The following is a 72,089-nucleotide window of genomic DNA, read 5'->3' on the forward strand; positions in this document are numbered from 1 at the left end:
CCTTTCAAGTCTCTCCTCAGGGACCAAACCAGTATCATAAGTAATATGCCATGCATCAAACGTGGTTCTGCCCATTTATTTTCCATAAGACTATGCCGGTCAGGCTCAAAAGTAATAAGCCAACGCTGCTGGTAAAGACATTTGCAAAGTAAATAAGGCCTCCTTTCTGACACCACAAATGTGCGTCTATGGCTGTTGCCATGGTACCGCCTGTCAGCATCATTGTCGTCATGGCAGTGTGGGCTGATGTTAATGTTTTCTGCTGATGTGACAGTTTGTGGTTGGGCAGAGTGGGAACTCCAGAGGCAGGGGTGTGGTAAACGTGTCAGTCAGCTACTGTTTAGGCAAAGGACCAGGACAAAGTCAAAGGATGGAGGAGTGTTGGTTGGTCAGTCAACAACTTATTGTAGGATTTCAATGACATTTTGTGCAGACACTCGAGATCCGCAGAGAATGAATCCTAATGACTTCGGTGATCCCCCAACTTTTCTTCCCCCTCTGTCCCTTCTGGGCTACTGTAGAAACATGGTTGGTTCCACATGGCGGACTCCATGGATGGTGACCCACGGCATCTGTTGATAAAAATGGCTCATACTAAGGTAACAAAAACAACAACAACAATTCTTATATTCATGTCATTATACACTTTTATACCTATGAATATTTCATTTCATTTCTTCTTTCCAATAGGGTGCCCAAAATTTTACACACTGGACCATTAACATCCCATCCAGTCAGAATTTTTATTTGTCCAACTCTTAGGTTTATAAGCGGAATACTTTTAAATGACAGTCCCGTGACCAGCTGTACATTGCTTTCAGTAATAATTAGCAAATATTTGCATCCTAACACACAACCAAACTTAGATGTTCAATATACCCGTTAACCATCAACATGTCATCATCGTGCATGTTAGCTCAGGATGCTAACAAACTAGGATGGTAAACATAATCCACCATCATGCTCAACATAACATCAGCATGTAAGCATGCTGTAGGGCTGTAGGCTCTCAGTCTTGGAGGAGCCTTGAACTAATGCCATTCAGAGAGTTAACTTATAAAATAACTTGGAAATATGGATGGTGGTCAGTTGGTGCTCTGAAGAGAGCCGTAGAAGAACATGAAAGACATTTTTCTTTTCTCCACATTTCTATTTGTTCAGTTTGGTCTGTTTCTCTCTCTTGTGGGGAAACCGATTTGGACATAGGACACATCTGGGACTAAGAATGTCTGGACTGGTCTAAACGTGTGTGTGTGTGTGTGTGTGTGTGTGTGTGTGTGTTGGATGGGGGGGGGTACCTACTGTAGTGTAGACTGGGTGCTGGAGAGAATCATTACTGTTTTCTTTTTCAGAAGCGTGCCCTGAGCAGGTTTACATTGTAGCCGTGCCATATGCTCTAGCAAGGAAATGGGCTTTATTAATACGTTTAAGAGCACGTCAGGCTTTGGTGACTTATGGACTATATAAGCCAATGTGAAGGTGCATTGTCGGCAACTTTTCACAAATAAAGACGGGGGAAAAAGGGGGAAAAAAAAGATGGAAAGAAAAACATTCTCTAGGGGCCTCTGGAGCAGGGGAGCGACTGGTTTCAGGTCTGTCACGGGGGAGAGGGCTGTTTTAGCTGAGCCTCTGCGTTCCAGGTGTTGCTTTTTAATTGGCAATTCCGCGAGCAATAAAGCATTTCACTTACTTTCGCTTGTAAAGTGCTTTCATTCCATCTCCAAATGATGTAATTACCCCGCCGTCCCAGGCGAGAGGGCGGCAGGAGAGGAGAGAAGCGCTTGCTCTCCGTGCAGGCTGCTCTCTCAGCAAGAAGCCTGGTGAAGGCTTTCCTGTTCCTATGTTTTCATTTAGGAATCCAAACACCATAAAGCGAGGTAGTCGTTTGCACAATAAACGTACAGTTTAATTTCATCTCGAGCTCCCCCTGCTCTGTGTGTCTAATATTTATGAAAACAAAAAAATCTAAAAAAGTATATAGGTTAGTGCTCTTTGATGTACGGAGGGCAGCAGGGGATGTTCTTTGTTCCTGGAAACAGATGGCGATTGATTTTGTTTGCCTAACATTAATCTTTTCGTGGTTTTCATAAAGCTGCAGGAGCATATTTTTGTATTCGTCACAGTTTGAGATCTTTGAAAGAATAATTCAGTGCTTTCATGCACTTTTGCTTTCAGTCGTGCTTTGACACAATTCTTGTTCACAACTTCACTAGCGGATCCGGTGCCAGAGAAAACAACTTTTATAACTTCCCTGTTCTTCACCCTTGTAGAAGTAAAGGACAAGAGGTTTACAATTACAAATATGCTAATGAAGTCAGATAACCCATGCAGTGATGTTATCATATTAAATTTATGGGAAAGGGAGACTTTAAAAAACTTATTTTCCTGTTTTTGTAGTGTGGAATTCCCTTGGAGAGACAAAAAGGTCAGAGCCAAAGCCAAGTGTCTGTCGGCCGAGCGTGTGGAGACTGTAACACTAACCTGAAGTCATTTGACTAAAACGGATCTCATGATCCACCTGAGTATTGTGAACCCTCAAGAACAAGTTCAGCCTGTCAGCTCGTGGCGTGGAGCGAGCCCTGAAACACAAACTCCATTTGATCAACATCTCCCAGTGATAGCTGCAAAACACTGAATTCCACTGAAGCTGTATGCCCAAATAACTGTGGGTTGGTGTGGATGTAACAACACACAGGAGAAAGTCAAAGGGAAAACATTCTTTTCACATAAGGCCTACCTGGCAACATTTTTTGCATATCAGACCTCCCCAGTGCCTGTCAGTATTCCAGCAGTGGCAACATTGCCAAAAAACACAAAAACAAGCTGTTCGCTATCACTGCCGTTCCCATGGGAACAGGCCCGCAGAGGGTGTGCCCGCTCCGACACTCATCTGCACAAACAGTATGCAAGCCTGCTCCCCAGCATGCTACACAAACCGGGAGGGAGGGAGGGAGGGAGGTAGGAGAGAGAGTGCTGCACAGCCTCCACCAACCCCAGCCTCTTTCTCCAAGAACCGGGGCCTCTCACAGAACCCTGCTATCGGTGTAAGCGATTAGCTGGACCCGCTTGTGAAAAGTGCCACAAGGGGGAAAAGGATCAAGATTCCTGAGATGTTGGGCCTGCAGTGCTCGGTCGCACACTTCCTCTCCTTAATAAAGACCACACATTCCCAGCGGCTGGAGCTGCGCCGGGCCGCCAGAGCTGCAGTTCAAAGCTAGCCGGAGCTGCCGAAGAGAGGCAGAGAAGTAAACAGCAGAACGTTGACTGGCAAAACAATAAACAAATAAATGCCAGGCCGCCTCATTTAGCCACAGTTATTTTTGTTACTCTGTTGTATGAGAGAGGGAAAGTCAGTTTCACGATGGCATCTTTAAAGGCGTCACTTTGTTCTCTTCCTCTTTATGTAATTGGCTTAGCCATCGGTGGGAACGAGCACCCCCACCTCACACTTCTGCTGCATCGCCACAGGTGGCACAAACACCATATAATTAGTACGGCGTGTACCTGCAATATATTTGCATCATGTTATAGGGAGCGCATGCAAATGCACCGCAAAACAGGTGTCGGTGACAAAGTATGCATTTACATATGAGGCTACAGCTCCAAATTAAACTATACACTTTGTTTCTTGCTCATAGCTTTTACATATAGATGTATTAAAAACATTGAAGATGGCTGCCTGTGAATATGAAACCCTGGCTACATGAATAAAATACATGCTAGAGTGATAGTACATTTACAGAGACACCTTACAATATGAGGAACAACAGACAGAGGTGTTGTTTCCACAAGTTCATTTTGCCGCCTGCAGTTTGCACTGCTGTTGAATTGTATTGCCATTATTCTTTTGTATTGCATTTATATTGATATATATATTGATACATTTCTCAGTGTAACACACCTCAAACACACCCCACAGACACTAGCATCTCCCTTTATTTAGTTTAACAAGACTACAGATGCTAGCCAGCTGATTAGCTAGGTTGGCGTGTTAGCTCGCGTATTATTATTTTTTATTATATTATACTTTGTTAATGGAAGCATCTAGCTGGATAATTGACAGACACACACACACACACACACACACTGTGAGGAGCAAAAGCAAACAGTTGCCAACAGGATCTAGCTAACGTTAGCTAGCTGGCAGTTGTGCTGTGAAAGGTGAGGGGGTCGGGGATGAATGACAACTGCACTGTCATGAAAAGTGACGTTATGAAATAAAACCAGACTTTCGGAAAAGGAAATGAAATAAAAAATGAACTCCAATAAAATTATAAAGCTCCATAAACGGGTTCCTGACTGAACATCGTTAGCTGTTTCCTTCAAGCTGTGGGACCGGGATTAGCCCTATGTTCCCACATTTCTAAGATTTTTTATTTTTTTCAGTGAAAAATAGGTCCTATGTTCCCACATTTCTAAAAATGTTTCTGAAAATTGGGCACTATGTTCCCACAGCCCTATGTGGTTAGGGTTAGGGGGAGAAAGAGAAAGAGGGGTAAAATCTGATACTAATTTATGAAAAAGGAAATGTGGGAACATAGGGCCTAATTTTGAAAAAAATCTTAGAAATGTGGGAACATAGGGCTGTGGGAACATAGGCACGCTCCCGCGAGACCGCTCTTCAGAGCCACATTGAAAATCTCTTCCTGCGCCTCTTTCTGTATTCCCTGTAGATGCTTGTTTTCGATGTCCTTGACACATTCTTGCTTTTAATGAGAGCCTATTTGTTTCTGCTTTTGAATTGCTTTTTCTCTAATTATTTCCATTTTACTTCACTTTTATCATGATTGTAAAGCGCCTTGTCACAATCTGTCTGCGCACTATGCAAATAAAAGCATTAGTATTCCTGTGATTGTGGTCACCCTCATTAGTTATGTATCTGTTTTAATTGTATAATTCATATCTCTGACCCAGGATGCTAAAATGTGAAAACAGCAGCTCAACAAAAGAAAAAGAAGATGCTTTTTCCCCCTGAGGAAAACACCCTCGTCTCTAAGTGAGCAATAAATCTAGCACTTAGGAGAGGTTGTCCGTGTGTTTGTCTATTTGAGCGTGTAAATGTACTCAGTGTCCTCAAGTCCATACCCTCCAGAGCTGTCAAATGCAGCCTGGCCCCGCAACTTCCGCAACCCATGACCCCTGCGACTCCTGTTTTGTTCTCGGCACTCCAGGCCCCTCAGATATCCCCTCCACTGGAACTCCCCCAGATGACAGACACCCCTCTCCTCTCCTGTTCCTACACACTACCCAGTAGCCTTTGACCTCCCCAGCACCTCTGCCTCTCTGTGCGACTGCCCTTGCATTCCAGTAAAGGAGCTGAAACCTGAGCCCGCGGTGAGCTCATCGCCGAGCCACGGAATCAAGAGTTAAATGATACCAAAAAACACAGAGAGGAGAGAAAAACTGAGGGAAAAGCAGGGGGGGGGAGAGAGAAAGAGAGAGGCAGCCGCTGGTGCAGGACAGGTCTGGAACTGGTTCTGTGTGTCTGCTCGCTCTTCTGGGCTCTTCAAGGGGTTAAGTTACACCAGAGAAAGCGAGGAGGAAGAGGAAGAAGAAATTGCTGGCGTCTTTGAATTCTCTCAGCTTTTGTCTGTCTCGCTTTCCCCCCTCTCGCTGTCTCTCAGCGGCCTGACTGACTGGTGCCTGCAGTTTCCTCTTGACACACTCCAGCAAGCCCGCCGCCCTCCATCCGCGCTTTCAAGTTAACGAGCCCCGTCGGTCTCGTCCTCGTGTCTGGGAGCCGGGGATGTGAGTGTAATGCCGTGAGGTCGCGCTCTCCACTCTGTCTGCGTCTCTGTTCTTCTCTGACCCTGCCATGACCACCAAGTGTCCAAAGACGGTAAGTGTCCCTCTTTAAACTGTCTGCCAGTGTGTGTTTGTGTGCATAGTTTGGGGGATTGTGTGGCTTTGTCTGTGTGTTCAAAAGTGGGGAAAAAATAACTGATCTGTTCCAGAAAAAAAATCTTTTCTAAAGCTGTTCCCCAAATGTGACATCTCAGAATCATTGTGATTCGTGTCTCATATTGTGATGAGTACCATTAAGATGCTTAATCACTGCAAACATAATTAAACCAATCAGGGTTTCTCTCAAGCTGAGTTCTGAGGATGACTGCAGTAAGTTAGAGAAAGGGGCTTTCTAGCCGAGAGCGTCTCCAGTTGAAAGCAAAGATCAACTTTTAAAAGTTTTAAGAGTGCCATTAGATAAACCTTTTCATGCATGCATTATTCATGGCTGCCATGTTTCTTTCTAGTTCACTGGCTGTTGTTCACTGTGTCTCTCTCTGACCTTGTGCACTTGTCTTGTCAACCTTTGGGGTGACAAATCCCTTTAGAACAAAGTTTGAAACAGCGGCAGTGATTTTAATGGGTGGCCTACAGGAGACACTAAATAAAAGGTTGAGTACACATTATTTTAAAGGGGAAAAAAAGCCTAATAAAAGAGTGCATTCACATCCTCTGGGTTTGTTTTAAAAATTCAGAACACTGTAAGGGCCAGCTTACATTCTCAAATCTGCCACCTGCTTTTCCTTTCAGAGCAGAAAGCAATTTAAATTAATTGTGAGCGTTTCCAGCAATAACTTTAAAAATGTCTGAGGTGAAACAGTAACAATTATCTCTAACATCTTTTGCAATGGTCTCATTATTTAAATGGGTGTGAAGTGCTCCATTGCTCCTCACAGGTAAACACACCACACTTCTTGGGAAATAATGACATCTCCATGATCAAAAGCTTTTTTTTTTTTTTTTTTTGCCAGGGAACGCTGCCCTGAATGCACTTAATTTACAAAGCTGTTTTATTCACAGGTTTTTGCCTAACACACCGGCAGCACGCCAAGTCCCAGACCATGACTGCCAGTGGATGTGATTAATGAGTAAACATTACAACTTATAGAGAATAACAGCCCAAATCTCGCCAGCATTGACATATAACCTCTATTATTTAATGATCTTAGTAAATTCACAGTATTTTCAAACAGTGTCAGCCCAATTATTGAATTGATATCTTTTCCAAATGTTCAGTGCAAATTGAATTGTACATACATCACAAGGAAGTCAAGGGTCAGAGTTATAGTGAGTTAAAAGTGGTTCCAACACGTTCTGGAAAACCTGGAAAAATTGACAATTTTTTATTCTTCCTGCCATAGAAACACCTCAAAATTGATTAAAATGACCAAATATCCTGGAAATAATCCATATTGCTTTGAAAAATGTTAATTGTATTTTAGCCCCTCTCTCAGATTGCCTACATAAACCTGGATATTTAGTTTGAAACTCAACAGTTGGTAGCTGTGCGGGACGACACTTCAAAGTGGGTTAATCGGACGTGAAGCAGAACAGAAAAACTTTTCAAACCCTCCCTTTTTCTTTTGGCTGTGTCAGTCAGTCTAACTGCTCACACCAGAGTGTGAACGGACTTGCAGAGGTCTTTTGGGCGTCATAAAGTACCTGAGACACTTCAGTATCATTAAAAAAGGAGGTAAAAAGCAGGAGTTAGAGTCAGTACTAGGCCCACTGGTACATAACGTGACTGTGAGCAAATGCTGTCCTGAAGTGAAAAGAAACACTCCTGGAAAATGTACTGGAAAAATATTCTTGAAAAGAGTGGGAACACTGATCATCCCTGTCAGATGAACTCAAGTACCCCCTCATCAGCTCCAACCATCATGTTACAAATGTGTTCATTTCAAATGACTTTTAAAGTGGATGTTAAGTAACACTAGATAAAAGTGGATATTGTTACAGTCGTTTTTTTTTTCTGCGTACAATTAAATTGTCCTCGATTCAGTCAAGTTTGCATTCTGCTTACACAGTGGCAGAATCTGTTTCAACCATTTAACCATTTCTTTTACCTGATTGTTTCAACTGTTGGACCTGCTAACTAGTTTTCATGTAATCTCTATGGCAACATATGATTTCATTGCGTTACAACTCACTGGCTGATGTCTTATGCAGTCAGCATATAGCTGGTTGCTTATTTGTTACTGATTGTACATTTACTCAAGATCAGCACCCCTCCAAATCATATCAGATCCCTTGTTTGCTGAAAAATAGCAGTGTTACTTCAGAGAACCTATTCTCAGATAAATGTTCTGAAAGTTTCCAAAGTAAAAGCACTCATCATGAAGGTAGAATGGTCCCTGTTAATATATATATTTTTTATATTTAATAGTATTGCATTATCATTTCTGATGTAATAGTATGGAAGCAGAATGCTAGTGTTGTAGCTGGTTGAGGTGGAGCTTTTTTACTTTATATACTTACAAGTTGCAAGTTCAATCAGAACAGACCTTTTTTTCCCTCGACTTGGAGGATTTGCTGCTTTTCTCTGTTTTATATCACCGTAAACGGAATATCTTTGGGTTCTGGACCATCAGTCAGACACAACGAGACATATAAAGACATCACAGTTGGCTCTGGAATATTGTGCTGGACCTTTTTCACTGTTCTCAGAGCGACCAAACAATTCATTAATTGATAATAAATATTGTCAGATGAGTCCACAAGGGGAAAAAATGTCTTTATAACACCATCTCATATTTTGCATATAGAATCTTAGTCTGTAAAGTAACTAGTAGCCAAAGCTGTCAAATAAATGCACTGCAGTACGATAATTCTTAAATGTTGTGGAGTAGAAGTGTAAAGTATGAGCCAAACTGAGGTGACATTTCCAAATCTTTCAAAATCACTGCAAATTTCATGCACCATCATTCATGCAGCACTTCTAAAAATATGTCACTAAAGTGTCAGTGCGGGTGACAGCTCAACATGCACCTTTCTGGAGCGTGAGGGTTCAAGCGCTGAAAAGGAGCTCTTTCACCTATAATTGCTTTAGGGGACAGGCAGGTAGTCAGAAACAGTTTTATATAGAAGTACATGAATGAGCATATTTGACAGCTGGAATGTGTTTTTGTACAGCACAGGGGGAAGAAAGAGGCACAGATTCAAGCCTCTGTCTCAAGCTGTCCATTTAGAGACATTTAGTAGCCAGAATAATTATTTTGACGACAAGAAGGACTCAATGTGTCGGAATGTATTAGAACTAAATTATAAAGACAATAAAGTAGGACATTATAAGAATAAAAAAGCAATATTTTTGAAGAACTATTTCCTTTTAATTATTAAACTGTTAAATTACTTTCTTATTTAGGCACACTCACAGTACAATGGAATTAATCAGCGTCCTGGCGGGATATTGAATCAGTCCTCCAACAAGCCCAATCCCATATTACTATAGAGTCAGCTGACCGCAGCAGCTAACTGAAGGCATGAATCAGACGTTGTCTGGTGCTGGACATGGCCCGAGGGCAGAGCTCAGATATGCAGCGAGGGAGCAGAAGGAAAGCTCTAAAAAGGGGAGCGTGAGGAGAGCATTGAGAGAGATCCGAGGGTGAGGAGGGGGAGACAGAGAGAGAGAGTGTAGACCATAGACTGGTTCTCTGGCCAACTGAGAGATCCAGCACAAGGGGAAGCTTGTTCTTGCGCTGCCTCACCGTTCTCTGGGCATGTCGCAGGAGGACGCGGCCTCCCTCGGATGAAAGGAAAATAGACCCGAATACCAGAGGATAATGTGATTACGCCAAATAGGAGAATGAAGGTTAATTGGAGTTAAGTGTCTATAAAAAACCGCCCTATATATATACATCTGCAAGTCAACCTACATTGTGCCAGCAGGGCTTGAATTCTCCCTGCCTCCTTTAAAATAAACACATAACTCAATGGTTCGAAAAGAATGTCGCAATGTATATTTTCCAAAGATAATACCTGGACATTTGCAGTCCAATCATTGGATTATAGTCAACGTGAATTGAATAACACGCGGACCGATGTGAAAAGCACGAAGCCGCCGCGGTGACCTCGCTACAAGTATGTCACACGTGTGGAGGTCGAATGCAGCCATTCAGCACCACCCGTGATAAATCCCAGCAGTAGCTGTTTTCATCAAACCCTCGTAATCTCCCACTCATGACCATCCACGGCCTGTTTACGCTAGCCCTGTCATTCAGAGACAGACAGAAAAAAGATTCACCTCAGAATACAACCTTGACCCATGAAGGACGACCAGAGCTAAACATGGGAGGAAAGAATTACTTATATTTGCCATACTTCAGCTTCTGGGATTACACTGCCATTCACTCTGTCATGGTAAATGTGCGTCAAAGGTAACAAATGATTCATCAGAGGTAACAAATGATTTTTTTCTTTAAAATGAATCACTCAACATTGACCGGCAGCTAGTATGATTGTTCTTTACAGAGCGGTATAAAAGGAAAATCACAGCTTTGATTGCTGCAATAGCAATGTTCTGAAAACGCTCTGCAATTCAAACCACTTAGGGACAAAGAAAGCCCATAAGCACTCAACTACGGCCATTTAAATCTAGCTCGCGTGCCCCTCTGTCCAGGAAAGACCCCGGGACTCCCACACTGTAAATATCAAATTACATTATTAGACTGGCATGTAATTGGGCTACTTTGAAAGAATTTGTTTTATAATATGAATTGTAGAAGACTGTAATTAACTGTAAAAGTAGCAAGTGACTGAAATGTGACTTCATTTATTGACAAGAAATATACTGTTTGTTTGGGTTTGCGTTGTTATTTTGTGAAATTGTGAGTTTCTGAATATGGCAATGTGGGTGGGCAAATTTTTTTTGTTCATAATACCACTTCCGTTCCAATTGACACACAGGCAGTTCACCTGCTGGGGGCCGATGTTGTTAGCCTCTGATTAGTTTCCTCTTTAGTCTGAGCACTCTGTACAGTTCTTTGTGACCAATGTTGCCAACTTACTGACTTTCCCGCTGGATTTGGCAACTTTTAAGACCCCTTCATGGACTTTCGTTCAAAGAAGCGCTTAGCGATAAATGTAGCAGTGGACGTGCTGTATCGTGGCTGTCTCTGTGGAGCATCTGCTCTTTCAGTCGACCAATCCGCAGCCAGACAGAAATGTGAATGAGACTGTGCTCACTAGGGCTGCCCCCGACTGAACATTTTCCCAGTCGACTAGTAGTCATTAAATTAAGCCAATAGTCGACTAGTCGTAGCAGATTTACGATATTAATTTCCATATTTAAATACATTTATTTTAACAGCCGCCTGTTAAATGACAATGGAAAAAGCAGTGATGATTCTGAATGTGTCAGAACAGCCAGCAATGAGACTGAACATTTAGTACGTTTATTTCAACACAGTATAACATCACACAAGTCTCGTTCAAAACGCAAAATTAATAACTTCCAACTTTACTAAAACAAAAACTTGCAGTTGATCTCATTGATACGATGAATGATGTATAATGTTAACAGTTTCTTACAAATGAACTCACTACAAACTCGCTCCTCTTCCTCCGTTTCATTCCACTCCTGCCAATGCTACTTTCGTCCCCGGTAACAAGGCGTAGCTTCAGAACGAAGTTTGATGTTTTGGTATTTCTGCGACTATCTGACTAATGATTTACTACAAATTTAAATCACATTTAAAATAAAATAACTTTTTTTATATTTATTTTATTTTATTTGTACTATGTAATTGACCGTTATCTAGTGACTCTTCGAGTAGGCTTGCTTCCATTGTTAGTTAGCCTGGCTTGCTAGCTTCCACAGTGACTTACCAACACAGTGGGTCCAAATATTTTAATGTCATAAAGGGACAGATCACTAACGGCAACCAACACCGTGTGCTGACAAACACATCTTCTGTCAATCTTTGTCAGTAGCACACCACGGCAACGCGTCTCCTAGCAACACCTGCTCTCAAATGTCAGTAACCAGCTGCCACGTCCCACCCAGAGGTCTGGAGCTTAGACACTGTTTCCACAAATATATCAAATAATTATTTAAAAAAAAATTTATTTTAATTTTGAAAACTGGAAAATTATGCAGTACAGCCACAGTATCGAAAAAGGTGAGAATACTTATATTTCCGTTTGATAAATAGTTAATTTGTCATCATAATTTGAAACAACTGTTTTGTATATTTAAATGCAATATTTTGTATCAGCTTGTATAGAAAATGTAAACACTTCATGCCATTTTGAGAAGTACAGTGCTGTGTATGATTGAGTGGGCTGACACACAAGTTTTACGGCCTGTAAGCAGGGCCGTCCTTGTTTGCTTTGGAGCCCTCTGAAAGCAGCCAAAAAAGCAATGGTGAATGCCAGCCAGAGAGGCTGCCAGCAGGCGTACAGCACACAACACAGAGCCCCGCTCCTTGATTTTCTGCTCCAACCACACTGAACTTTTGGGAGGTTTCAGGCTGCTGACGCATTCTGCCACCCTCACCTCTACCCCCATCTTTCCCCCTTATCTTAAATTTTATGCTCACACTTCATAAAATCTCAATTTGTCTCGTAAGCCCAATCTTTAGGACCGAGATCCTTTTTGTCATTTACAAGCGATGTTGCATTTTGTGTTCAGGCATTGTAAACCTATCGGGTTGAGCTTTTATGGTAACGACACTGCTGCACATACAGGAACAAATGGAGCATTTTTCCAGAATGAAACCAAAACAGCAAGCTGCAGATTAGATGAAGAATGGAGACTGTCTCACACACAGACATGTCTCATGTGGCAGCGACGGTGGAAAGTACTGTACTCTAGACACTAGATCTAGATCTTGTACTGTTTCAGAGGGTAATATTACATTTTTAATTCCACTACCTTTATGTGACAGATATAGTTGCTTCTCAGATTCAGATCACAGCCTTTAAAAAAAAAAGCTTTGTCTGGATGGGGCTCCTTGCCATGTTTCAGACATCCATGAGTTGTTAGCAGTTTCAGCAAAGAGTGATCTCTTCTTTAAACGTTTAAGATGGTATATTTAAATAACTGTTCTTGTTAGAGTAAGAATGAATATAGAAATTAATACAAATTTAGGTATCAGAACTTTTGTATTCCTTCCTGCACACTTATAGTCACTGGATCAAAATGAACCCAATTTGGCTCAATAAAGAACCAGTGCAATAATGGGTTGCCTTCAGCCAGTACCCATTGGTAGGAAACCACCCAAGACACAGTGTTATTTTTTATACTGCTGTTGAAGTAATTACCCAAAATAGAGTAGTTTGCCAACTGTTACAATATTTGCTCTTTTAAAACAAACACATAAAAGTTGTTACTAATTTCCAATAACACCTTTATAATTAGATGCAATCATTAACAGCATTGTTTTTTGCAGTTATTTTGTTCCCATTTTAAAAACACTGAAAACCTAATTTCATTGTCATTTCATAAGTTCTAAGCCTGTGTCCTTTCCACATTTTCACTTATTTCTTGTTACATGTTAACTATGTGTTATATAAAATATCCTTTTTTCAAAATCCCAAATCACTTTTCTTGTCTTGTAAAATGTAAAAATATTTTTACAATATGTTAGCTCATGGGTATCTGGCAGAACGACATCATAGTAAGAGGTGTGCGTTTGGATTTCAGCTGCCAAAAACTGTGTTTACATTTCCAACAAATGTGGTTGAGGCCTAATTTATTCATCTAACCCCATTCCTCCTCCTCCTCCTCCTCCTCCTCCTCCTCTTGACCTAACGACGCAGGTGTGTGTGAAGGTGAACAGTCCTCTGCAGCTCCGTTATCTCTCAGCTTCGTATCGCGCCATATTCCACTATGAGCGATCCATTCACATGTTTTTTAAACCTGAGCTTATTCACCTTGAGCTTCTACAACAGTAACATACTGCTTACACATTAATGCATCAGTATTAACAGCTAATATTGGTATATATAATATATATCAGCTACGGGGAACATTTTACTACAGAACCAGTTCTTTTTGATACTTGAAGTACATTTCGCTGATAAAACGTGTGTACTTTTTCTTACTGTAAATAGGGTTTTGAATGGACTTTTACATTGCTGTACTTACACGTTTACCTAAGGTCCAAGTACTCTTCCACCGCTGTGCGGTAGTCACAGCCAGATGTGATGTCACCATCATATGTTCTGTGTTAGGCTTTGCAAGTGACGTAAAGGATAGCTTGAAATCTGATTTGAGTGGCTCGGCTCAGTCACTCAAAATTTGATTTGAGTCAGATTTCAAACCACCTACAGTATGACTTCTACATGGATCTTGCCATCCATTGATAAAGGCAATCTGATTCCTATCTTGATATGCTGAAAATCTGATTTAGGCTGCCAGTCTGAACATAACATTTAGTGCCTGTCTTTTTACTCATACTCTATTTCTCTCGTTTTGCCTTTTATCTCCCCTGTGTATCTCTCTTCAACCCTTTTCTTTACTCACCTCTCACACCTTCCCCCACCAGACACTGTCAGTTTCGCTCTTGCAATACTCAAACTTATGACTCAGTGATGCAGGTTGGATCAAAGGTCTAGTCAACACACTAGACCAGCTACACTTCCAAGATATACACTATATAGATATTATGCAAGTCCCAGGACGTCCTGTTATTGCTCACCTTAAAGTTTTGCTTTATTAAACTTTCTGAACAACTATAAACCCTGCAGCATAATATCATGAAATGAAATAATCCTTTCACATGGGAAGAGATTTAATCATTCTGTTTATGTGTACTGCTTTGATACCAACTGATACATGATTCATTCTCAATAAAACAGTTTGGAACATGCCTATCCAGGCTAAGGCTTCCCTGCCTGTCCCGTTCTCAGTCAGACAGGTGTCTGTTGACAGCCAGGCTCTGACAGCCCTCACTGGAGAGTCTGAATATGTGTGTGCAGACTCACTTCTCTTTGGATATATGTCTTTGTCTTTGTGTGTGTTCCATTCACCTGTCTACATAAATGTGTTTTCCCCTTCCCTTCTCCTTCTTTTTAATTGTGTCTCTGTGTTTATTGAGGACGATCTTCTCTTCTGGCATTCTACACCATTATTTTCCTATTTTGCATGTCGCTTGCTGAGTTAGCTCATGCTGTCAGCTGCCTGCTGAGTGATGCATTCCCCTCTATCTCAAAAGCTTCACAGTAATTGCTGGGTAATTGTTTGTCCAGTAATGCAGCATGCAAAAGCTTGGTCTCTCATTACGTCTGTTGAATTTTGTTGAACAAATACACAGTCAAAAATAAAAAATAAAAATCTGAGATCTCTGCTTCGTGGCAAGATATTGTCACATGTTTCCAGAGCCAATTATTCAAATAACCTGGACTGTATTGAAACAGCGAGGAATAATATCTGCCAGGTGGCGTACAGTTTTCACTTTGTTTTGAGAAAAATAGTCTTTCTTAACAGCCTCTGGCAAGCATCCAGCTCAGCCACATTCCACTTTCACATGACCTTCTCACAGACCCGGCCTGCAGCGAGAGCCGCACCGTCCGTCCCTGACCACACCTCTGTTTGACTGGCCTAGATATTTCAAGAGCTGCTTATCTTTTCTTCTTCTCCTCCTTCTGCCTCTTCCTCAGTGTTTACAAGACTCAACTCCAGATATTCAATTGGCTTGTAAATTGTATTTATATATATAGTTTTGTTTTACAAGGACAGATACATCTCCACTCAAACACTGGAAGCCTCTGAAATGTATCACAGCGCGGCTGCGGTTGTGTCAGGTGTTTTTCAGTCTGTCTACCAGGTTTGAACACATAAACGATAGATGTTGTGTTTTGACAGTTTTAATGTTAGGAATCAATCGGCTAGTGCTGTGAAACAACGAGTGGATTTTTTAATGGATCCGTTGCTCAAAGGATTAGCTTGGCATTTTAAGAAATACTCCCATTTGCTTTGTGCTGTAGCTGAGAGTTAGGTGAGAAGATCAATACCACTCTCATGTTTGTGTGTTAAATACAGCATGAAGCTACCGCCAGCAGCTGGTTAGCTTAGCAGAACGACTGCAGACAGGGGGAAACAGGCTGGCTCCATCCAAAGATAACGAAATCTGCCTGTTGTCTGTTTAAAACTTGCAAATGAACTGATTATTTGAACTGATTATTTGGAGTTTGTCAAGTCCAGTGTTTCAACCTGGGGGTCAGGATCCCTACTAAGGATCACCAAAGCTTCATAGGGGGTCACAAGGTCTTCTTGATTTGAAGGCATGAAAACGTAAAAAGCATAAACAGTAGGCCTAAATTGTTACGTTTATTGTCTAATGGAACAATGGGCAAGCGTCAGGGAAAAGAAAACACTGAATTTGTCAGAAAAGTAGCCTATTAAGTCTGTATGAAAAATGATACAAATACATAATACAGAGAATGACAGAGAATAACACAAAAGGTTCCCTAAACAGGAATGAATCTGCTCAAGATTCATCCAAATCACTCATTTTACACAAACTTCTTGCAGTTACTGAGCTCACTATTTGGGTTAGTTGTACAGTTTTAAATATAATATGGAATATCCATAAATGTCACTTAGTCAGGGGCCGTCAGTTTACTCAATGATAGAAACGGGGTCCCTGAAGGAACAAGGTTGGGAACCACTGCTTTTGTCCATACAAGAACAGGAGATTATGTGCCTGACAGATGTTGCTTTTATGCTTCAGTTTTAGTACGGATTAAACAAACAGCATAACACATATTAAATAAGCCTAATGAACTTTACTTCACTACTTAATTACTTTACCTAATTTACTTCTGGTAGTCAGTTTATATAGTATTGTCATCAAACAGCAATCATCATTGCACATCTGTAAAAATACCAACAAAAGAAAAGTAAGAGAAATTATTCATTTAATTGGATCGTTTATTTTTCTGTTTTCATTGTTTATTTAAAATAAGCACATTATTTTGTTATAGAATGCTACAGATTATTTTACCAAAAAGAAAACACATATAGCATAGCACCATTATTTATTTAGCGTGAGATCATTGAACACAAGCATATTTCTTCTCCATCGGTTGCAAGGGCCCGTTCTCCACCCAACACTTTGTTGAACTTCCGCACGGTCTATATTTACGCCCATGGCCAGGCTTGCTATTTCCCCATTTCAAGTCTTTATGCTAAGCTAAGCTATTCAGCTCCTGGCTGTAGCTTCATATTTATCCTTTTCAACTCTCAGCAAGAAAGCATATAAGCATTCCCAGAACGTCAAAGTACTCACAGAAACATTCACAGATTTAGTTTTATATAAATTAAATATCTTATTGTTTTGGATCTGAGCTTGTCACCTTTTTATAGATTCAATGATTTATAACCCTAGATTACTAGATAATGAAAATGATCATTATTTGCAATCCACCCTGACTGCAGCAGCAACCCTCAGCCTATTCCTGGACTGAGTTTTGATTTACATTCCGAATAACAGAGAAAGGCTGTGAAGCTAGCTTCTAAAGCAGGAAATGGAATTGGCTTTTGCAAATGACGGTGTGTGTGTTTGTATTAAGGAGTCAGAGAGACGGAGCCACGCAGCACTTTAATATCCCCAATAACGCTGGAAAGACGGGGCATCTGTTTGAGAATCCCACATCAAACGAGACGGCATGTCAGCGGAGGGTTATGCATATATTTCCATTGCTCTTCCCATCCAACAGGAACAGGCAGGCGTACAGGGAGAGCTGATGAGTGGAAGGAGATACACTTTTGATCAAGACTAGAAAGTAAAGGATAGAAGAAACCAAACAGAGAGGATACATGAGTAAATATGTGGATACAGAGTCAAAACAGCTACAACGGAAACTTGCAAATCAATTACATTATCAAGGTTTGGTGTTGTGTTCTTGTTATGTGGTGTCGCAAGCAGGGATGTTGTTTTCCTGCGAGGACATCTGGAGGAGATTAGGGTCCAACCTGACACTGCAGCCCCGTGAAACATGACTCAGGGATGAATGGAGGCTTTTAGACCGGTGTCTGTCTTCCCACACGTTGTACTGCTATTCTTTATTTGTCCGTCACCCAATAAAACACGCACGGCGTTATCTGATACCCTCGCGCTCGCCGAGCAAACAACGTCCTGCCAATCTCATTCCCTACCTCTTATTTAAAAACAAGCCTTCATTGGGGCTTTTCACGTAAGATGTTTTTTTTTTATCCTGTAAGAAAGCAAAGACTGGGGAAAGCAAGATGTCACCGACGGCACTATTAATTCCCAATCAGCTGTCCACGCAGACTACACATCGATGTACGAGAATGTAATTTGTAAGGTCAGCAAACGTCTGTTTTCTCTCTTGTAAAAGCAATGAACTGGAGCGAGACGGCGCGCAGAACAGGGAGCGTGAGGGAATGTAACAGAATAACATGAGTTTAGGCCCAGCCGAGACCAAATTACCTGCAAAAAGAAGTCCGTATTCAGAGCCCTTGTTTTGATACAGTCTACATGGCTGCGGGTTGGACTCTTATTAGATTCGGCCTGCGTTTCCACTTGTGGCTCAGGCGAGGCCTTTATCCAGTGACGTCTTGGACCCCCGGCGCTCCGATTGAGCTCCCATCTTTGCTCCTCCGTCATGGGGGCAGAGGGGGACTAATGCATGTCGCCGATGCCACCCACAGTTAGAGCAAACAGAGCTGACCGCCACTCAGCTGGGCACTAATGCAGCAGAGGGGAAAAGGGGGGGGGGGGGTTAGCGCTTTAGGGCTGTATCACCATGTCGACTAACCCAGGTCACATAACTGAAGGAGATATATATATTTCAAACATTGTACGGATTTCCTGTGGCTGTTTTATGCTGGAGCTCGATATCTCTGTGAAAGCTGTTGTGTTGCTTCCATAATTGAGGCTGCTGCTGCCGCTGCTGTCAATTGTAGTTTTATATTTTTCATTGTGAGAAAATGCGAGCTGAGGTAGTGACTTGACACATTAATGTAGAGCCGTGTCTGCTGGTTTGACAAACATTTTCTGTGGCCCCCGAGGAAGTGCGAGGATGTGAGAGAGACAGAGGCTCAGGAATCGTACATTGTTTCCATTTCTTCAGCTAGTCAAAGGCAGGACTATATGGCGCTGCTCTGTTTGAGAGTGTGCCACTGTCCCTGCATGGGTTTCAATTTCAACTCCCTCAGCACATCAGAGACGCAATTGCTTCCTACTGCAATTTATTACAGGCAAATTGAAAGATTCCAAGGTGTGAGTCAGTTTGTGTTGGCTCTGAATGTGCAGGCCGCTTACTTACACTTCTTTTTTCTCCGTCTCTTTACATGGCCAGAGCCCCGGCTTGTCGCCCATCTGGGTTTGTGAGAGTTATTGTAACCAAGTCCTCAGGAAAGAGAAGGAGAGAGAGAGAGAGAAGGAGAAAAAAAAGAGGAATTGCCGCTTTTCCAAAGCAAAGAGGGAGGATGGCAGTGGTCCCATTAGTTGACCCCCAGGCGAGCTCTCTGGAGGCATATAGACTTACCAGAGTCAAAGCATCAGAATATGCACTAGGCAGCATCAAAGCGCAGCAAAGGGGGCAGCTGATAGCTTGTGGTGACATTGTGCTGCGGGACAGAGCACTCTGCGCCATCATTACCGTGGATCCCTCACATCGTCTATTTATAATCAATTTTCCATTCCGAAACACGCCACGTCTCTGCCTTCCATATGGTGTCGAGGAAAGAAAGAGACGGGGGACAAAGGGGAGGAGAGGGGGGCGAGCAGGGAGCTGGTCAAGTATTGCTAACACGGGGGAGAAATTATACAACAGGGACTGCTCACATAAATGGACCCAGACGTGTAAAAGTAACAGCGGTTTAGCGAGGCCGTTTCTTTAAAACCGGCGCTCAGACGAGGGATAAAACCACTCAATTTGCGCTGGGTCATACTTCAGAATGGTCCCCCCTTTTAAATTAGCCAGTAAACTGTGTAAAGCCGCATCATTATTTGCAACAAAATGCCCTCATTTACAGGCGCAGATATCGCCAGTGAGTAAGTATTGTTCTGCTGCTCCCATCCTCCCTGTGGTTATTATCACGGGGCTCTTTACACTCTGTTTGCCCCGGGTATAGTTTTACTATATTATTTTTTTCTTTCTTGTATTGAAAATGCACTCATGAGTGGACTTTGTTTTGCTTTGGTTAAATGTCAAAGGAGCCACACTGCTAAGACATGCTCATCTTGGTGAAAAACACAAATGTAGCTGTGTGGGAGTGTGTGTGTGTGTGTGTGTGTGTGTGTGTGTGTGTGTGTGTGTTTTTCGCTCCCTTCCTGAAAGGATGAGTTGCAGCATTCTTGATGGAGGTGATGAACCCACATTGCAATGACATTCTGTGTGAGTGCGTGTTTCTGCCTCTGGTGTTATGCTTTGTGCTTCAGCCCATGACTGTGACAAGGAAATATGACCAAACACAGAGACAATAGGGGTCAAGTGCTCTCCTTTTCCCCCCCTTGCATCCTAATACCTAACGCTCATTCAGGGACACACGGACGAGGATCGTGGCCTTGCGTTGCCACTTTACACCTACTTCCCCTGCAGCGACAGTAATAGGCCTGGAAGGGTAACCCGTTTCAGAATTGAAATGTAGGTTAAAGGAAACAAATGGTGGGATTGACCTTTTTGTTAAGCTCCCTCATTTTTCTGCAGCTTCCATACCACTGATGCCATCAGAAATGTGGCCCAAAGTGGCATCGGTGCGCCCTCAGAGGCTTGTAGCATTTAATTAATGTTCAAATCTGTGACATTTGCCGTTAACTGTGTTTTGAACAACATGGGAGCTTTTGCTGCTTTTGCTGATGCAAACATGGTATGACAAGAAGGCCTAGTGCATTAGCTATTAGCCCCATTACAGTCACACTTATAACTGTCCCTGGTAAACCACAGCAGGTAGGAACTAGTTAGGTGGGCGAACGAGCAGTAGTTAATAGTTGGTGGAAAATAATTTGAGTACGTTTGAAAATGAAACAGAAAATGAAAACTATTAAAAATATAATTTCAGTCATATTTAAAGCAAAAATGCCAACATTTGCTGGTTCAAACAAATACTAAATATAAGTATCAATGGATCTGCAGATTTTCTTTGTCTTTTTTAACAGAGAATTCATATTTTTGCATTTCGGACTGTTGGTTGGACATTAGTATGAGCATAACAATATGTAATTTTGGCTCTGGAAAATTATAATTGGCAATTATTTTATTTATTTATATATTTTTTTTGCTTTTTTCTGATATTTTATGAACAAAATAATTAATTGATTTACCAGATGAATATTTAGCAGATTTATCAACAATGTAAATATGCATTATTTGCTACCTTAATAATGTTAAAATGATTCAAATGACAAATAAAAAAAAAAACTATTGAAGTAATACTATGATATTTTTCAGTTGACACTACAAAAGTTGAAGTCACAGTCGAAATGCAAATGCTGAAAGAAGTTGAAATAGAAGTTGAAATGAAAGTGCTGACAGAGGCTAGAGTTTAAATGAAGTTTAGATGTCAATTGAAATGAAAGCCCTGAGTAAAGCTGAGGTAAAAGTGCTGAAATGATTGAAAGATTCAGCTAAAATTCATGCTTTGAAAAGCGTTGAACTGATCAAAGTGTAGGTGGTAAATTGAGCTGGAGGTGTCAGTTGAAGTGGAAGTCCTGAAAGAAATGAATGTCAGTTCAAGTGCATAAACTGAAAGATGTCCGTTGATGTCAACTGATGGCCGGTGGAGTAACAGTGAATGTTCACTGACTGGGAAGAGCTGAATTAGATTTTACACTCTTTGAAGTGTCAGTTTAAGTGTAAGTTCTGAAGGAAGACTAAATGTAATGATAATTATAAAAATAATCTGAGGTCATAACAATAAACTCTGCAACAGTTCAAAGTAATGTAGTACAATTATTCCTCCTAAAAGTTTACACCACAGTGCACTGTAGTGTTCAGCTACACAATATAAAGGAGTAAGACAATATATATATGTATACTCTATAGTGAGTAACTAAGTTTCCAGCAGAAGTAGCAGCAGTTTGTTACAGTCAGACAAATTGAGAACTGATCACAAACTATGATTGAACAGACACAATAATACACACTCATATATAAAAAGCTCAAAAGTCAGCAACAGAGAATCCAAGGAACAAAGAGTCACAGGATTGGACACATTTGATTGACTGACAGGTAATCTCGGCGGTACTGCTGGGCAAAAACAGTAGCTGTCTTCAAAGATATTACCAAACTAAAAATACAGCAACAAAAGTAATGATTATTGTTCTCAAAATTCAATCAAAATCCATCAGACATCTCTCCGACAGACAGTGCTGTCAATGTAAAACAGCAGTATAACTTTGATAGCTGTTACTTCTGGATTTGGAGAGCAAACCAAACATGAACCAGGGTAAACTTTGAAAACAGCGTGCAAAATGAAAACTTCTGCTCTGTTAACCTCGCTGGCAATTTAAAGAACAGATGGGTTAGTAATGAAGAAACTTGTACTGAAGACAAGGGAGAAAGAAAAGAAGACAAAAACTTGCAAGTGAAAATTAGAAGCAGGGAAGGGTTCCAATTTACAGTAAATGTTATATACAGTTTTATTTATAGGTGCAAAATGCAGAGAAACATCTGGAGAAAATAGTTGTGTGTGTGTGCGTGTGTGTGTGTGTAAATCTGCTAAATGCTGATGATTACTAGAAAAATGAGATTCAGTTCTACACAGATTAAAGACATCCACCTTGCTTTACCTCACTGAAAAACAAATAAAAAGCTTATAGAGGGGACCATTCATATTTTTGATGCGGCACTCATTAATCATGGATTACATTAACAAGGTAAAAACTTTGTAGATTGATAAGCGATTTTTCCTCAAAACCTCAGGACATCACCCATTTTCATTCAAAATGTTCCAATAAGAATGATAATGGATAATGAGAAAGACGCCCATCTCATCCTTACGTTAAATGTTACAACGTTCTCAGTCGAGTGAAACTTTTTCCCAGAGATGAGTCGAGTGTAAAAGGGAGAAAAAGAAACATCAGATCAGCATCTGCTAACACTCGTCGCGGCCGGGCTTCCTGGACTCAGAGGGCCCCCCACGCTCTGCCTATTCTCTAGAATTATGTGACTGGTTGATGAGTAGTTGTGTCGAGTTGGAAGGACCTTGGCGAGAGACCTTGGGCACCACTGGAAGACTATCAGAGTGCAGAGTCATTAGAAATCCCTCATTCTCAGTCCGCTGTGTAAACGGCCCGGCGGCCTCCAGCTGAACGAGCCCCGAGGAAGGATCACCTCCGTCTGGCTGAAATTGGATCGTGCACAGAGGAGGGGAGCTGTGGGAGCTGAGCGGAGGGGGCAAAAAAAAAGAAGTTATGTGTTCCTATTTATTGACTCGGCTGCAGAGATCACTAAACTGTTTCAAGGGAGAATAAAGTTTGGGGAGTTTTTCCCATAAGCACTGCAGACATTAGGGGAGTGACAAGTTGCCTTCATAAAAGCCTTAAATGACTATGGAGAAGAGAACTCGATTGGAAATATACTTAAACCCACATCAGGTCGGCAGTTTAATTATTTGTTTGTTTTTTTACCGTACACAGTAGTATTTAATCCCAGCACAGTGTGAACACACAGCGATCCATACTGTTGGAATAATATTTTAGGTGTATTTAAAAATAAAGGACCCTAAGGAAACCAAGGCAGGGCAACACCTGCAACATCTGCAGAATAAACTCGACTTAATGTGAGAGCTGAACATTACAATTATATTTTTTTTATGTTCACAATAATAGTTTTGGGAATTAAATTAAAACAATTATTTTTCAGACTACAATAAACACGATTATTTTAGCTCAGTTGCAACGCTTTTGTTTCCCTGAATCAATCTCTTCAGTCTTTAAATATCTCCCACATAATGAGAACTATGAATCTAATAAATTCAGCAGTACTTCAGAGGAAACCGACCTAAAAGGAAGAACTGCAAAATAACGGAAACTGGGTTGTGTTACATAAAAAAAAGTTACTCATTAAAACATATTCGGTGAGAAAGTACATTATTTTACGAATTAAACAGCAAGTGTGTCACATTACTAGTTACATTACTTTCATTAATCCATCAAAGGCGCATTGAAACCGCTCTAAACCCTTCACAGCCAGAAATCATCATATACATCAATACATTGGCGGTATTTAACATACAGAAATAGAAAAGGAGACGTTACAGTTGAACAAGCAGCTAGCGTACGGTTCGGAGGTATTTTCTGACCGTTGACAGCTAATGTTAGCCTAGCTGATTCTTGAATGTACGTTAGCAAGAATTTCACCATTGGTGATTAACAATGCTAATCTTCTTAAAGTGGCTACTGGCTAACGTTAGCAAGCTAGCTGAAAGTGTCCAGTGGCTAACGTTAGCAAGCTAGCTGAAAGACACAGCAGGCCTATAGGACTATATACATTTGGAGGAACATTTCTTGTTACTGCTCCTTTTGTTGTCTGAGGCTAGCTAGCTAACATGATAGTAATGGAGCGGACAAGTTTTTACTGAATTCTAAATTGTAGACATATTAGTATTTTTACATTATTGTAACTAATAATGCTAATTCATAATGATAATTATTCCATAATAGTACTGCCCGGCACTCATTAATACAGCAGAATGTGTCATATGGCAAAACTGTACACATTAGGATTTTATAGAGAAGAAGAAATGTTGTCCTGAGGGCAGCAGAGTGCTGACACTAAAAGCAAACTACAGACTTACACTCTCCCCTTTTTCTTTTTATACATTTTAATTATAATTTACTTTGTGTATTTATTTATCTATGTTTACATATTCATCTGTTTTATTACTTTGTACATCTGACTTATTTGGTATAATCCTTTTCTTACTCTTCATCTTTTTTCTAATCCTGCCTCCAGTGTTTCTAGTTTCCTCAGCTTGTGTTTTAATTTAGTGTTTTATTGGGTGTGTGTGGGGGGGCACTTTGTGTAAAATTTTTCTTGTATGAAAAGTGCTATACAAATAAAGTCTGATTGATTGAAGTCTGAATGAGATGGTTTGTTACCATGGTAATACTTGCTACCTGAAAGAGTTTTCCACATAGATATAAAACCATATTTCTGCCTTTTGTTATGCTCTACCATGAGCACAGCAGCCTTGCCAGAAAAGGAGTGCACTATTTCTGTCTAGTTCTCTGCCATTATGTGTACTGCCACAGAGGGATAAATGCGGACATTGGTGTGACCAATATCGTCTTTTGTCTAGAACTTCAAGCGTGAATTAAGTTTACGTTATAAATCAGTTGCGCACCCCAGTAAAAACCCCTCCCAGAAAGCAGGCTCCTGTTCAAAATCGGATATTGTTGCAATGAAAGTCTAATTTAATCCATCATTTACAGTAACACATGTATTATTGTTCTTACGTGACTTTATAATACCACATTTACTACGCTTGCAATCATATCAAACCCACATCCATGTTGCAACAATAGAACTGGAACTGGATAATGCAGAAACTGCGTGTAATTGCCTCCCACTTAACGTTCCATTTTACCCCAGCTAGAAGTACTGAAACTGTGTGTGTCGTAAAAGTGCTCAGTAATGGCAGAAGTGAAAATAGTCCTCATTAAACACGATAATGAGCTGCATGATTAAGTCACATGAGGAGAGAAGTACAATACACGTGTTGTTTGAAAATGATGGAGTGTGTTAGTCAAGGCAGTCGTATGCTTTATGTTCTTCAAGCTGCTTTTAATGGATTTCTGACTACGACAGGATCTCGTGACTTCCGGTGTGTGAAAGGCAAAAAGCAGCAGAACAGACAGCAATGGCTTCTGACTGTGGCACACAGAGGGCAGAGGTTTTAGACTTTTGCAGCAATAATGGCATGTTGGGGGGGGGGGTGTCTTAACACCACGCCTCCACACTGGCCTGTACTCTTTGTTTAGCCACGTGATACAGAGGATGAGTAATGCGGCACTTGGCCTTGGTACTACTTGAGAATTGGAGCTGCATTTTACTGGATATATGTGTGTCTGTACTGTATGTGCACCACACTCAGAGCTTTTTGTTGCCACGAGTGAGAGAGGGCTAATTGCTGTGGAGGAGGAGGTATGAGAGGTCTGCAGTGGAGAAAGGAAGAGAAACACAAGAAAGGGAAGAAATAGAGACCAGTACCTAATGCTGTCTGTAATTAAACTCTGTCAAAAAGCCTTTTCATTTAGGTAGGCCGTATTGAGAGGTTAGCAGGGTAGGGTATACGTCTGGGCACCGCACCGTGTTCACCCTGTGGTCGACAGAAGCTGCAGCCAAGGAGGTGACGGAGCTATCCTCTTGCTTTTACTCCCATTACTCCTATCGACCATCACGATCAGTGATCTCAGACTTTCTGGTTTCTCAGCCTCTTTTCCTTTCTCCTAAATTTGCCCCTCTCATCCACCTTGTGTACCCACCTCCAGGATTTACTACATACCTAAAATAGCCAGATATACGCACAGGCTTGGGGAGTAACAGATACAACATGTTAAATTATGAGTTATGTAATTAGGATACAAAAAAAGGGTAGTTGTAGTCCATGACAGCTGCAGAAAAAAGACACAATCAGATTACATTTAATACATAATTATGATTATTTAGCAGAATTACAATTATAAAATCCATCAGTTTGTTTTCTTTTTAAATACATGAGCAGAGGACACATCTTTCTATTTCCATCTTCTTTTCAAAGGTTACATTGTTCTCTTGTCTTATCTTTATTTGCCTATTTGGTGTTGAGTTAATCCAAAAGTAACAGAGTAATCAAGTATTGTATATTGTGATACCTGGATTAGGTTACAGGCTACATTTTTTAACAGATAATTAGTAACTGTATCAGATTACATTTTTAAAGTGACCAAAATACCATACTAATCATATACTCATCATATACTACGAAAATATGATGAATTGAGATAATTTCCAGATTTGGACCTAATCAGTCAACAACACTAGTAAATACCCATATACATACTTTTTGGGGTTTAAATATTCTTTAAATGAACAGATATAGTTGCTAGGTAATTGTGCACGATCACAACCTTTAAACATTTGTCTTAAAGAAGAACTGCAACCACAACAATGACAGACGACACTCACAAGCATGTCCAGAGGCAGACGATAACGTAACGTTACCCGGTCGGGGGGGTCATAAGTGTTCTCGATCAATGATATTCAGACTGCTGTTATCTCAACAGGTGCTGAGATTCAAGCTGTCCTAACAAGCATTCTCTGTGTTTTAGCCTGTGGAAACTAGGGGTGGGCTGATCAATACCTTAAGTATCAATATGACCAAAGTCTTGTTTTTGCACTGATGATAGCGCTGGGATCAACAGCAAAAAATGGATTCTTTGAGCTGCTGTGTGCATGTAGGCAGGGAGAAGCTATGCCACAAGCATTTATAATTTACCAATTATTATTTCCTTGTGTTTTAGTATGTGATGATGTAATTAACAAGGAATAATAAATAGAATTGTTTGGGAAGTCATTCTGTGGTGTTAAAACTACAGTAGGAATTTATGGAGTTGCGGGGTGGGGGGGCTCACATACACTGTACACCCACCTAACAAGACACCACTATACCACTGGGGCACTCCCATACCTACACAAACACACATAAATCTCCCCCATCTCCTTCTCTCCTCCCCCGCTCTCTCCCTCTCTCTCTTGTCTTTTTTTGAATAATTCCTCCTGATAGAAAGATTCAGTTTCCTCCTACTAGAAATAATAACAAGCGGGGAGTGTTTGTGTGTGTGTGTGTGTGTGTGTGTGTGTGTGAGAGGTGCTGCGATGAAGATCTGGAGGGACATTCCTGATGTCAGCACTGCTTTTGTACCTTGTAGGCTGTGTGTGTGTTTATAGGCCTCTGACACTGGTTTATGTGCTCCTCTGTCTGCAAGCCCATCGGTCACTGTGTGTGTTCTTGTTTGCATTTGTGTGTTTGTCTGTTAGTCAATTGTGTGTACGTGTGTCTGTCTGTGAGTTTATTGGCATCTTTGATGTTTGCATTTCTGTGTCTGTCCCTCGTCTGTGTGTCTGTTGATGTTTCTCCCTCTCTCTCTCTGTGTGTGTGTGTGTGTGTGTGTGTGTGTACAGCAAGAATAAAGCACCCCATTGATAAGAACAAGTTCTTCTTGTTAACGTATCAGTAGAGCTGGACCTGAGCCAGCGCAGAAGTCCCAGGGGCGTATTTCTACACAACCCCCGCTATGACACGGCAGTTACTATTCTGCAACCCCCCCCCACACACCCAGACACACACACACACACACACACAGAGCTAGATAGCTCAGGAACTGAACATGTGTTAACACTCTCTTTCCAAGAGATACATTGAATAGGACGTTGAGCAATGTTTCGTCTTACATCTCTCCAGCGGCCGCCTGCTCTGCAGTCGTCTAAAATGCTTCCATGTGCAGTCTCTGCATTCCGACTACCTTTCAGAGGCATTTTGAGACTCTCCCCGAAGATACCCGATACCCAGGGGAAAGCAGATAGTCATGAGAAATACCTGCTAGCCCTTAACAGTTTTAAATAACAGGAGGGGGAATTTTTGCCATTCCCTTGGTCTTCTTTTTTTTTTTTTTTACACGTGCCCGCTATTGTTTTCCTCCTCCTTATACACCAGGGAGATGGAGCCAAGGCTGTTTTATGACAGTCATAATCACCACCCCTGGCTGCTGCATAGGGACATCAGCTCCAATCGGCTGTTGCGGGGCGCATCTTATTGTCAAATAAAAGTGTCTGGATGAAGGTTTGGCGCAGAACAAAGAGGTTTAGCGTGCAGGTTAAACACCTACAGACCCCATCGTTCCAACGTCTGTGCCTGCTCTGACTCTCATCTTAGTTATTTAACCATTGCAGATCACGGTGGATATTCTGGAGCCAGGCCGCACACTCGTTCTCCGACATCAAGCTAAATCTGTGCAGAACTACACAATTAATCACAACGGTGGGTCCAACAAGTGGCTCAGCGTGACAAATGCATGTGGGCAGTGCATGCTGGGAGCCGAATCACAGCATTTAGAGTGAGCATTGTATACATCAAGATTGTATTTAATAAAAAGCAGGTCACTGCATTCCCAAGTAAGGCTCCTACAGGACGGTGTTGTTAACATCTGTTTTTGTCGACAGATCAGGAAATGTGAGGGCGTTTGGGGATGAACACAACCACAATGATAGACAAGGGTTTAGTTTACTGCATCTAAATTTAACGTCATCATCCCCGAGCCGTTTGAAGTGCAATCGCATAGAACATTTGCATGAACTGATTCACTGACTAGCCCCCTAAACACAGGATGTAATGTGGAAATTCAAGAAACGGGATTTAAAGAGCCCGAACGCGGGCTGGGACTTCTACTTTCCAGATGGCTTTGATACAGATCACAGCGGTGTCACCACCAAAGCATGCTTTCCATTATTACGATTGTTTAAAAGCTTTACCTCTTAAAGTAAATGCAAAGTGACAATCCAAAAGGGTTCAGACAAAAAACTGGGTAGGTCTTACAAATGGAATTGTCCCCATGGGCAAACCGCATAATATTCATATCAAACCTGATACATCTACCACTTGAATTTCTAACCATGCAATCAGAGGCTCTGCCAAGTTAGTGAATGCACCCTGATCAATCTGATGATAAGAGGGGCACTGTGGCTTTGTGAAAGGCCGTTAGCTATCAGACATCTTGAGTCAGTTCCGATATTAGCTCATAGCCTGTAAACGCCTCCTGTGTTGCAGAGCTCCAAAACCTCATTTGACAGGAGCTGAATAATCCCACGACTGGTACACAGTCCACTCTGCTCCTCCTTTAATGCTTAGGATGAGGGCATTTTGAGTCGTGTTATTCTGGTTGAAAAGTTACCTTTTCAGGTGGCTTACTTAATGTGAGCCTTGCACTCCTACACTACACATTTACATTATGTAGTAAAGTACTTATTCACCTGATTTGAATGCACATCTCTTGGACTATATCTTGCACATTGCAACTATTCTTTATACTTCATACTGCGAACTTTCACAACTGTACATTCTTCATTTGAATAACATCATATGGTACACATTGTCCCATTGTCATTGTCAATTTATGCTTCTGGACTGAAGTACTTACTTGCTTACATCTTTATTTCTATTTTTCTTGTACTGTGTTTACTAATTCTGATTTATAGCAAACTTTATTTTTATATCCATGGCTCTATGGATTCCTGTGTCGGTCTGTCAGTTGGTCCAGACCAAAATATTTCACAAATTATTGGATGGATTTCCAAGATCCACTGACTTTTCCTCATCCAATACTTTGGTTTATGACAACATATCTAAAAAACTAATGGTATTCCCATCAGCCTCGGCTGTACTTGTGTTTGTAGTGCTAATTTAGAAAATGTTGGTGTGCTTATATGCTAAACTGAGAGAGCGAACATGGTAAACAACTCTTTTAGTCTTGGTTTGAATTACTTCAGTGTCAAAGAGCTTACTGAGCAGAATGATTTAAGTTGTAATATTTATTTGGACTTTTTTGTTTGACCAAAATAGAATATTTGAATGGAATACAGTTACTATAACAGTATGATTTCTCAGATGTTTTCAATAGTATTACACAGACTAATCAGGTAAATCCAACATGAACAATCAACAAAGCAAAAAATGTAAGCACAGTAACAGTTGTGAAAATGCTCATGCTCATAACTAGGGGTGGTCCTTTGTTCCTTTTTATACAATTTTTTAATTTCTTTATTAAAGAAAAATCATAGGCTGTATGTGAAGTTTGTATTGCTTTGGAAATGTCCCTTGTCCATAAAAAGAGATGTGATTACTTAAATGCAAAAACCAATGCTTTGGCTTTTTTTCTGTGTGGGACCATTGAAGGGTTACAACAACTTATGTCAAGATGTATTAAGACAAACAAATTGTGCGTGTTGCTCACACTGCTTCGACTGTGCATGATGTTCACATGACAACCGTGCAGTGTTGACATAAAACCGCATGGAGCTGCCTGGCAGGACATTGTTGTTACTGTCACTTTGGTCAACATTTATCACTCTTTCATTTTACTTCCTTCTTGAGCGTCGGTGCCAAAAACACCGCTGGCGACTGTTCACTCTGTCCTCTTCTTTTAGTGCTGTTATTCTGGGCAGTGGGTCTTATAAATAACTAATAAAGACCAAAGCTATGACGCATTCATCTTAATGCAAGGTGGCATCAGGGACAGGTGCGCTGCCTTATTCCTACCTTTTGTACGACAGCGCAATTAATCTGCTTTGTGCCAAGTTAAGAGCAAGGGGCGGACTGTGGGAAGAGACAAATGAAAAACCAAAAGGGAAAGTCATGAATTTTACAGTGAACCCAAAGCGATGAGCACCTGACCTTGGCTACCTTTACACTTTTTCCCCTTCCTCTCTCTTTTTTTTTGTGTTGAGCAGCGCTTCCTTTAAAACACAAGGAACTAGACATGAGTGAAGTCGTCTGTTCCTGAAATAGAACACAAACGAGGATAGGTGATGCTTGCGTGCGCTGCAGAGGGGTAAGTGGGGAGTTATTAGCCATATGTGATTCATTTACAACAGCATGCTTCAATTAATCTGGGCAGGGTGGCAGGCGCCAGGGTTGGGCCCCATGCCACCTGAGCGAGAGAGGAAGAGTGATCCGCTGCTCCGTGAGGGATGAGCAATGAAAGCAGATCCTTACCGAATCGATAGGCCTCACATTATTGCTCACACCAAAATCATCCCCACTATTTTCCCTCTCTCTTCCTCCCTCGCTGGCTCTCTTTCCTCTGAGCCTCTTTGTTCTCTCCCGTCATGGGTCTAAAAGACGAGGGCCAGTAAAGGCTGAGCAATGCGCTCCGATTCGTCAGGAGTCCCAGAAGCACCCCGAGAGGAGCGGTGATTCTTGTGTAGGCGTCCACCTAGAGACACCCTTAGGATGTTTTGTGAGACTGTTCTCTAACTGTGGCGGCATGCTGCGGCAGTAAGTGAAAGCAAAGGGGGGGGACAAACCGGCAAGGGGCAGAAACCACAGTGACCAGATGGAACCACAGATTGTTTTAAAGGGGCTACTGCCTCAGCAAAACCATATGGGGCAAAAATGCTATTTAGCGAAATCTCATTTATGTTTTTCACGACATGGTGAGCAACACTGGAGGATCTTGTAAACAAAAGATAAAGTACAAACGCTGTCAACACGTGACGGAAAAGGAAAGACAAAAAAAAAATCCAGCAGCCTCATCTGCATCTGTGTGTCTGCGGGGCATGTTGTTGTGAGGAGTTTTATTTCAACTTGTGAGCAATATTCCAAAATAAGAGCAAATGAACCCTGCCAGGCTTTAATACCATAAAGCATTGAGTTACAGCAAAGCTTGCCAAGGCTAATACTGTGATTGTTACTAGAATAAATAACCTGAAAAAAAAAAAAAAAACATTTTGATGATGATGAATTAACCAGAGGTAAGAAGTGTATATTAAGGCACGGAATAAGAATATTAAATTACGACGCTTTATAGGAAAAGACAAGCAATGGCATCAGTGTGGCAAAGGATTAAACAGTGTAGCATAGCAGTGTTTGACAGTATAATTATATTTTTAGCTGTCTGTTTTGAGAGTTGTTTCACCTGGCTTCTGATGTAATCTGGATTTATCCAAATTCCTGCTTCATGCTTGAGGGGGATTTTTCCCACTGTAAGACAAGGGGGAGGGCTGAAATAGATAATGCAGCCCTTTCACACACATCCATTACGATGTTTGCTGTCGGCCATACTGCGAGCTAAAATGTCTCTTTGCTTCCCAGGCAATTAAAACTTTCCACGAGGACTTTAAGATTGGCATAGTATTTAATCTAATAGTGAAGACACAGGAGTATAGAAGTAAAGCGAAAATGAACAACCTCATCCCCAGAGTGTGTGTCTGTGTGTGTCTGTGTTTTGGATAGCTGCCTAAATTAAAAAATGATGAGAATAATAAAGATGATGACATTAATGATCCCCTCTTCATTTTATTCAGCGTTAAACAAATAAACAAGGTTTAGAATCATATCTGTCCATATGAAACAACATTAAAAGCACTATATTGTAATTATCTCTAATTAAAATCTAGTAATTAATAAGTGTCTCAGGTCATGTGAGTGTAAATTGTTGTGAGACGTTCTCAACTGCACACTAATTTGAAATCATGCAATAATAAATCAGCTGCAGGGAGAAGCTGTCAGAAAGAAAAAGGTTCAGGGGACCGTGCTGTTTTGGTGTTTCGGGGCTTAGTTAATTAGTTGGAGGGGAAAGCCGAAGATAAACACAGATTGTCATTCAAGCACAGGCTGAGCCTTTAAACATCTGCCCACAGCTGTAAGGTCCTGATCAAATCAAGGTGGTGGTCAGACGCAGCTGTGCATGGTTAGGACGTACTCACTCACTCATATTCAAAAGAAGTAATAGATTTTTTCTTTCTTTTGAGTTTGTCTTATTGTTATATAACTTTAAATAAATGAATACGCTTTTACGAATCTTTCTTTAAAGTCTTAAAGTTTCTCTATTGTTTGTCCTCGCCTGTTTTCTTGAAAAGGTAAAGCACTGGCTCGTATGAATACAAGTAAGGAATGAATGGCTCAAAACCTACTGTGAAACTTCTATTTAATTCAAATTGAGTATTCTTGAAAATTGTAGAGAAATGAAGAAAGCTTCATATTCTCTAAATGCAGTAGCATGTAACAACATAAACATTTTACAGTCATTAAATTGGTTAAAATGATCACTATACCTACTGTACAATCTTAATTAGCATTTCATATTGAATACTTGGGAGATGTAGTTCATAAAATTGTCAAAAATCATCATAATACTAATTTCACCCACATACAATCCTATTAAACGTCAGATTAAATACTCACATATGACATTTTGTATATTCATTGTCAAACATGTATTGTGTTTTGGAGATTCTGATAAAAAAGTTTTTGTTTTAATAAAATCAGATAATACAGAGCAGTGTTAACGTGCAAACCCCCGAGTACTTGCCTGTGAGATAGATTTCTGTTTAGTCTGTTTCATTGGAACAATTTCTGAAGAGGTGAAATTAGTCAATATTTTACTATGAAAAAAGGAAAAGATTAGAGAAAAATAATTTTGTGTGGCACAATGAGATATTCTTTCTCCGTTCCTTCCCATTTAATCATCTTGCGACCCCTCAGACTCATCTTGTGACCCTCCGACTAAAGCTTCTTTAGAAGTAGATGTAAAAACATTTTTCCAGGTCAGCAGTATAATGAGCAGTTTAAGGCCACACGGCTTCTCCACAGTGCCAAAGACTATCATGACCTTTTGTTTGATGTGGTGTGATGACTGTTTATTTGAGATTTATTGTGTTTAGTGGCCCACACCTCACCCCCATCTGAAGCTGTAAAAGAGTCCAGCAGGATGGATTCAACCTATCAACTTATCTTGCCCACATGTGTGTCTGATACTGATAAGATTCATCTGTGTCATTCCAGTAGTCATCACAGATCCACAATGATGAGCTCTGAATCAAGGTCTGGATATATGTTTGTTCAGTCCCTGGTTTAGTGACTCATGGATCTACAGTATTTGTACTGTTTAGCCTGGGAGGCAGGAGCGGCCCTGAGCCCCCTTTCACCCACCCAGAAGACTTCCTCTTTGCTCAACTCAGAAGGGGAAATTTAGCCCAGATGTGACTTCAAACAAAAGAAAAGCTGCAGGGATTGGAGGTGGGATCAGGCCCATCTTTCGCGTGACCCCAGGACCTGCTCCTTCCTGGCATCTGTCTATTTTTCTCCTCTTCTGTTCTTTCTCTGATGATCTCTTGTAAGTTCTCGTCTCGCGGGTCCTCTTACTTTTACTCCTAAACTGCACGGCTGTTTTTAGCAAATCAGTACTGTGTCATTCCTGCTTTGGCTGTTCAGTTACCCAACATCGTATGTAAAATGATAAGGAAATTCTGTGTAGCAGCACATTCTCACCAAATATGGTGAAACTTAGAGGATTTATGTCCTCAGGAAATACACACTTAAGCTTTTGAATGCTTAAAAGAACTACACACAAAGTGCTTCACTTTTCAGCTTTGTGTTGTATCTTTTTCTCATAAATAACTAACCAAATGTAGAGAACACGGTGACACACCACTATTTACAGGAAACACTTCAGTGAGGAATAAGCTGAAAAACATTTAGCTGTAAAACATCAGTGTAATTAAACAACATGTTTTGGAGATTGTTCTTTCGCGCTCTCATTAACCTGTACAACTATACAGCAAGCTCAATTCCCAAGAAACTGTCCCAGATCTCGCACTATGGGTGGGCAATTAGGGGCCAGGCCTGCCCTGGATGACCTCTGTGCCCCCCCATGCTGCATCGTGCTGCATACTATTTGTTACTTGGCTATTCCTCTCTTTCATGTTTATTACAGTTATACATCTACGTGGCTATGGGCTACAAGCAACATATTTAGTAGGCCTAGGTTTGATAGTGTAATCCAAAGTACTGATTTATTGTGCCGGCCTCCAAAAATCAAATCCCCCGGACTCCAGAAAATAGTATAAATAGAACAAACTTCATGGCCGTGGTGTTTGCAGCTGTCTGTGTACACATCTGTTATGGAGTATATTCAGGCCTTTAGAGTCTCCAGCCTTGCTAGCAGCTCTGTGAAGCTGCACCTAGGCATAACAGTGCTTTGAGCTAAATGCTAACATCAGCATGTTTAGCCTGTATAATGTTTTACATTGCATGTTAGCATGCTAGCGTTTGCTGATCAGCACTAAACAAAGTATAACTGATGCCGATGGGAATGTCATTCGTTTTTTTAGGTATCTGATCATAAACAAAAGTATTGGATACAATCGAATTTTAACCTGATAGTGGCGCTAGAGGCACAATTTTACAATTTATTGGGGAAAGATGAATGTTTGTACAAAATGTAATGGCAGTCCATCAAGTAGATGTTGAGATATTTCACAGAATAAATGCAAATCGTCCTTTTTTACAGTCGGGATCATCAAAGTCACTAGGGTTCATCCTCTGGACACCATGGATATCTGTATCAAATGTAATGGTAATCCATCCAATAGCTGTCCAGACAAAAAGTCAACCTCATGGTGGCGATAGCAGAAAGGTCAGGCAGTCAGTAGGGTTCATCCTCTGGGGATGTCTGTACACTCTTTCATCTTACTTTAGCATGGCTTAATAAAGAAGCCACAGAGAATATTTTCTCATCCAGATTGTTAGAAGAGTATTTGACGGTGCAGCTCACTGTTGTTAAACAATCTACTGGGCCTTCAGTGATTGCTGTTTAATTAGTATTACATTTTTGAGAAAATCAGATGCTTAGTTCTGTGACTGGAATAGCTGCACTGAACATCAAACACTGGAGATGTGAAATAAAGTAAGACCTTTTGGAGGGTGGATCGCTCCTTCAAGCTATATTATTTCTCATAGCAGCGAGCAGCCCATGTCAGCACAAAATGGTCACCACTTATCTCAACAATTACATGTTACTAAGCAGTTGTCTGAGGTATTAAATCTTAGGAGGACAAGGATGACACGGCAGCCACATGTCAGAAACAGCAATAATCCGCAATCCCCTCTTCTTGTTCCCTTTTGAGTGATTTTCAAACCTCCCCACCCCTTCTCTCGCCTCCTTACCCCTCTACATCCCCCTCTCTCCCCCTCTCCTCTCCTCTCACTCTGCTTTTCTCTCCCCCCGTCCCTCCCTCAGCAGAACTACAGGGGCTTGCTTGTTGTCAAGTCAGTGTTTTTACAGCCTGGCACTAGCACAGGGCAGCATTCAGTCATGACACTGCATTCACTTTGCCTCCCCTATAATTCACATGCTCACGTGAGAGCGCGCTGCCTTCGCGCCTGCTCATGAAATGACCCTGATTGAGCATCGCCGGCCTTTTGACAGACCATATTAGTCTTCTTATAAAAACACTTCACAAATAAATCTTTTATACATTTTAAATGCCACATATAACACCCCTGTGTGACATTATAAAGGCTCAGATGGAGCGGGGCTGTATTGACTTTTCTTACATGACAGTCGGGGGTCGATTTGTTCGACTTTAACCAGGAAGGAAGGTGTGGCTGTAAATGTTGTTTAATCTAACTCTGCCATCTAATTAGAGGGCTACATTTCATCAATTGGGCGATGCCCCTCCAAAAGTGTTTGGTTTTTCATTTGTTGTGTGTGTGTGTGCTGTACGTGTTGTTGTATTTTTCAGTGTGTGTCAATCATGATAGGTTTGCAGAGAGATGGAGCAATAAAAAAAAAATCGAGAAATTGAAGAAAAAATGAATTGTGGTCTAGAGGGGGCTCAGAAGTTGATGCAATCCTCTGACTCCCTCGTCTCCTCTCAGCTCCTTGAGTAAAATATACAGTATGTTGTTGGCTGACTAGTTTCCTCTGCTGTGAGAATGCGCCGTTCTCTTCTGGGAGCCCTGCTGTGACATTAGATGCATGTAGATTGATAATCGACGGGGGTAAACATAATTACATCGCCTTAGAAATTAATGAACACATTGATCGCCCACTCTAAACATTATCAGCATATTTTTCTTTAAGCCACTGGTATCTCGAGGGAAGGGGCTGATTATATCACGGCTTCAGCAATTTGCAATATTACTGTGGCTTCCCACAGTTAGTTTTTTCAAAGATCTTGCCAATACTTGTGGGGAGGTTTTTAAACACTGATGTTGTTGGCACCTTTGAAGTGCCTGTCAGTGTCCAGATGTAAATTCATGCAAGGAGAAGTGTGATAAGCTAATGATGTCTCCGGGGACTAGAATTAATATAACCAAGGGATAAACATATCTGCCTATCTGAGTGGATTTTTTCCCCCTCTCCAGCCTCCTTTAACACCGTTTGGGGCCTGAGCAGGAGCAGATGGACAGAGCTAGCTTTGATGTGCTCTGGGGGTCATGTGTATCTGCAGTTTTATCAAGGTACACAAACGTGCAGAGTAAATATGCCACACCAAAGCTCTGGGAAAGGCAGAGAAGGGGAAATTCCACTTTGAGATTCAAGGGAGGGTGTAGACTGAAATATTTCTCTGCATTTGTGTAACTTAGATCTTAAATATATACAGACTACCCTTACCAAACTCATAAGCAATATAAATGTTTCACTTTTTCACCTACAGGAACTTAAAATCTGCTCTGTTAAGCTTGATTTGAATTTGAATAAAGTAATTGTTTGATCTGATGCAATCAGTATGTTCAGGCTATTTTACACCTAACTCTTGCTCAGTTATTTTGCTTGACAACAATGAACAAAATCAAATTAACATGCTGGTTAATGGCTTGAGCATATTTGCCTACGGCCCTTCTATCGCCCATTTAAGTGTCTGTCATTTTATATCCATTTGCGTGCCAGAAAAGAGACATTCCATAATGCTGCACCGACCAGGAGCAGAGCCCACCACTGCAAAACATGTCCATCAAGGGGAAAATAAAAATAGGCTGTTTCCTCTAAATTCACTCAATCAATAATTCATGCCGTGCACAGAAGCTTGATTTATGAAGGAATTAAATGTTGTGGACTGGGCCCTCGCAACCGCCGTCCATCTCAGGGACGTGGCAGCCAAAATTAAACATGAAAGGCAAACACGAACAACCAAATCATCTCGCCGAGAGTCGACGCATCAGAAGACTTCAGTGGCACGCGCACGCTTGGCCGCCTGAACGGACAAAACGACATCGGCGATTTGAGCGGGAGCCAGATAATTTGTTCGTAAAGTTTTCATGAGTTATGTATGTAGGAATGGGTCACCAAAGGCCAGAAAGTGACATTAATACTATTTGGCAACCGAAGGCAGAGATGAAAGGCAAATGTGCACCTGCTGACCTGTGGGGATCTGGTGACTGCTGAGTGCCTTTCTGACCCTGACTGGCTATAAACTAACAACACAGGAACATGACAGTTTTAGTATTGTTTCAGTCAAACTGAAATTTGAATTCCCGTCTCTTTTGTCAGTAATTTATACTTCCTCTGCTGTGCAAGGAAATATAAATTGTAAATGTACTGTGGCTATTGTACGTATTTTTACATTTTACTAAAGATGATAAAACTGCTTTGGACATATTTGTGGAAACAGCTTTGAAGTTTGAACCAAGTGTGTTTGTCACATATAATCCTTTAAAGTAGAATCACATTTAAATTTAAGAAGGCAGCAAGCCTCTGGGTGAGCATTTACCATGGCAACAAGCTAGCATTGCTAGGAGACGCGCTGTCAGCTTCCATGTTACACTGGTGACTTTAGCCCTCAAACGCTGATAGATAATATGCTTTTTATATATGTATTTTTATGTCCACATAATGTTGACTCTTAGCTGTCTGTCCCTTCACAACATTCAACATTCAGGAGGAACTATTGTGTTATTAAGTATGTGTTTCACTTGTGAAGTAGAGACTAGCAAGCTAATGGACGCTAGTTAGTCTAGCATTGGACACTGAAGTAGCACTATTGCAAAAAATAAACATATACAATGCTAAATACTATAACTTAACTATAAAAGTATTGAAATAAGAGTCATAAAGTTAGCAAATGAATTAGGTAATGTCAGTTATAGACTACAGCTATCTAGCCTTCTTAACGTTTGCTAACATTAGCTAACATTGGTGAATGTGGATTGGGCAAGGTTTTATTGGAGTTCAACCTTTCATTTGTAAGACTATTAACTAGTGTTACTTCCTCTTTTAAAAGTGACATAGTCTTACTTTAATTTCACTTCAGCCTTTAAAGTTTATCTAGTCTCTAGAGTGTGTGTTTAAATGCCAGTAGTCTAAGCTAGGTACCCTGTACGGATGCATGTTGAGTTGGCTGATGGAGACAGTGAGGAGAGGAAAGCGGTGCAGGCAGCAGTGCACTGCTGAATCAGAGGCAGCTAAGAAGCAATGTAGTCAGATGAAATTACTCCTGCTGTGTCTAAATGCTTCAAATCACTGGAAGAAAGTAAGTAAAGATGAGACTGTGCTTTTCGCTTGAGGCTAATTACCCAGCTGTAATTAAAAAAACACCCCTCTGATAAGAACTGGGGCTGGTGGGCCTGAAACGAATAATAATAATATATATATATATATATTCCAGATATTCCAACAAAACTATAGCTAACAAGGCCCGCCATCTACTTTATGTGACACCAAGAATATAGTCCCACAGCGGGGACACCGAGGGACTCCGGCCTGTAGTGATGTTTCATTGGGAATGTGACTTCAAGATGAATTCCTGGATTTCTCGGTATGAAAATGCAAATGAGCGCTCGGCCGCGGTCGCGGGGTTGGGTAACGTTAGGCCGGTAACATGTAGGAATGAAGTGTGCTCAGAGACTAACTATTCTCTGCAGTGTGAGGGCAGCGGGGAGGATCTGTGGCTTAAAGCCATCACGGAGCTGCTGGAGGAGATGCATTCTTTATTCTGAGGAGGGGAGGAGGGACAGAGGGGAGAGAGAGAGAGAGAGGGAGAGAGAGAGGTGAGCAGAGCACACACGTCGCACTATCAACTGAATCCATCTAAGAAAACAACTCGCAGGGAGTCCGGGTCTGAGCTGCGTACACACTGAAGGCAAGTTTGCGCTCCTCCACTGAAACAGCGCACCGGACGGACGCAGCTGGCCGTCATGGCCCGTGGCGGATCAGGCGGCGGACACTTCGGCGAGTGCGTCCTCGTTCGGGCAGAGTGTGGAAGGGGAGAAGTGGGCTCTGCGATCACCCTGCCGCCGCTTTCTTCGGTCCTCATGCGCTGCACACGGTGTTGAGTTGAAGCGGAGGAGCTCCGTTGTGAAGCGCCCGGGAGCTGGGAAAACTAAGAAAAAAAGAAAAAAGTGCTGCTGGTGGTGTTGGTGGTGGACAGCGGTGCGGACAGGACGCGCAGCCACAACCGAGGGGGACCCTTGCAGGGAAATATGCTGTTCCGTAGACTCACCGGGCTCACGCTGCTGATCGGAACCGGCTCGCACCAGCTTTACCGAACGGACCTTTACGCGCGGGCGTACGGTAGGACCGCATGAAGGACGGAGGCTCAGAGAAAGGGGAAAAGTTGAACGCGGTAGCGTAATGGATAAAGGCTCGCCAAAGGTACAGTGGCTGTTTCTCAATAACCCAGGACGCAGTTGGAGACATGTAGAGGGAGAATGACAGGCCTAAGTTGTATATCAATCGGCCACTTTTCAAATTAAATTCCTAATAAAATGTAGGCTATAATAAATGGACCATATCTTACCGAGCACACATTAAAAGCACACATATGTTTCCACCTCTCCAACTTAGAGCCCCGAGCAACCTGCACGCAGTGATGACCATAAACTGGCGCTAATTCACCAATTATTCCCAGTGACTTTTTAAAATGAATTAAAACCGTTGGCCAATTTATCTGTAGTTTAATTAGATGTTTCATTGAGTTACAGATTACTGCACTACAAAGCGCACAGCTCCACATTTTTCACCCCGGGAGAAAACCTGACTTTTTCTTTTTTTTTTTTTTTTCATTTTTGGGGGGGGGGGGCTTTCACTCTCAATGCACTGCACGGTTTTCAATTCCCCCTTTGAAATAATTCATTCAAATGAACACCGCTCACTGGGCAGGCTTTGAAGTATACCTGATCCGCCTCTTATCGCCTCTTAAATACCCTATCCATTTTAAACTTTTAATTGCGTTTCTGTCGCTAAATCCAGTTCTAATCGGATTGTCCTGGCCACATATCACAGCGTTCATCTGGCGCTGAGAAACTGTGCTCCCTCGGCTGGAAATTAAAGAAAGAAGAAAGAAAGAGAGAGAAAAAAAGAAGTCTTTCCCTCACTTTCCCTCCCTGATCTATCCATGCCCACCATTTATCAGGTTCGGGGGTTGTAAAGCGAGGACCAACTTGACATCAGGCTTCTCTTTGGGGTTATTATTTGGGTTCTTGGTGACATTTTCTTCATGCAGCTATAATAATCTTGATGCTGCTGCCTTCTGCTGTTGATTCTGCTGCTGTGGCAGCACATTTTATCGCCTCATGTGGCTGCTTATACCCCCCCCCAAGCTTATTTGATTAAATTTAGCTCTTTCAATTTAGAAAAGTAGATCACAGATGTGTGTCAAAGGATTGTTTCTCCATCTCTGTCACAAAGAGCTAATGCAGGCTCCGGCTCGTCAACAATCAACACAGGGAGTTTACAGGAGCAGGGCTACGGAGGCAAATGGATGGGTTTGCTTTACTTAGTATTTTTTAATTCTACTATTTTATTCCTCTCTGTAGAAAATATAGCTCCCTGTCACCGCTGCTAGACGTTAAAAAAACAAGCTGAAATGTATTTGAAAGAATTTGCCAAAACAGCAATAATTCAGATTATTTTGTGAATTATGTTGGTTCTCCTCTTTTTGACACGCTGCTGTGTTTAACATTCAACCCATCGCTCCCATTATCGTGTGTCATCCAACATTGACTCAGGGTGGAGCTTCAGTTAAGCTGAGAGCTACTGATGACAACCAGTATCTTTCAATCATGTCGGGGAAGAGGAGGGGAAAAAATGTTTGATGGGTCGTAAAACTTGGAATAATGGATCTGGGGGTCTACTGTAATCCAATGGCCTTGTGCTTTACTACAAGCCTCTCCATGCTGAAAAATAGCCTGTATCGATCATTTATTGCAGGTGGAGGGACTAAATTATTTTCCAATCCCATTTCATTTGACAGCTCGTGTATGTCACTCTAGCGAGAGGAGGAGCTGGTATGCAGGGGCTTCTATTGCTCAGCTGCCTCTCCTTTGTTTTGTAATCCCACTCTTCCCGGCCTTAAATCTCAAGTTCGATGGTGTGTTCAGGCCTTCGCTTAATAACAAGCTCCTCCTTAGGCCACCGGCAAAACAATAGCTTCTGTTTACTGTAAGCACTCGTGTGTTTACCCGTGTACCTCTGCCCACAGTGTCTGCTCAAGCAGACAGAAAAAGATAGTCGTAACTTGTTTTCCGCTCCTTATTTTATTACTTTAATATTCTCTGCATCCATGTCGGCACACAAAGAGATGATGTCTTTATTAGCCTTATCTCCTTTTAGCCTGTTTCCATTAAGCAGCACTGATGTTGCTCAGAACCTCTGTGAATCCATGAGTGTGTGTCCTTGCAGTGCTCTATTCCCTCCTTTGATAGAGCGGAAGGGATAAAAGCCTTCTTTATGTCTGTGAAACCGGATGTGCAAGAGCTGTTCTGAATATTTATCAGATGGTTTGACTCCTTTTTTTAATAGCCGGTGCATAATTTGACATCAGCAGTGAACGATATGTTTTGTGACTCTGTCTCTCTGTTTTGGAGAGAGGGAAAGAGTGAGAGGGAAGGAAAGACAGTTGGTGTGTGTGTGTGTGTGTGTGTGTTTGTATGTCAAATAAAGAGACAGAGGAAGAGAGGGAAAAGAGAGGCCTCTTTTCTGAGAACAGGCCACCCCTAAATATACTAATCCAGCATTTCTTTGTTTTCCCACAGGTCTCTGGATCCAAATGTCACCCCCCTTGGACTCTGCCCTGGTCGGGGACCAGCAGTGTGTGACGGACAGGCGAGTGGAGCCTGTGGCGGCTCTCTACTCCGTGGCTTCAAATTGCCCCTGGCTGAGCTCTGCATGGAGCAACGAGTGAAGAGTCCTGCTATGGTCTGATGTCTCAGCATGGATGGAGTCAGTCAGAGGACCGGCCACCACTAATGAGACCATCGCTCTTCAGCTGAGGACTAGCATTTACAGGATTACTCCCACGGTTTCCTGCTCTTTTGCCAGCTAACTGCATCATTACCAAACTCTCCTAGGTGGACCTTTGGTGGGTCTGTTTTTTTGGTGGATATATACGTCATTGCCTTTCTGATTTTCATATATAGTTTTATTCCCTCCCACTTCTTTTTTATTGTTGGTTTCCCTTTTCCTGTTTTGTTTTTCCACTATGGAGTTTCTTGCTGGACCCTGGAATAAAGATTGGGCTTCATTCTTGCAATTTTGGTTGACTGTCATCCTAAGCCTCCAAATGCAATTCAGCCCGGGTGCCTCTTGCCCGGAGGAGTGTCGTTGTGACAACCAGTTTGTGTACTGCAATGAACGCAGCCTGACATCAGTGCCTCTGGGGATGAAGGAGGGCTACAAGGTCCTCTACCTACATAACAACCAGATAAACAATGCTGGCTTCCCTATGGAACTTCACAATCTGGCTTCCGTGGAGACTGTGTATCTCTACGGCAACCAGCTGGACGAGTTCCCCATCAATCTGCCCAAAAACACCAGAGTCCTGCATCTCCAGGAGAACAATATCCAAACCATCTCCAAGGCAGCCCTGGCCCAGCTGACTCGACTAGAAGAGCTGCACCTTGATGATAACTCCATCTCCACAGTGGGGGTGGAAGAAGGGGCCTTTAGGGAGGCAGTAAGCCTCAAACTCCTCTTCCTCACCAAGAACCACTTAAGCAGCGTTCCCATTGGCCTTCCTGAGGACCTTAAAGAGCTGCGGTTGGACGAAAACCGCATTGCCGTCATTGCAGAGGAGGCCTTTCAGAATGTGACACGCCTGCAGCGCCTCCTGCTGGACGGGAATCTGCTAACGGATGAGGGCATTGCACCAGGGACCTTCCAGGACCTTGTCAACCTCCGTGAGCTGGCTCTGGCCCGCAATTCACTCACCTTCCCCCCTCCCCTTCTACCCAGCCAGTCACTGGTCAAACTCAGCCTGCAGGAGAACCAGATTAACCAGATCCCTGTGGCAGCCTTCGCTGCCTTAAATAGGCTGGAAAAACTGGATATCTCCAGTAACCAGCTTCAGACTCTTACACAGGGTGTGTTCGATGGCCTGTCAAGCCTAAGGCATCTCATGGTGCGAAATAACCCCTGGCGTTGTGACTGTGCTGTGAAGTGGGTGGTGGTGTGGCTCAAGTCTTTGCCTTCCACCATCAACGCCCGAGGGTTCGTGTGCCTGAGTCCAGAAAAGGTGCGTGGCATGGCAATCAGAGAACTCACGCTGGATATTATAGAGTGCCCGGTTGATGGTGACCTGCCGCCCTGGCCCACCCTCCGCTCCACACCCCCTCCCCCACCCACAACCACCCCTGTCACCACCATGATCTCCACCCTCATCACCACATCCATCCCTTACTACTTTGACTCACCCTCCCCTCCCTTACCCCCGATCCATAACAACCCTCCTGGGCCCCTGCCTCCTTACGAGGACCCCCTTCAGATCTCCTTCCACGTGGTCAACTCCACCAATATCGAGGTGAGCTGGGCGTCCTATTTCACCGTCACAGCCTACAAGGTCACGTGGGTCAAAAGGGGCCAAAGCCAAATAAACGAAGGAATGCGGGAGAGGACTGTGAGCGGGGACCGGCGGCATATTAGCCTGACAAACCTGGAGCCCCGGTCTGTGTATCGGATCTGCGTGCACGTGCTGGACACCCTTAACTCCTACAGACCCGGAGAGGATACTATATGCTCTGAGGCCAGGACCAAGGCTGCCGTGTCCACTAAGCCTCCTGGTAGAGAGCAAGCTCCTGAGGAGAGCATCAACTCCACGCTGCTAATGGCTGGGATCATAGGTGGGGCGGTGCTTATCATCCTGGTAACGCTGCTCAGCCTGTTCTGCTGGCACATGCACAGGAAGAGCCGGTCATCTTCGACCAAGTGGAAATACAACCGGGGCAGGAGAAAAGACGACTACTGTGAGGCTGGAACCAAGAAGGATAACTCCATTCTGGAGATGACTGAGACCAGTTTCCAGATAGTGGCGCTGAACAATGAGCAGCTGCTCAAGGGAGATTTCCGTATTCAGCCCATCTACACGCCCAACGGGGGCATTGGATTTAGAGACTGTCACCTCAGTAACAACAGCATAGCCTACTGCAAGAGCAGTAACGTGCCCAGTACAGAGTTCTGCCACACGTGATGCAGCAGCGAATAGTACAGAGGCATTCACACACATACATACACACACACACACACACACACACACACACCAAAAAAACTAACAATACATGCATACACACACACACACACACATCATTTGTGTAGACAACAAAAAACATAAAAATTCTAGTCAAATATAACTGTACTATATATATTTCCAAGTTCTGTCTACGATGTAATTTATACTGTGGATAATAATGTGGGATTCTCTGCTATCTTTTTTATTCTTAGAAAAAGAGATACAAGTGTTTCTTTTTTTATAACCAGCAGGGTTTTGAAAGTTGTTTTAATGGTCAGTACTGTACATGAACATGGATTTGTACAATCACGGCACCCTGGGTGTAGCTTCTGACGAACGCTGTCAGCCTTGGAAATGTAAGGGCGCTTAGAGGGCTGGGATCCTTTGCTAACCACAGAAGCAAAATATGGCCTTTTTTGCGTTTTGAAACACTGCAAACGCTCCCCAGTACAGCAGAACAGTAGTAAAGACAACACAGCACAGGGGAAATCCAAACACTGCTGATTAGAGCGCGGTGGAAATATAGCACTGGTTCACTGGTGGCATGTTGTAAAAAGGAACTGAAGTGCACTTTCTTATTAATGGAAGCAAGGCAGGAAATGAGAAGAGGTGGTGATCGCGTGTAAGGGATGGTGGATGGTTGTTTAAGGAGAATGTCATCGGGCCTGTGGAAAAAGCCTGGACTGAGATTTCCCAAAAGTGCCTGAACACTAAAAGCATCTTTGTTCTATTGGTTTATAGTGGAACACAGGTGGGCTTAGACACTTTTTGGAAAACTCAAAAAAAAAAAGAAAGGATGTGTCATTTTTAGCACCCTGAAATTTGTTTATTTTTAGGGAGGAGGTGCAATTATTAACATGAGTTCTAAAAAGCAACAAAGCATTATTGCCCCTAATGAGGTGCATGGATGTGCTGAGACTCGCAGATCCTTTTGAAGAAATTCACTAATTTGTTCTGCTTCGTTTTTTCCCCGCATGTTTTGGCAAGTGAGGCCACAAGGGGGCAGTTTCCCTCAGCGTCGTGTGTGGGACGGAGGAACAGAGGGGAAGACAGACAGACAGGGAGAAAGAAAGAAAGAAAGAAAAAAAAAAAGCTGAATAGATCACTTTACCTCCACCATTCCCCTGGAGTCCATTACCCAGACGACATTACTCATGCTCAAACAGCATTGTTTAGAGTATTATTGCTCATCGAGCTACTTAATGATGTGGAATCATTTAAAACTAACAGTGTTTTCTGTGTTTCATGGCTAAATGATATGGATTTTCACCACTGTGGACTATCATGAGGGAGAAGGCCTCTGTTCCTTCCTCTGTGTGTGTGTGTGTGTGTGTGTGTGTGTGGAGAGCGTGATGAATTTTCAGAAAGCACACACATAACGCTAATTATACATCCACTTATTTCAACCTCGTCCCAGCGTTCATTAGGCTTTTTGATAAATTAGGAAATTACAACAATAAGATCGCGCTCCGCCCATGATCCTCACAATGAACGGTTGTGACTGAGCAGCTCATCGGGCGTCTCATCATTTATCCCTTTGTGTACATTTACGAGACTGTCTCCTTCATTTATGGGTCGCTCACCTGAACAATGCACCTGCTCACTCCACAACATTAGTTTCGGCAGTGATGATCCTCACCCCATCTACCCTCATTTTCTGTCTCACTGTCCCCCTGGATGTCTGTCTCAGATCCCTGCATGGGCTCAATTAAAACGGTTTTCCTTCCCTTCAGCTCCCGGGCGGTGGTGGCAACTCTTTGCATGTGAGGTGCCAGTGAGAGGTCTTCATTATGCACTCCTTAAGAAGACTTGATTTGATTTGACAAGATTTTATTTTGAGGGGCCAAGCTTAAAGAAATTCCCACAGCCGACCCCTCTGCCGCCCTCACCCCCTTCTCCCACCCCTCTCCTCATAATCCTCGACCAAAAAAGGGAGAAAAGTATGTAGACCTTATTTTCACTTGGCTGCGTGGAGCTCACGCTGGGAGAAAGTGTGTTAACTCTTTGTTAGGCGCGCAGATAGAGCTGCTCCAACGCACACGGCAGAGAATCGACAGCTAAAATGATTTTTAAGGGCTTGCGCTCAAGTTACACCAGAGGTCCGAGATTATCTCCGATAGGATTCACCTCTGCAGTTGGGATATCTCGAAGTAGCTGCACTTACTTAAATTCCAGCAATAGCTCAGATCACAATCACATGTGTGAGTACTTCAGTTTAAGGTGATGCACAGATTTCCACCACCAAACCGAGACAATGCTGTGAGAACTGACAAACACAATGACTGAACGAAATCTGTCCCAACATGTCATTGAGTGCCATATTATGTCTTCAAATCATATTTTTGAAAAGACAGCTGACATGTTTCTTACAGTATAAGATGTTTTGTTGGAGTTTCATTTGACAGTGTTTAAGTTTATCTTGAAAAGACAAAATCTCTATTATTAACATTTAAAGCAATAATTGGACATTATTTGGAGATACTTAAACAAGATGGTAATTTGCGAGCTTTAGAGTAGGCAGTTAACCTTAGACAGAGCCGGGCTCGCTGTTTTCCCCTGCCTTCTGCCATCTTTATGCTAAGCTAAGCTAACTGGCCACTGGCTGTAGCTTTTTATTTACCACACAGACACTAGAGGGGTCTCATTCTTCTCATCTTGGCAAAAAAAAGTGAATCAGCGCCAAATGTTGAACTATTCCTTTAAGCGAAACGTTTTGTGAAATAAGTTTTGCATTACAACAAAATTGATGATTGTAGTGATCTCATTCCCCTGGCAGATGAACTGCATTTATTTTAGCAAAATTTTAAGACTCAGATCTTTTTTTCATCTTGGGTTTAGTAACACGAAGATCTTCTGTGGTTATCAAAGCATCTCCACTTTTTATTTGAACCTTTTTCTACTAATATCCACAGCGGACCATAAACACTTGAACATTTACATCAGATATCGTTTATTCTTTGATATAGATGAAAGCCCTACTTTAAGTCACGTGCTGATCAAGCGAGGGGCGGGGTCGGGGTCAAACTGTTGCAACATATAGTATCTCCTCTGTCTGTGAATGTGTAACGGAGACAGATATTTGCCTTACCTTTTATGCAGGACTGAATGATTAGTTAGAGCGAGAGAGAGTTAAGTGGGAGGAAGAAAAGGAGAGAACACGAGACATAAAAAGACGGCAATGAGAATGCTGAACAGAAAGCACATTTCTCCCAACAGATCGAAGCCACGGCGGCAACAATAACAGTATTAAGGGGAAGAGCAGCACTAAGCGTGACACACAGTAGCTAACAAGAGACTGTTCATCCATAGTACCAGACCTTAAGCGGTGCATGGCTAATGATTCAACCAGACGGGGGAAGGGGCTTTGGTGGTTGTTTTGCAGCATACATTACTCTTAATTTTCTACTTGCTTGATAAAAGAACGCGGCTGCAGTGCTGTGACCAATGGAATTACATAAAACGTATTACAGACCGCTTGCGTCGGATTATTACTGTTTCAGGGTGCAGAGAAGTAATTTCCCTTAGAGCCCATTGAATCACGTCCAAATAATTATGTTTAATCTCTTGAGAGGTTAATTCAGACAAAACATGAGTGTTTGAAACATGTTTAAAGTCATCTTTTCTTCCTGTAGGCAAAACCTTCACTGCAAATATCTATTAGCCAGTAACATTCATTCAAGGATTTTTGCATGTACTGTATTTAGCTTCATAGCCTTTCATTTGTGTCATACCGGGTCTTGGACTTTCTAGTATTTTTTAAAGCAATCACCCAGTGGTGGTTGAGGTACAGTGTGAGCAGGCATACAGAAAGGTTTCGCATACGGTTTAGTGAAAGAAGGCTGGAAATTTACAGTGCATGTAAAACGGCTATGTTGGGATATCGCCATCCTGGCTTCTCATCGAGACGCTGCAGTGTTACGTTAGCCACCCACACCAAGTTTTCTTAGGAACCAAAGTTAAATTTCTGTTCTCATGATGAAATATTGATGTTGTTCCATGTATGTGCCTTGAGGTTGAACTTACAATGTAAAGTCCTTGAAACCTTTAAATGTTTTTGCACAAACTGTAAATACTTAAGTGAAGCTTTTTGAAAATAAAAGAGCCATTGGATTTGAGCGATCACTCTTTTTATTTCAGAGAGCTGTCATCTAAATGAAAGTTTATGTTCTGTTGTGCTTCAATGAGTGATCCTGCATTCTCTGTCTCTTACACATTAGTTAGTGTGCTGGCAAAAGCTGTCAAGTTAACTGAGGAGAGAGTTTGCACAGAAACACGGGCCTAGCTAAATCTATTTTGGGTCAGACACTAGCAATTCTGGGTCAAAGATTTGTGCTGTACACACCATGCCAAGTTATCCTCTTATTTCTATACGGGAAGCCTGAGACATCTTAGCGTAGCCACCGCAGCTTAGCGTTCAGCTGGGGAAAATCCAGGATACTTTCTCATTCTACTTGTATGGCACAACTAAATCCCAGAATGGGCTCTTTTTCCAAATCCCTGTGTTCTACCAAAGTCCAACTTTTTTTCCTCTCCATGACCACATCCCAGTGTTGCCTATGTAACCTCCAGCCCGCTAAAGAACCCACATTAGCCCAATCTTAATTCACTATGACAATTAACCACATGCATTCTGCTGAAACACAAGGGTGTGCCACTTTGGTATTTTGAGCGGGAAATTGGTATTTTTCTCAAAATCCCCAAATGTCAAAATGTGATTTGTTATTGCAGAATTGTAGGCTTTTTGGGGAGGCCAAGTGGATGAAGAGGACTGAGGTTTTGGCACTAAAATCATCTACTTTGCTATTCTCGCCTCCTTGTGTGTTGTGTAGCAAGTACCATGAAAGATTCAGAGCGTGTGATCTCACCCGTCTGCGTTCGCCAGGATTGGATTGCAAGTCCATCACTGAGTGTGTGCGTAGGGTTCTTCCAAGCTAGTAAGCTCTTACCAGCTAGTGTCAAACTAGGGATGTCCCAAATCAGGTTGCACCATTAAAGGTTAGTCTTCCCAGTCGCAAGAAAACATCTGCAAAACTGTTCATTTCAAACTATCTAAACAGAGAGTGACTGTACGAAGCTTCACAAGCTGAAGCACAACTTCCAGAAAATACAGAATTACAGTTTTAGGGGACAAATGATGATCACTTGTCTGCCAGTCCTCTAAATGTAGGTATGACTTTGTGTTTTATCTACAAAGGCAAACATGGTATTCATGCAGTTTAAAGAATGAGTGTGAAATATTTGATGATGCTAACCTAGATTCAATTATTGGCTTGTGTTGTTTTTGTGAAATGTAATTTTAAATCTCCCCAGAATGCATCATAATCAAACAACAATTTAATACGTGTCAGGTCAGATGTGTTGACCATATTACAAATGACCATCATATTATTATCATATTAGCATGCTAATATTAGTTTTGTCAGTTAATTCAGTTTAAGTACCCAGCAGTTCCATCTGGCAGTAAATACATATAGAAACAAGTGGTGGGAGTCATTAAGCACCAGGTATTAAACCTGCCTACTTGCACTTTACTTGATTACTTAATTTTCTTTTTAAGCAACTTTAATGCTGAAGCAGTGATCAGTTGTCACTTTACAAATTAAAATGTGTAAGATGAACTTGTAGGGTGAAGATTAAACTAGCCTGCAGTAAAAAGCTGTTAAAACTATTTGCACCTCCACCAACTGCAACAGTAAAATGCTACTTACACATTCCTGTAGCAGTAATAACAATACAATATATGATAGTAAAAGTCAAAGGCTGCTTTATGAGTACTTTTACTTTTGAACTTTAAGTACAGTTAGCTCCATACTTTTTACTTACGGCACCTTTTCAATGCAGGACTGTTACTTGGATCGAAACTTGTCCTTCACCAATGATAAGAGCTTATCTCTATGTGAGAACTAGTTTGTGTGGTGCAACCTGTTTTTATTTAGTGAAGTGTAAATGTCCACTGAGTAAGCTTGAACTCCAGGCCCCTAAGTTAATTGTCATAACACTGAAAAACAGAATAATAGCAGTGTTTGCCAGCACCATTTGTGTCCTAACACACAATGTTGTGATTAATTTAAAAGAAAGTGGTTGTGTTTGTCACAATCCATATGGCAGGAACTAATGAAATGTGGATTTTTGCCTTTGAATTGTTCACTGAACAGGTGTTAGCTCTGAGTAGCTGTTTTTTAATCTTTCCCTGCCAAAAGAACATTCAATTTTCTGCTTAGTACAAGCTCTCTAACAGCTTCACTTTGTGATCCTCATTTAAGCATCTTCTAATCAGCCTCAATATGGAGGAAAAGTCATTAAAGGATGCAATTTAAAGCAGTCTTATTCCAGGTATTACAAACATCGACATCTGGTAGAGTTAACATTGAACTGGCAGGTTTAAAGCTGTGCTCTGTTGTTATTCCCATCCTCCATTGCCCTGAGTAGCCTTTAATTAAAGACTGAATGCAGGTGAGGCCTTTGCTTCTTTCACGGTACTTCAGGCTAATGTGTGTCAGGATGGGTCACTGGATTTCTGCCCATTTGCTGCCAAAAGTGAATGTCATGAACATTAAGTAAAAGGCAGGCTAAATCAATTTAGGATCATCTTTCTGTGCTTTGAAATTATATGAAAAAACTAAATGAATGGAAAATTGGTCCAAACAGAAATCATGGTTTGCATTTGCTCCTGTGGCGAAGGAGCCTCAGCAGTTCTGTTTGGTCTCTTCTTGAGCCCTGCTGTTTCCTGAAGGTGCTTACTCTATTTGATGCTAGTCATTAAAATTTGATGTTGCGAGTTGAAAGAGACCAAATCACAGCACCGGCTCTATAGGATATCTTCGGACAGCATTAAAACATTGAACACAGAGGGATATTTTAAGCAGTCATCAATCAGGGGACAGTTATGAGATGCAAATTCAATTTCTCCTCCTAGTTTTTAGATGAGTGAGCTGAAGGTTACCATGTGAGGGTCAAATTTAAACAGAATTATTGCCTGTTTTTTTTGTTTTTGTTTCAGCAGCAAAGAAAATGTGCTTTGTGCCATTGAGATAAGCAAGATATTTTCTGTACCAAAATGAATGCAATGAATACTGCCTGACAAGTCTTTATTGTCTGCAAGGAGACTTGTTGTGAAAACCAGAAAACCACAGCACTTTCTTAAACAAATGTACACAAAATGGGCGTTTTTGTATTTCTCTTTTACACCTCATGATAAGTGACTTGCCAGCTGCACACAGTCCTAATTGGTGACAAAATGATTTTTACTCCGAAACTGCCTGAAACCCTCTCAGGCCTGGAAGGCATTTGCAGGTGTTGACACAATGAAAGCAACCCCTGCTGTATACAATATGATGCAACCCACTAACAGAGTCCTGCAACAAATACCCTTGTGAAGCTGGCAATTGTCAGTTTGTGTTGACACTATATCCTGCGGGCATTGATTCGACTATCTGGTCATTTTCAAGGCTGTAGTTTTTGCTTTATTAGATTACATCATAAAGTGTACCTAAAATTTAGGCCTGGTGCACCTTTTAATAAAAATGCAACTCGCATTATGTGTGTGTGTGTGTGTGTGTGTGTGTGTGTGTGTGTGTGTGTGTGTGTGTGTGTGTGTGTGTGTGTGTGTCCTAAGGAGACTGTGAAGGTACATCCATGTATCTTTCTGCCAACACATGGTTAGGATTTGTGTTTTAAGACGTGAATGTGTGAGTGAAGCTGCAGACATTGTGTTACACTCACACTCCACTCCCTGCAGTGTATGACAGACTGAGGAACAGACTGTGAGGAGGTGAGATAGTAGCAAGTTAGCTTAAGTGAAAAGAGTGATGCCATAATGTAAAAACACTCCAGTCCAGCATTGAAAATCTTACTTAAGTAAAAAAAAAAACATAGGTATTATGAGCTAAATGTGCTAAAAAATGCCCAGTGTTATATCATTATGTAGTGTTGGATTGTTAATACTGATTGATGTGTAAGAAGCATTTAGTGGTCTAGTTGGTTGATGTGGAGCTAATTTGAACTATATTGTTGGGTAGTCACTAACAATGCATCATGTTGTACAGGCTTGTGTTTTGTATTGTATTGTAGATCGGAGTCTAAATTAGCATTATATGTAAACACTCAAAGTAGAAGTGCTTCAAAATTGCACTTTTAAATCTACGATTAGTGATTTTTCTGGCAACTTGGGGGCAGCAACACAACCCTGACATCGCCTTTTAAGTGGATGACGAACATGCTAGATAACAGTTGCTGATGTACACATCCACAGATTACGCAACAACATTATGATTCATTTGGAGTCGTATTTGTGTCCACCTGATGAATCTAAGTCTAATATTCTCTCCATTTTAGCTCTGTTTTTGTCTCTGAAATGGCACTTTAGCTTCTAAATAGCAAGCCACTAACTGTCTGTCTGCTGTTTGGTGCAGAGCAGGTGGTGTACAATTGGTCTTAAGAGCTGAAAGACAACACTATGAGGGAGGTGAGAGTGAACCAAAACAGTAAAGTTGTGGATCGGGCAGCTAAACAAGGAGCGGAAAGTCACTATGACGCCAGGGGTGTGTCCAGACTTTTTCGACTGGGGTGGCACAAGAGGGGCACTGACTTATGGAGGGGATAGCTGGTGTCTAAGTTTTCCAATCATTCCCAATTTATGCAATTCCAAGACTGTTTATGGACCCTAGTATGCAAAAATATCCAAATACACTACATAAAACTAACATGTATACCACATGCAAAAGACTGTATGTTTTATATACCTGCATCGTCACTCTAGCTTTAAAGATAGAGCTCACTACAGCCTTTGACAGACCATGCAAAGTGGAAGAGGTAAAGATAATAGGGTGGCACTTCGGATGACCAATCAGATTTCAGGGGTGGCCAGTGCCAGTTCCACTGTTGTGTAACATGTTAGCTTGAAGTATACCAAAAAAAAACTGGTTCTGGTTTACAGTGCAGCTGTTTCCTTAAAGCTACTGCTCTAAAGCACGTCCATATGGTCAGCTTTAAATATGCATAATCAATTGCATTGTCTCTTTATAACTGTCCCTGCTGCTGCATTATAAGTCAGAGTTATCCAGAGAGCTCACCGACCAGATCATTACAAAGTGCAGTCATATAATGCACCGATCTTTCGTCAGCATGATAATGCCCAATTTCCCTCATCTATTTTTAAAAAGCCTCCTAAATAGGTCTTAATTATCTGCATCCATAACTGAGGCTCTGTGGCTGAGCAGACTCAATTCATTAGTCGCACGAAATATCAAGTTGTCCTAGCACTTTCACTTGTTTCTCAAGTTAACAATGTATGTCTTCACTGTCTACGACTTACTTTTCTCTGGTATAAATTCATCCGTAGTTCTTTATACATGAAGCTACACATTTGTATGCTAATTGGTGATATCTTCGTGCGGTGTTGGGTGCCTTAGAGAGGCTGTTATCATGGGGAAAGGTGATTTCTCCAAACACGTCAGTATAGCGAAATAATTGGTACGGATCCAAACAACACTTCCTCTATGCCTGGTTCCGGTGATTGGAAGTACTTGCTCTTTCACCAACAGCTACTGAATATACAATATTAATGTTGTAGAAGAGCAAGCCAAATGAGATTCTTAATAGAGAAAATATTTATAAATGCACAACATATAACAGCACAATGGGGAGGGAGGCAGAATTACTTAAACATTTCTTCACATTTTCAATAAATGTATGGTTCTGGCTGCAAGTTGTTGAAAAAGTAATTTATGGCTAAACTAAATATGAACCCAGCCTTTTTTAAATAATTAAAACGCCACATGTCAGGGAAACTTAGAGCAAATTCCCCAGTAGCTGGCCAGATTAAAGTTTAACTTTCTCCCCTGGACCACATGGAGCATGGTAGCACCTCCATATGTTGGGCCCGTGGGTCAGAGGAGTCACAATTCCAGGTGGGACAGAGCAGCTGTGACCTAGAGCGAGACTCACCGTCTGGTAAGGCCCGTAATGAATGAAGACGGTGATGAATAGTGAAGGCAAAAGGCTCAAGGCTTTCTGGAGGTGACCAGGAGGAAACTCAGAAAATGTTTTTTCTTTTTATTTTATTCTCATGTTAGACACAAGTTCATCCTCCAGCCTATGGGAGGTTTTTTGACAAAGCGCTGCAGATTCTAAATGTTGAAAGGTTTGTAGTGATTTTCAAGAGAAAAGGTTTGAACATTTCTGGTGTAAAAGTTAAATACTGCTAAGCTTGTTATAGTGCCTTTATTTTCCAACAATATGGATGAATCCTAAATGGCAACAAATGACTAAGAATGAAAAAAAAATTTTTTTAAATATAAAGAATTTGAGAACACAACTCCGACAAATAATGCTGTGATGGAGACATGAACCATTTGGGATGTCAGTCGAAATTAATTCATCCCACAACAAGGCCTCATGGGATGTATTTATGACACTGACAATGACTTGATCTTTGAGGGTCGGGTTTTCCGCACATGAGTTATGACGAACCTTGATAATAGACAATGAAGTCTGCATGCTGTAAAAATGCCAACTTACATTCTTTGGCATAAATAAACCCCACAGGTGGTTTTTTAGTTGTGGAATGCAGAACAACCAGCTCTGGGAGTTGACCTTATGTTTACCTTCTAAACTGTAAAATGTTGTTACTAATACGCAAAATCAACTCTTCAACTTAGATAAATGTACATGCTTGAGGCTAGCTACTTGTCTCTTTTATATTTTCTGTTTGGGTTTAAATAGTTGTTTCTCTGATCTAAATTAAAATGATGCTACCCAATATCTTCAACCAACTCTGTACTCCTCCTTTGTAAATCTACTGGCACTGATCTTGTATTTAAGGGCCAGTGTGTAGGATTTAGTGGTATCTATCGGCGAAGTTGCAACCATTTGAATGAGCTTAACTTTCCAAGCACGTAGGAGAAATTACACTGGCTGCAAACCCTACGAAAAACATGAAAGGAAGGTTCAACATGGTGGACTTCGTAAGGAGGACCTACCACTGCAGATAAAAACTGCTCATTCTAAGGAAATTAAAACACAAAGATTCTTACTTGAAAGAGATTACACACTAATAAAAACATACATAAATATTATATTACATTTCTGACAAAAGATCCTCCTATAAATGCAGCAAGGGAGTGATCTGGCTTGATACTAATGATAAATTTGTCATTATGAAATTTCTCAACTGTCTCATTTTTACAGTGCATTCAGGTGATGTAGGTTCAGGTATGCTGTTGGCTCAAGTTTCAACATTGTTCCATTGTTTCATAGTCTCTTCTGCCTTGAGTTCACATAATGATGTGAGAAAATCCTGGAACTGTAATATAAGAACGGTGAGGACCCTCCTCAGTCACAAAGTGTACTTGAGTCATGAACTCACATGTTCACAGCTGCATTCTTTGGGCTGAAGTCATAAATACCCTCCTTGGTGAAAGTAAAGCTTTTGGTACTGAAGGCTCACAACAATACTTTTATGAGCAAAACATATTCTCCCATTTGTAATGGAAAGACTGCTAAATGTTTGTTTGTTGCCTGGCACACATCTGCAGCTGACGTAACGCTGGAAAATAGCTTTTGAGCTTTTGATGCACACTCATTTATAGTCGGACTGACATTAAAATGCATTTTTGCTAAGGTTAGTCATTTCTTTGACTTGACTTGTTATTTGTTCCAAATTGCACCAAAAAGAAGAACACTTAAGTCGAATGTATTTTTCTGCCGTGATGGCGCCCCCAACATTGTGGGGGCTGTGAATTTTTGGTTCAGACTGACAATGTCGGTACTGTTCATTTAATTAGTGCAAATATCTGTCAAGGGTAATATCACTTAAAATCCAATGACCACAGAGGAAGTTAACCAGCTGGGCCCAGATATTAGCCATAGTCCGATCTCTGATTTTAGCACTCCTATGCTACTCCATACATTGGCTACTCAGTTCAAATCCCAGAGTAAGGAGCGCAGCAGGATTGTACTCATTGCTGTGAGTTTATACAGTCTGGTCATTTGCCACGATTGGATCCTCGAAAGAGAGACAGCTAACGCTAGTTAGAAAAGTAGAGTAGGAATCATTCTTGACATTATCAAACTTATATACTTCTTATACACTCATTTATTATACACGTCCAATCATTTTCTACTTGTTGGTGAATATAAGCCTCAGTGTTATGTATATATAGCTGTCTTTGATCTTTTCTGGCATGTCTGTTTAATGACAAAAAAAGAAATATATGAAAAAATAATACAGGCCTTACACTGAGTGGAATAACAGCATAAGGGGTCCACAAAATTTTGGAATGTTATACAGGAACAGATGTCTTAAATTGCTAACAGTATATAACCAATACTATGTGGACTTACAAAATTGGTAAAAAGACTGACTAAAGTAGTTTCACCTTAAATATCAGTGTTTCTCTGCCACTGTTGGGCAGATGAAGGACATCCTGGAGGGGCTGCCAGCGTTGCTGCTGCCAATGGTAGCTTGGCTTGTTTCTCTGATAACTAAAGAGTCCGATGACTAAAATCTTTCATCCAGTCAAAATATATAGTTAAAAATTACACAAAATTACAACAAGTTAATTTATGGCAGCTTCTGGCAGACAACGACAATGGGTGCACAAAGGAGATATGACACCATTGACAGGCGACCGGTGAAATATATAACATAGGTTTAGTGTTTTTAGACATTTTAATGGAGAAATGTTACATATTATATATTTTAGCTATCTTTAATCTTTATCTTTAATCATGCTAGTTAATACTGCACCCTATGGCATATTATTTTTTCCTATACACTAAAATATTAGTTGTTTTTTCCTGTTGCGTAATTGCTGTTTTCTTGCTCCTGGTGTTTGCAATAGTTTCTAATGAGCTCTAAACTCTTCACTGATTCTAATAGAATCCAAACAAGCAGGACTATTTATGTTTGTGTGTATGTGTGTGCGGTAGCTGCAGTCAGTGTTTGTTATCACAGGAAAACTCATAATCTGAGTCTTTTAGTTCTGTCCTTGGCTGCGAGAAATAAACAGGTAATGTACTGCTGCCTCCACTGCGCTCCAGCTACCTGCTAACAACATAAAAATCTTGTTTTTGAGACAAATTTTTTCACTTGTTGAAAATTCAAATGCCTGTCTCCTTCCCTTGAACTCCCACTTCCACTTTCGTGTTTTCTCGCTGAACCTGTATGCTTCCTCTTAGAAGGAATACATTCTTGCAAACATTTCAGTCTAAATTGGGAGCTCATTAGACTCTCACACATCCACTGAGAGCATGGAAAAAGCGAGACATTATGAATTGATTTCTGTATATCTGGATCATAAAAGCAGGGTGCATTAGCATTAGAGAAGATGAACGCTGCATTGGAGATCAGCAGAGGGGTGAGAGTGGTGTTGAATTAAACAGACATGTTTAACAAGCTGTTAACAACTCCCACTATCCCGCTCCCTCTCTTTTTTTCCTTCCCCCTCTCGCTGTGAGTCGGGGAGACAAAGACCAGCCGCGGTCTGATCGAGAGCGAGATCCCACGAGAAAGCGGCGAGAAAAGGGCCACTGTGGAGAGGTGGTGACAGTTCACACAGCGAGACTGGAGAGGAGTCCACCCGAGACAAAAAGCAGAAGCCCTTTGTCTCACAGCTGGGGAAAGTGTGGCTCAAAGCTGTTTAAATGTTATGGCGGGTAGCAATGGTTCTTATGAGCTCCGGGTCCGGAGTGCACATTACATGTTAATGACTTGGAACACAGACAGCAGGGCAGAGGCTCAAACTGCCAATTAAGCATATGCTGCAGACGCCACTGGTGTTCAGACGCAACCATCTGATAGTGCTCAAGCTTGGCCTGCAGATCTGAATCTCTCCATGGGATGTGGAGGCACTCCAATGGTGAGTCATTAGCCACAGACATCCCTGAAAACCACTGAGGAATATAAGCAGCTGCTGATTGGATATCACTCATTCAGCTCCATCCACGCTCAATGCTTGGTTCTTTTGTTCGGCTCACCACTGTCTCTTTGTTTCTCATTCATCTGTTTAGTCTAACACTTGGCGATGATGTTAGTCTGTGAACAAGTAAACAAACTGCACTCCAGCGATTTAGCACTTCAGTCATTCTGTGAAAGTGCCGAGCAGCTGAGGAATGACTTGTTATTAAAGTGACATTAAGTTGGTAAAGTGTTATTGCTGAAGTGGAAGGAATTCCACAGTTATTAAAATGCCCTGCTTTTTATAAGCACTGTACTGTATATACAATGCCAGTGTTGTATTGCTTTTCAATCAGGGTCACGTTTAGAAACCTTTGAGTGGCTGTTCTTTTTAATGAAAGGGAGTTGGTAAAGTGAGTAAAAATGTCTTGGCAATAATAAAGTGTACGTTATTTATAGTTACATTACAGAAAATGATTTATTATTTATATACACTCTTTATTCAGCGTAATAAATGAACTTAAACTTTAAATAGTTTGACATGAAATAACATCAATAGCTAGCAGCTATTTGTAACTCCAAATAGCCTACAGCAGGGGACAGATTGAGACAATGTGCCCTTGGACACAGAAGGCCTCCCACCTCCTACATAGGACACCCACACTGAAAGAGTGAAATGATGTGTCTCTTGGTGGTCGTTTTGCGTCGCTTTGTGGTCATTCTGTGTTTATTTGTGGTCGTTTTGTGTCTCTTTGTTGTCGTTTTATTGACTTAAAAGAAATGTTAACAGTCACTTCATGCTGAGGCCTGCCGCCCCAGAGCCTTTATTTTGTAGGCCTGTTCAGTAGTCTGTTAATGATACTACCTAGTCAACTACATAGGCGGGCTCCAGGGTGGCAATCAGCTTCCACAGGGAGGTCCGGGCCACCCTTGCCTACCCCTATTGCCCTGCCCCTGTTTCCCTGTCTCACAGTGGGTGTAAGTAAGCTTTTTTGATGAAAGAAAAAAAACTCAAAGTGAAAAGAAATCTCAAATTGATCTAAATTAAGACCAAGGATAAAACACACATACAATTGATTGCATAATTCACCCACTTGGTCAATATTTAGTGGAGGCACCTCTTGGCAGCAGCTGCAGAATTGAGTTTGTGTGGATAGGGTCTGACTCAGTTTGCATGTCTGGACACTGCAGGTTTTCCCCATTGTCTTTGCCAAACTGCTCAAGCCCTGTCAAGTTGCATGAACAGTGTGTCTCATGTCCGGCCACAAATTCTGGATGTGATTGAGGTCTGGCCTGGCTACTTCAGGACAACAACTTTGTTGTTTTGAAACTGTTCCTGTGTGGCTTTGGCTTTTTTGTTTATCTTCTCTGAAGTTCTCTTGCACACAGTCTTGATTTCTTTGTACATTGCTCTATTCAACAGATCTTTACTTTCAAAAGCCGTCCCGGGCCAACTGCAGAGAAGAATCCCCACAGGATGACGTCTGGCCACCACCAGACGTCATGTATGGTGTTTTTGTCGACACTAAACCTAACACCTAGAGCCAGATTTAACAAACTAACAAAACGTTGTTCCTGGTGAAGGAGAGCTCGTAGGTGCAGTTCAGAGGAATTTCTATTAGATTATGAGCTCAGAAAATAAATGATAATGTAGTGACCTTGATCACAAAATGTGTACTTTGGCCTCTATTACACCTGAAAACAACAGTTAGCTTACTATTACTCAAAAATATTACTCATAAAATTATAATTTTATTATCTTCAGCATCTATTTAATTATTAATACATTAGGAGGAAATAAACATGTTCATGGGAAAGAAAAAGAAGCCTGCAGTGATTGTACAGTTCACTGATGGTCCACTATTTGTTTGTGTTACAGTTATCAGATAGTGCTCATTAATAATAGCATAATTGCTTCATTTAGATTTCTAATGATCAGAGTTAGTTATAGATAAGCCAATAAGCCAATATTTAACGCACGTTTATTTCTGCCACTTACTACTGTAAATCCCATCTGTGCTGAGTTTATGCCTCCTTTTCAGAGAAGGAGAATTTTTCTATGCAATTCTGCAAATAGTGTAAGTAATAGAGCAGTAAATCCAGCAGAATACAGTACATAATAAACTTTAACATGTATGTTCTTATTGTTTGCCTATTTGCTCTCTTAAATGCATAACCAGACATTTGCACAAATGACACACAAACTGCGACTCTGGCCTGTTTGATAATTACAGCACATAGTTTTTGGGCAGAATGGATCACGTGTGCATGAAAAACAGGCACAAAAGCTTCTGGCCCTCAGTATGCTATCATCAGAGGTTTCATCAGACCATAAAATAGTCATAGTATAGCCATAATGAGTGTTTTTTAACACTGCCTCTCTCTTTGCCCGCAAAAGTTTTAATGTACACTGTCTTTTCCATCTCACTACGGAAGCATGTAGCTCCTTGAAAGATGCCTCAGACCTTTCGGGGGTCTACCTTACTAGTGCCCTTCTCAGACAGACACTTAATTTGTGAGGATGGCCTCTTCTTGGCAGATTTACAGCTGTGCTGTATTTCTTCTATTTTTCTGATTGACCTTTTTGTTCTTTAATCACTGTCTTGGGGATTTTCTTACATTTTGCCCCATATTAGTATGTTTTTGGTGACCTTGTTGGAATTTGTGTGGAATACTCTTTGTCATTGTGATCTAGTTGTAATCAAGAACCTTTGCCAGTTGTTGCAAGTTGTTGGACCTGCTGGATAAGAAATTTAATTTATTAAATTAATATTGCATAATACTCATGCAACCCATTACTTTGATTTTAAGACTTAAAATCTCATCAACTTTAAGGGGGACCCCTCAAGATTTTACACATAAAGATCAGTTACTGTCTTCTGTGGCTCTGGAAAGAGCTTCGTCAAGTCTGAAAAAAAAGACTTCATTCAGTTACAGGAAGGACAATATCAGTGAGAAAAAACACAAAGTAAAGCAGGATTACATGCATAATTTCCTGTGAACCTCTTGGGTCTAGTATGGGAACAGCGGACTCTGCCACTAACACTGAAAATTACTATATAGAGAGGTAATAACTAAATAATAATACATTGAACGGCAGTTGTTGAAATAATGCCAACAACAAATTGTATTCCAAAACTTGATATTTTGCAATTCATTTTCAATTTTAAGAAATTAGTTTTTACTTAGAAGTTTTTTGGTTTCTGTAACTCTGTTGAAGGGATACAATGGCATGCTTCCAGAAGATGTTTCCTCATTTGGTATTTTGATGATGGTGGAGAGTGCTGTCTGGCGTTTTGCTCTCACATAGGTGTTTAATTGGGTTTAGCTCTGGTGACTGTGAAGGGCACAGAATATGATACACATCATTTTATACTCATTAAACCATTCAGTGACCCCTTGTGCCCTGTATGGAACCATCTGCATTCATTAAATATAGCAAATGACGTGATGGTCAAATCAAAAGAATTTCTGCTCATGTGAAAAAAACAGTGAATCTCAGTGACAGAGACAAGCAGGCAGTGATCCCATTCTCCCAGGCTACTTGGGATCTTTGTCGTACAAGGCACAGGACCAGGACCTCATATTGTGCTATTGTTGAGAGTTCATTTTCTTCCTGATATGCAAGCAGCAAAATCAACAGTGACAATTCAATTTTCCACGTTCTACGACTGTTCAGCCACTCCTGAGCCTAAACCACACACATCTGCTGATAAGCGTCTCCACACACCGAGGAAAGTTGATGCCAAAAGCAGTTTGCACAGCATCTCTTTGACCTTGGCATGATTGCCTGTGAGGCACTTTAATTTAATCAGCTTCCCCAAGCTTGAAGCTGTGCTCATTGTTAAGGAGAGCAGGACCGGGGAGCGCTATCCACACATGTACACACACACACACACACACACACACACACACACACACACAGGCACATGAAGGCATACTCCTCCTCGTGCTGAGGCAAGGTTAGCGACAGACTAAAGCTCCAGGGACTTGGGCCTCACATCCACACAAAGGCCAACAGACAGAGGAGTTTGCCAGGCATCTCCATCAAACAGGCCCGTCTCTAATTATGTCATCAATCAGGGATGAGATGACGGGCAGGTACTCAATTAATGGCCATTGGAATGCAGCGCAGGGTCTTCGGGCACGGTGCCATCTCTGTCATCTTAGGCAGGCAACAGGACATACACATCAATGAACTTGGAAAATGCATGAGGCTGGGGCTAGGACAAACACATGCTGCCATTGTACAAGACCCAAAGAATGTTAAGGCTGCATTCTTGATACACGGCTGCTGAATTAATCTTCTACTTCTGAGAGAATTTGTAAATGCATGTTGTGAAGATTATTATGCCATATTGGCTAGTTAGTGCTGTGATGCCCTTCTTCTTTTGTTGTCCTGGTTGCAATGAAAATCATTTTTATCGATGTTGTTATGTCTGCTGGTCCATCTGTTCCTCAGACTTGGAAGGAATTAGAAAGAATGCATTGTCACTGTTGTATGGCATTTAAAATTAGCTATGCTAATTATTTTTAACTCATTTGGTTCAGTTTTGACCAAACAAGTAATTACTGGTATTATATTAAGAAAAAGTGTTCTTCATTTTACAGCAGGGAATATGTGTTTTTGACCATTCCTCAGTTTCATGACCACTATGCCAAAACCATTTCACAGCCTACAGACAGTAGTATGACAGGAGTATGCGCACAAGCAAGTTGGCAACGTCACTTTTACCAGTATGTTAACCAATATAGAGAAACCCAAGGAACAACAGGCTTTATAAAAAATATTTTGCTGCATTGGAATATGTGAAGCAATTTGCTGCAGTTACAGTTTTATTAGCCAATCAGAGAATGAGATTAATAATTTCATTCACAAATGAAAGACAATATTGAAACTTACATATAATCATTGCATTCAATCAAAGATGCAGACACATGTGGAATCCACATAATTAGTTTGCAGAGATGCAGAGGCCCATCATCAGGGCATCTATTTTTTCCATCAGAGCTATTACAGCGAGCTCAAATGGACTTTGATCGGTGATTTGGTTACAAAATGAATCGCACTGGAATTAATGATGTTCGATTACTGTGCTAGCCCACTTGTGAGATGCTAACTGCACTCATTAGCCCCTGAACTGGGCAGGCGTGAAATGGGCGCCCACAGTGTGTCAATGCTAGCCTCTGCCTCAATGTGCACCGCACAGCATTATCAGCTGCTGTTTAGACGGAGCCAGCTGATAAATAGGAGGGCAGAAATGCACTTAAACTGATTCATTTGATTAGTATTGGATGTGTTTTTCTCTTGGTGGAGACAACCTGTGCCTTTTCTGCGAGGGGGTTGAGTCTGTGTGTCTGGTTATGTGTGTGTTGGCTGACGGATGTTCTTTCAGTCAAATCTTGAAAAATACCTCCCCAACAAGTGAATTAAGGTGAAGCCAATACTTATGCCCCCAACAACACATTCTTTATACCAGCTGGATCGATAGTTTTCTCGTCAACGGAGAAATATCCTGGGAACAACAGACTGGACATTCCTTTTGGCCAAATTTAAATGAATGCTCACAAATAATGAGGCAATATGTATGTTTTTTTTGTAATTTTTAAAATAATTGGTCCTTGATTTTAAATAGACTGGCAGGCAAATGCAGCAGGTGCACCTGATGGCTACATACATATCAAAAGACTGATGGTAAAGCAGCTATCTCAAATAATAACTTTAGTTGGGGTTGCTGTAGTGTAACCTCCGCTAAATCCAATGAAGAGTCGCACAGAGCTGCCAATGTTAGCCTGCGTTCTCGTAAAGTAAAACCCAGGACCAGTTTCCAAACAGTGAGGAAATACTACACAGTGGATGTGCTACCGTGAATGTGGCTTTTCTTAACATAACATTCTGGTCCAGGTTCTTTTCACCTAGCTTACTTTCCAACTTGCTCCTGGCTGATGTGCCTGCATTTGCCATCTGACCTCTGCAGCTCATCTAGAATGAGCTGCAGAGGTCTTCAACTTACCCAACTTCCCCCACACTACACGGCTCCTCTGCACCCTTTACTGTTTACTGGCTCAAATCTGATTCAAGACACTGGTACTTGCCTACCGTGTTGCGAATGGCTCAGGTCCTTCATACATCCAGGACACGGTCAAACAATACACCCCAGCCCGTCTACTATGCTCTCCTACTGTCAGCTTGCTTACGACTCCCTCAGTACGAGGGGGGTCTAGCTACCGTTCAACCGAATCACGACTGCTTGCTGGCTCCACAATGCTGGAACAAGCGCCCCCTGACAGCAGGAAAGCAGAAACTCTACACATCTTCCATTACAGACTGAAAACTCATCTGTTCAGACTGCAGCTTGGCCCATTAAAAAAAGAAAAACATCTCTATCTCTTATTAGAAGAAGAAAAAGGACAACAATTACTTTATAAATTGTGTTTTTCCACTGCGTTATAGAAGTTACACACACATAGGTCCAAAATACAGACACACACACACACACACAAACACACACACACACACACACACACACAGGACCCTCAGACAAGCAAGTGAGGGGGGAGGTGTTGGAGTGATGAGCAATTAGGGGTTTGGTGCTTTGCTTAAGGGCACCTCGGCAGTAGGAGGAGCCAGAATGTGAACTTGCACCTCTACTAGTAACAGTTCACACTCTGTACTGTGGTCTGTGTTGGACTTAAATCAGCGACCCTTCGGGTTCCCAAGCCAGGTCCTATAGACTGAGCTACTGCCAGCCAATTAAATGTAGCACTTCCAGCAGCTCAGAGATTTGATGACGTGTATGCACTAAATGCTAAATAAATGTAATGCCATCTAACACAAAGTACTTAGTGTTGGAATTAATGCTAGGTTAGGTTACTATTATAGGCAGTAAGCTAGTTAGACTTGAAGCTTATGGTAGCAGACAAACATTCTTTCCATTTTTGGTCTTGTATTTTTGAGCTAAAAAAATACAACTGCCTCAATAGGTGACATATTGCTCTTACTACAGATCCATGCAGAGCTGCAAAATTTCTGAGGCCTGCCGTGCCTTGTCGCTAAGCTCTTGGACAACCGGAGAAAGGTTCAGCGAATGGTCAGTTACAATATTACAAAGGAATATTCCTTGGCTTTCAAAGATATTTCAATAAAAGAAGTCACTCTAGGGAGCAGTATATTTACATTTTCTGCAAATTATTATTTCACCAGCTTACTGAGACTATGGTAAACAGTGCCATCTAACATGCCGTATTGCACATTTTATTCTAAAGCCCAGAAGTAAAGAGCCGCAGAGAGCAACAATACTCATTTATTCGGTGGAAATCAGAATGAAACCCTTTTATCTTCAGCCCTCTTGAAATCCTGTCGACAGATAATAACGTACTTCATTTTCAAGTGTTTAACAAAAGGAAGCCTCATTCTTTCTGCTACTCCTTTCCTTTACTGATAATGGTGAAAAACTATGTAAAAAACAGTATGCAAGTAAAAAATTCAACTCAATAAGACAAGTATTTTACATATCTGAGACTGATAAACAAATGCTCCACCAACCCTTGCTTTGCTCTTAGGGCTTTCCGTTCATCCTCATGTATCCGTATTACTGCAAAACTTCTTAAACTGTGATTATCTTCATTTTTCATATTCGCCCTGTCTTGGTCAACATATAACATATAATGACTTTAGACCAGGGAATGGCATGTAGAGGGTTGAGTTAACCTTTAATTACAGCCTTATAGTACAAAGTGTTGAAAGGCAGCCATTCATCGCTTAATAACTGAAAGGATAGTGGGGTATTCATGACACACACTAACAGGGGCATCATCAGAGATTCAACGGAACATGACCTGATTGTGTCTTCATACAGTCTGACCTGCTACCTGCTACCACTGATAGAAATTCAAAATGTTGTTGTGAGTGTGTGCTCCACGGCTGAGGTCCACCTGATAACATCACAGGGCTCAGTTTCAGTGCCTGACTTGGCTAGCACAGGTTGAATCCAAGGTTCAGAGGTCCTCTCCTATCAGTGTGACCGATCATCTGCCTGTGTGCTGAAGTTGCACAAACTACGCATTGCATTGACTGGTATTGATCCAAACATCCCACCTTAGGCACACAACGCCTTATAGAATAATTGTAATGCTCCATGAGTGTGTTTTTTGAATTACAGTCATCAGAGATAAGGACAAGACGGAAAGATAACTGAAAGATGTTGTCTTTAGGGCTAAATGTTCAATTCCAATCAACATTAGAAGTCATGAAAGAAAGCAGATAGGGATGGGTTAAAATTAGTCGTGCTCTAGTGTGCTTATGTGAAGCAACAGACTATGTTGTGTTTCTGTCTTACAACTGACTCTACATCGTTTCTAGCAACCCTATTCTCTGATTTACCTCTCATTAGCGTTAATTTTCAAATACTGAATTAGTGCTTTATTAAAGGAAAGTAAGCTGAACAGGACAAGCTATTAAGTCTAAAATATGCAGACAGTGCTTGTGCAACCCTATTGCTAAAGAACAAGAGTTAATATTATACAAAACCCAAAAATTATGTTCAGTGACATTTTAAAGAAATAATTGTTTTATACAATATCTGTATGGTTCAGATTAGGGAAATACCGTGGCTGTGGTAAATATGGTTAAGGTTAAGCAACTCAAAAAGCAAACATTAATTGTATGTCTGTGATAGGATAGAAACTGCAGTTTCACATTTGCTGCACAGCCCAACCTCCGCACCCTCACGTTCCACCTCACTACATAAAGGAATTAATGTTGGAATTGGATGCAAATTGCAAGGTGTGGGATGTGGCCACTATGAATGTAATTCTGGATGCTGGGCTGACTGGTGTCAAGGACAGGCAATTACATGTACCTAGAGCGCTCAAGATCTTGGCTAATTTATTTAAATGTACTTTTGTTGTTAACATATTAGAAGTAACAAAAATCCCTTACAATATATCTATCATGGGCATAAACATACTCTAACTATACCCACTACATGCAAACAAACATCCCCATTCCCTACAGTCTAGTTTCTCACAATTCAGCTACAGTATGAAAGTCTGAAATGATGGCCTCAGGCCACGAGCACCACTCCAACATATGATAATTCATCCGTTTCTCTAAACAGCTGTCACTGTTAGTTATACTTGGAATCAGGGTACCATGAGTTATATGAATCAGGCACTGAGCCTTTAACGTGACATATATTTATTTCTGAAATGTAATTTCTGAACACCACTGTTAAGGTGTAGGTGGTACGTTTATGTTAATTTGATAAAATACATTTTCTTTGCTGCCATTATTCCAAAAGACCTCATCTTGGTATGAATAAAAGACTAATTATTAGTAATTATTGCAGTACTTCCTACAGTACATGTCAGTGGAAAATACTGTACTGGCCAGCTTCTCAATGAATCATTAAGTTCTGAATAAGTTTCTAGTTGGCAGATAATCAATAACCAATTATTATACCTATGTTACAGATTGGTTACTATTTTTGTGTCCCATCCAAGTAAAACAGCATTATGCTTACCTCGCGAGTAGCTGAGTGATATTCATTAGCAAGTAGTAGATGTCCATTAATTAGCAGTTTACAACTCTATAATCAATAGATTAAAACGAATAGATGTAAACTACTCAGGGTTTTTTGTAGATTATTGTGGTGTTACTGCTTTGAATCGGTCCGTCAAGAATTCTGGATCTCCAGCACAGCGAATGTTTCACTGGAGGCTAATGAAGGCTGACTGGGTGAAAGAGCAGAATGGCGCCAGGGAGCTCGCCTGGCCTCAGCCCCTCCAGGGAATCACAAAAGACCTGCAAGTAGAGGAGATCATGGCCCTGCCAATCCCTGATACCCTTTGAAAAGGACAGACATTGTCTGGCCTGCGCTCTGATGCCTGAAAATAAGCATTCCTCTGGGCAATTTGAGCTGTTATGGGTGCCAGGGAGAGGAAAAAGGATCTGGCGATGCAAGGTTAACTTTGGCAGATTACAAAGACTCTTCCACAGCTGGTTTCGTTTTTGTGTAAGTAAATTCAAGCATTTGTATTTAAAATGTAATTAACAATGTTGGGCAAGTTCTTTTAAAGATGTACTCACTTAATCATTATTATACTATTACTAATAGTATATTACTATTGAAAAGGTATTGCATTACTTTCCTTACCTGCTCTTACATTACTTTACAAATTAGTCAACAGTTAAACAAATGTATTAGCTATTACCTATGACCTTACTTTTGATAAGCGTACTCAGTACAGATTAGTCAAAGGTGCCTTGTTACAACTGCAAAGTCTGCACACCCAGACATTACATATTCTGCATAATGTAAACCCTGAATTCCAAATTGTAATCACTTACACTACAATAAGCTACACAAAGTCCTTTGAAACAACCAAATCAATTGTATTGAGGAGTAGAATTCACTGCTAATTAATAAATACCACTTACTTAAAGGTTCAGTGTGTAACATTTAGGATTATCTACATTGTATGATATGGTATGTTTACATTCCTGTATAATTACCTGAATATAGGAATGTTGTGTTTTCATTACCAGAGAATGAGCTGTTTTTATCTACAGATGAAGCAGGTCGCCTTCCACGGAGTCCGCCATTTTTCTACAGGAGCACAGAGTGGACAAACCAAACACTCTCCTTTTGAGTTTGAGTTTCGCAGCCACCGTAGTTACCCGTTATACATACGCAATCACTGTGCAGTTAGTTGCAATCTGCACCTTCACCTCTAGATGCCACCAAATCCTACACGCTGGTTCTTTAATACATCGTAAAGAACTCAGTAGCTACTTGTGATGATGATGCTCTTAAGACACAAAGATAGTAACTAATATGTATACATAAATAAGGAAGTAATAATTAGTTATTGATTATCTGCCACTCAGCACCTAATTAAGAATTAATTACCTAGCATTAGTTAACAGTAATGTAAAAACTTTTCTCAGTGGTAACAGTTGCAGAGTAGTTTAAGGAGGGAATACTAGTACTGGCTGACACTGGTATTTACTCTAGCGGATAGCTAATTTTCTTTTAATGTTTTCTGCTGTACTTATTGAGGTTCTAATTTTTTGTCTGTAAATAGTCATGTCTTCTTTCAAATATTACTTTGAAAGACAACATGAAAAAGTCAGAGCTTTTGTAATACTGAATAATTAGTGTTTAATGTCAGATCTAACAGTTGTCAGAGATAACAATTTCACAAAATAATACATTTGGAAGCAGACATTTTCAGTACAGGCACCTTTTTGCAATTCCAGAGCTACATGGAATGTCACCAAATGGGCCAGCTGGAGGAAGTATAACTGCAAAGCAAGAGTGGTTCAATAATTGCCATAATCACAGAGAATGTGTTTCAATCAGTGAGAGTAGCTTACTCAGAAACTTGACCAAAACGGTTAGCAGGTTAGAACAGCTGGCTCATTTCTGAATGCAGCAGCTGAAAGGATTTACATAGAAAAGATAAAAACACTGCAGACGCCATCCACGTATCAATCACTTCTCTGAGTATTTCACATGCAATCATGAGCTATGGATGAGCCTAGATGTCAGAGGAAATTGTCCAGGCCAAAGGAAAATGGAAACACTCATCACAGACATAAAAAAATTGTGGAACTGCTTTATCGAGCATGTCAGGATTATATTTAACACAATGTCTGCTGTTTGTGTTATCTTTTTTGCCTGTTTTGTAAAGGGACATTGAACACCATCAATCAGAATAAAGATATAGGCTCGTGAGTTAACCGCTCCTTCTTTCTCCCTTTTTCCTCTCCCTGCCATATTGGGCCATAGATCTACAAGGCCTGACACTTCGATGAGCCCATTCCAAGGGAGCGATATTGCACCATAGATTTTAACAACGTGACAGAAACACCAATACAGTGCTGAACAAAGAGGCATTAAGGCAAAGATAAACCTCTGTGAAAAGCACATAAATCTGCAGGGGCCTGGTTTAAGATGGAGCCCAGAGTGGTGATGGCCACCCTTAATCAATAAGAACCTCATCAAGAAAGGTTTCCGTCACACCAATGAAACTTATACCAAGACTGGAAGGGAAATGTACTTTAAGAATGCACTTAGATTTGCTGGTCGAATTAGTTTCCAATTGTGCAGTCACAATTTAGTAGTATTCTTAGATCGATCCTAGGCCAGAATTATCTGGCTGAGAGTTTTTGAAAGTTTATGAAGGCTTCTTTAGAGTATGTGACATTGCAAATCTTTAGTAGTTTTTCTGACTATGCACTGCAATGGTGTCCTGTCCAAGGTGAAGCTTATAGTACAAATAAAATAATAAATCAAATGAAATGTATGGTCATAAGTAATGATTTTGTTGACTTTCTACAATAGGTAAATCGACTATCAACAAAATTGAACTCAATAGGTACGTTACAAGAACTGAACTAACTACTTGAACAGTGGAAAGGTCATCTCGAGTACTAATCCCCAGACTCCATCAGTTAAGTGGCTGGCCAATTAGCTGAAAGTTCACTATGAGTTCACTATGGAGA

At 41.2% G+C, this 72,089-nt stretch overlaps 1 protein-coding gene across 2 annotated transcripts; it reads left to right on the forward strand.

Annotated features, from left to right (window-relative positions):
* The first annotated feature begins 5,411 nt into the window (after positions 1–5,411).
* flrt2 (fibronectin leucine rich transmembrane protein 2) lies at positions 5,412–49,796 on the forward strand. 2 transcript variants are annotated; one of them, XM_051408935.1, is made up of 2 exons: positions 5,412–5,839; positions 43,214–49,796. In XM_051408935.1, exon 2 carries the CDS (start codon positions 43,660–43,662, stop codon positions 45,640–45,642), a length of 1,983 nt encoding a protein of 660 aa, XP_051264895.1. In that variant the 5' UTR covers positions 5,412–5,839; positions 43,214–43,659; the 3' UTR covers positions 45,643–49,796. The 2 variants fall into 2 exon arrangements, with proteins under 2 accessions (XP_051264895.1, XP_051264894.1); XM_051408934.1 differs by lacking the exon at positions 5,412–5,839 and adding an exon at positions 40,134–40,832.
* Positions 49,797–72,089: the final 22,293 nt, after the last annotated feature.

The sequence above is a fragment of the Dicentrarchus labrax genome, unplaced genomic scaffold (genome assembly GCF_905237075.1).
Source record: "Dicentrarchus labrax unplaced genomic scaffold, dlabrax2021, whole genome shotgun sequence".
Taxonomy (NCBI): domain Eukaryota; kingdom Metazoa; phylum Chordata; class Actinopteri; family Moronidae; genus Dicentrarchus; species Dicentrarchus labrax.

Bases quoted from the DNA above. Each gene is read 5' to 3' on its own strand.
- flrt2 (XM_051408935.1), top strand. From the start codon at position 43,660: ATGGAGTTTCTTGCTGGACCCTGGAATAAAGATTGGGCTTCATTCTTG.